The 72089-nt window shown below is 45.6% G+C and overlaps 1 long non-coding RNA gene across 1 annotated transcript; it reads left to right on the top strand.

Moving 5' to 3' along the window:
• The first annotated feature begins 25973 nt into the window (after nucleotides 1-25973).
• LOC141052261 (uncharacterized) lies at nucleotides 25974-54099 on the top strand. Its single transcript, XR_012220770.1, has 3 exons — nucleotides 25974-26085; nucleotides 49135-49294; nucleotides 53746-54099. It is a non-coding gene; the product is annotated as an uncharacterized lncRNA (long non-coding RNA).
• Nucleotides 54100-72089: the final 17990 nt, after the last annotated feature.

Raw genomic sequence — 72089 nt, 5'->3', positions numbered from 1 at the left:
AAATAAATAACTTTTTTTTTATAATTGATGGTATGTTGGTTGAGGTGAGGGCGGGATGCCTTCATCTCTTTGTTGGGCTTTGGGGTTCCCAGCTTGACCATCACCCTGCTGGGGTGGATTATCTTGGCCCTGTGGTAATATGTGGCCAGGGTCATGTAGCTGAGCGCCGAAGCAGTCATAAGGAAAATAGAGATTATACTCCTGTGGATGATTGTAGCCACATCCATCAAACCCCCCCAATATGACCATGTCGTCCAAACCCAGGTTGGGTTAACTTCCAACACCGGGTCTGTACAAGTGGCCATATTGGGTAGGTTGGTTATAGGCTGCCATTTGGCCCTGTTGTGGCCAAGGTTGGTTTGGGGGGGAATGGGCTGAGGTGTAGGCACACGTGCAGGAGGAACTTAAGATCCTAATTGAGCATGCACATCTGGGTGTAGGGTAAGGTGGAGACGGTTACGGGGTGAGAGCTGCCACCTTTCAAGAAACTCAAACACCTCATATGGGGTATTGAGGTGTGTACATGCATCAATTAGGATCTGAATGGATCCTCGCACACGTAGCCTCACCTCACGGGGTAGGGGACGCAGGTACTAGGCCAGGCTTCGGGAATATGACTCTTCAACCTCATCCTGGGCAGCCCTGGACAGGTAATTGAGGACACCTGTGTCTACATGCCTCCAGGTATCAGAGGCAGTGTTATCTCTTCCACGTCTCCCACGGCGGCCTATGGCTGCACGCTGGGGGAGCTCTGAAGAAGGACAGTAGGGCTGCTGCTGTTGCCGGGTTCTTCAATGATGCTGGGTGATGGTGGCTCTGCTGGTTCTGGACCAGGTACCGAAACAGATGCTGGTCCTGGTGCTGGTGAAGCTTGGGGGATGCAAATGCAAGTCTCAGAACATGGGCCAGCCACCTCTTCACTTCCCCCGACCGGGTCTAGAATGGCCTCAGAATCCGACCCTGTCTTCCTCTCTGTGAGGTTGGACTGAGTTCTGTTAGGAAATGTAATTTAAAAAAAATGTAGCGCTGACTCTAAACAGCATATCTGTCATGTGGTATGATGTCTGTACTTATGGACTGAGATCCATAATTGGTGCCAAAAAAGACAAGCAGTCAAAATAAATATATTTACTCTTGGTCGGTGCTGCTGCCTCACTCCTGGCCCTTTGCTGTCTTTCCCGCTGGTATTGGTCGCAGATGCTGCGCCAGCGTCTCATCACATCCTCAGCTGCAATATGAAGGTAAAATGTAATTTTACCTTTGGGAAATGTGCCAAGCAACTTTCCTAACATTTCACATAGTCATGTGGCCTAGTAGGGTGTGCTTTATTTCCTAAATTTTCTATTACAAACAAGGATAACTACATACACAGTATAGGATTTTAGGGGCTACTTTGAAAAAAGCTTGGTTCTAGCCTTTCAGATGATTGGTAAAAAAGGCGATTACTTACTCATTTGTTGCTGCTCATCACGTGGCCGTTGACCAAAATCAGGAACATCTGCCCACAGATGTGCCTCCATGCCACCTCTTTTCTGGCCCTGTCGGAATAATGGGCATCCCGTTGGTCCAAAATTTCGGGCCTTTCCTGGACCAAAACAATTAACAGCTCCACATTAATGTGGGTAGACATGCTGCTGGACTCCGTGGAGGTGTACTTCCTGGATGTCTGGAGTGCTTTTTGAGCTAATTAGCATGTCTAAGCTTCCTGATAAAGGATTGGCCCATTTCCTGTCACCAGGAGAAGTCTTGCGTATTTCTCGCAAGTCACACATGTGGTCCGTGTGTAATGCATTTTTTTATGCGCACCCATAGACTTGCATTGGCGTACTATGGGCGTAGTACACTGACAATCGCAGCATTCTGCGAATGGCACGGCCCGTAAAATATACGCGAGAAATATATGGCTGATGGGAGCTACCCCATAGAGAATCATTGGTCCGTGTGTGTCGCACCGCCTTGTGGGATGCAGGGCCTAGTACCTCGGATGGTGGTTCAGTCACGGTGACTCCGATGGCTCTAACAATCCCTAGGTTAGGTGGCAATTAATAAAAGGGGGAATTGTCAGATATATGAGTCTGAGAGTTATGTTGATGCCAGCAAGGTATGAGGCCGCGGACAAAAGAAGCAGACACCAGGGGTCTCGTGCAAACTTGAAAGATGAATTTTACTAAAATTCTTATGTTTTTCCAAATAACAGTCATGGATAGCAGATACAATTTTCCTTACTCTTTGTGTCAGTCAAAGCCTTTTCTCGGTCCCGGCCTTGGGAGGATGGCAGTAACTTTTCATTTGACCAACTGTGCTGTGTGAAGGGGGAGGATTAACTGACCTTAATCGGATCTGAGTATCCGGAAAATCTGCTGCACAGCTCTGCAGTTCCTTCTCTTGTCTCAGCACTCTGTTACTGTACACGTGGGGCACTCCAAAAAAGGTGCAATTTGTACTACCCGCTTGTCCTAGACTAGGAGCCTCAATTTCCTACCTCCTCTCACCACCAAAACCGCACATAACACGACCTTTTCAGCCTCCCTCACACCACCAACTGCCACTTATTTTCAAATCTAATAAACAAGTTGCAAAACCAAACTAAGGCAGAAGAGGGCAGCATAGTACTACAAGTTGTAATACCAAAGCAAGGCAGGAGAGGGCAGCATAATATTAAATAATTTACCTCCACCCAAGGCAAGACGGGAAATCGGTGTTACAAATGCAATCATGTAAGGAATAGAGAACACACTTACCATATGACCAATAACATACATTAGTAATGGTTTTTCTAGTCACTACATATACCCCCCTGGTTTAAACAGAGCCGTCCCCGGCGTTTGCCACCATTTAGAGTTGAGCGAAACGGGTCGAAAAATTTCAAAAGTCGCCAACTTTTGGCAAAGTTGGGTTTCATGAAACGAAACCCGACCCTAGGATGAGGTTGGCCACGAGGTCGGCGACTTACGCGCCAAAGTCACGTTTCAAAAGTTTGTTTTGCGCTCTTTTTCAGCCAATCAGGATCCACGGACACTGTGGGCAACGTGATGACATAGGCAGGGTTCACCACCATCTTTCAGAAGGGCATGCAAGTGATTGGCTTGCTTTGGTGGGCGTCACAGGGGTTATAAAAGGGCGTGCACGCCGACCGCCATCTTACTTATGCCGATCTTAGCATAGGGAGAGGTTGCTGCTGCTGATTCTGTAGGGAGAGCGTTAGGCAGGGAAGAAGAAAAAAAAACTGCTTCTGCTGCTAGCGATTTTGCCTGTACAACACACCAGTCACTGTGTGTGCAGTGCAAGGGGAGGCTATATTGTGGTGGATCAGCGGTGTTGGTTGTTAGGCTGCCTTCTAAGGCTTCCTGACAGCTGCATTGCTGTTTACCCACTGCTCTGCAAACTGCTTTTTTAAAAGCAATCCCAATTTTTTTTTTGTCCTGCTGAGGTACTGAGCATGCATTTTTTCACACCATAGAGCGGTGTACGCTCCTCACACAGTACCGTGTAACGGCTGTTATCACAGCCACAGTGAAGCTATCTGTGTGTCACTCTGTGAGAATAAGTCGAGGACATGTTCCGTTCTTACAGACCTGCACCTACTAGTTTTGTCTAGCTTTCAAACAGTTAAATATATTTGCTGTTTGATCACATTCAAAACTATAGAGAGACAGCGTGTGTCAGTCCGTATACTTAAAAAACACGGAGCTTGACAATTTTACGTACACCGGACAGCCGTGTACGCGCACGCTCCTCTCAGTACCGTGTAACGGCTGTTATCACGGCCACAGTGAAGCTATCTGTGTCACTCTGTGAGAATAAGTCGAGGACATGTTCCATTCTTACAGACCTGCACCTACTAGTTTTGTCTAGCTTTCAAACAGTTAAATATATTTGCTGTTTGATCACATTCAAAACTATAGAGAGACAGCGTGTGTCAGTCCGTATACTTAAAAAACACGGAGCTTGACAATTTTACGTACACCGGACAGCCATGTACGTGCACGCTCCTCTCAGTACCGTGTAACGGCTGTTATCACGGCCACAGTGAAGCTATCTGTGTGTCACTGTGGAAGGATAAGTGGAGGACTTGTTCCGTTCTTACAGACCTACACTCTAGGGAGATTCCTATTCTGCCCAATTCTACATACACCTTGTAGTTTGTGATACACTAGCCAATTTCTGCCTGTGACATAGCGCTCTGATATTCAGTGGGCCTCACACAATCCAAAAGTGTCCAGTGTCCACTAGTGTGTGCAGAAATTCAAAATCTCCCTTATCCTGTAGTCACTTTTTTCACACCTGTGCCATCGAGCCTGTGATATAGCGCTCTGATATTCAGTGGGCCTCACACAATCCATAAGTGTCCAGTGTCCACAAGTGTGTGCAGAAATTCAAAATCTCCCCTGTCCTATAGACACCTTGTACCTTGTTTTACATTACTATATAGTTTGTTGGATTTTGTCTACATTTCTACAAAAAATGAGGAAGGCTGGTGGAAGAGGCCGTGGAATTGGGCGGGGGTTGGCAGCTGGTAATGATGGTGTTGGTGGTGGATCTGATGGTAGTGGCAAGAGCAAAATAGGACCGAATGCAGGAGGTGTTGAGCCTGCGTCAACGTCTGGCTCCATAAGGCTTCGAAGGCTTAGTTTTCTAGGAGTTGGCAAACCGCTCTTAAAGCCAGAGCATCAGGAAAAAGTTTTGTCTTACATTGCTGACTCAGCCTCCAGCTCTATCGCCTCCTCTTCTGAAGTTGTAAAAAGTAAAAGCACTGAGTCGTCATTGGAGGCTCATGTTCATGAACCACACCTTTCCTTGTGTCCTTCACCCCAACCAAGATTGAAGGATGACGCAGGCCATACTACTGATTACTCCATGGAGCGGTTTTCACATACCATGCCTGGATTATCAAGTGAAATGGTGAATTACCCAGGCCAAGATGAATCTGACATGGAGTGCACTGATGCACAGCCACAGGTCGATGAATCTGCTGGTACATTGACCCAGACCACTACATTCCCCTCGCACGCTACACGGCCTGAATCTGACCCTGATGAAACTCAGGTTACCATTCCCATATACAGTTCCATCTTACACGGTGACAAAGAGGAAGCTGCAGATGAAAGTGCAATTTCGGCCCACCCGCCATCAGACACACCACCGTACTATCAGGGGCCCTGTGCCAGTGCCGTCGCCAACGAGTGGGCCCCCCACTGCTTGCTCAGGATCACAGCACTTGCAAGGTTGAAATACTGTGCAGTGAGATGGAAGATGGGGACGACGAGGAGTCCAGACTAGTACAGGGATTCCCTAGCGAGGAGACTTATTTGATTGTTTTCAATGTTGGGACAGCAATTTTTGGGGAGCACTATACTCTGGAGAATGATAGATGGGGCCCACCATACACTGGAACATTCCAAAGGTGGACATCAGACACTTGAGCAGCATTTACAGGGCCCATTATACACTAGAGCATTAGAAATGGGGCCCATTATGTTTGGAGCATTATTTGGGCCCATAAGACAGTGGAGCTTCATCCATGGGGACCAACATATACTGTAGCATTATGTGGAGCTCATCATATACTGTTTCAAACATTATATGGGACCAATGATTCTGTATGGAGAAATAGATGGGCCTCGTCATGAGATGTAAAAAGTGAAGTATTTTTCATTGTACTATACCGCTATTTCTCTGCTGTATTGGAGCATGATGAGTTCTGGTATGTGTTAAAGGGGCGCTCTTTCGCCCAGGGCACATGAAAACCTGGAGCCAGCCCTACCCCCCCACAACTTTAGCCTAATAACCCCCATTTTTCAGTGCGTAACTTGTATTATGAAGTTAATTAAGGTTGACAAGCTTAAGTAAGAAGAATTGATGCTTTTGGCATTCAAATGGGCACTGTAGGTGTGTTTCCTGTCCTCCTCTCACTGCCGACTTTTATTCCCCATTGACTTACATTGGGTTTCGTGTTTCGGGACGACCCCGACTTTTCCCTATAATCGGCCGATCTTGCTCGACCCGACTTTTGGAAAAGTCGGGTTTCACGAAACGAAACTTGACCCTAAAAAACCAAAAGTCGCTCAACTCTACCACCATACACTGTGATCCAAATTATTATGAAAAAATATTTCCTCATATTTTCTCTAAATTACCTATATGAATTGCAGTCATTGTTATTTTCCAGTCATCTACTATTCTGGTATAATTGCAATGTTTTTGAACAAACTGCCTATGAAAACAGTATATTTTTTAAAATAATAAACATTCAAAATGCATGTTCCAAATTATTATGCACAGGAGAGTTTTCAACCTTTTTATTTTTATTTTGAACAAAAAAATGGTCAATTGTGAAATTATAAGCATTATCAGCTTATTACAAAATGAAATCAAACAGTTTTCAAGTCAAAACTTTATTCTAGGTGATGTTACATTTGCACATTGGACCCCTTGTTTGAATGAAGCTTCTGAACTCTCTCGTCCATTGAATTTGTCAGTTTTTGGATGGTTTGTGCTTCAATTGTTTTGCATGTGGACAGAATACCCTCCCAGATCTGTTGCTTAGATGTGAACTGCCTCCCGCCATCATAGACGCTCCTTTTGATGATGCTCCAGAGGTTCTCAATGGGGTTGAGGTCAGGGGAAGATGGTGGCCACACCATAAGTTTGTCCTCCCATAGCAGCCAGAGATGCAGATGTGTTATTTGCAGCATGAGACCGTAATTATCATGCATGAAAATGATCTTGCTGCGGAAAGCACGGTTCTTCCTCTTGAACCATGGCAGGAAGTGCTGTTTTAGAAACTCCACATAGATTATGGAGTTCATCTTTACCCCTTCAGGGATCCTAGAGGGGCCGACAATCTCTCCCCATGATTCCAGCCCAAAACATTACCCCACCTCCTCCTTGTTGGCGCCTTAGCCGTGTTTTCATGGGGTGTCCATCAACCAGCCATCCTCCACTCCATCCATCTGGACCTTCAAGCGTTGCACGGCACTCATCGGTGAACAAAACAGTTTGGAAGTCAGTCTTCATGTATCGTTTGGCCCACTGCTTGTGTGCAGTGGATAGAGGTGGTCGACAGGATGGCTTTCGCACAGCTGCAAATCTCTGAAGGACCATGCATCTTGTTGTTCGGGGGATGTTGGAGGCACCAGCAGCTTCAAAAACTTGTCTGCTGCTATGACAAGGCATTTTTCCAGCTGCTCTTTTAACCTGACACAATTGCCTGTTGGAAAGAGTCCTCAATTTTTCCTTTTCAGCACGCACACGTGTGTGCTGGGAATCAGCTACATACTTCTTGATTGTGCGATGATCACGTTGAAGTGTCTTGGCAATGTTGATTGTAGTCAAGCCTTGACCTAAATACTCCACAATTTGTTGCTTCTCAGCAGCTGACACATCCTTTTTCTTTCCCATTTTGGCAAAAAGTTTGGGCTGCTTAATAATGTGGAACAGCCTTCTTAAGTAGTCTTGCCTTTATTTGGACACACCTGCCAAACTAATTTGCACAGGTATCTGCAATTGCTTTCAGTGATATAAAGAGCCCTGACACACATCACCATCAATGAGTTTAAATGACAAACAAAAAAATTCTAACCTTATCACTCCTAAACTCTTTTTGCATAATAATTTGGAACACAGTTTATATATTTTATAAAATAATACAGGTCAACGTCTAGTTTGAACCAAAGTGCTTTTATAGTCACAATTCCCAAACAGCGGAGTGTGACACCAGCGTCTACACCTCCCTGGTATGGAGTGTAGACTGGTAACTGAGTATCATGTAAGTTGCAGTGGGGCGCTAAGAAAGGGCATAACCCAATGTCTATAGCAAATCTACGGGGTCCAAACAATACTTGCCCTCATAGGTCACATCGGGACTCCGAGATAGAGTTCCGTCAAAAGGTTAATTGGCAGACCTGTAAATATATCGGTGTAAACCAGAATGACTGCAAAATATGTACCGAGGTATATGTTGCAGTACCAGAAATAGAGTACTATTCTCCCTGTCCCCTGTACAAACTTGAGGCACTAAATAATCATGAAAATATTGTAACATCCAATAAACATGCATTTTAGTGCAATAATAAACTTTATAACTCAAACTTTGGTTTCACTGTAAAAGAAAGACTTAACATTTCTTCATAACTTGAAAAACAATAACACAAATACTAGAGTCTCTCCAGAGGTAGAATATCTTCTTCTTGTAGGAAATCTTCCTGCTCATAGACGTAAGTAACAGACTTAAAGTAATGCGTAAAATGTGTAAGTGTTTTTGGTCCCCGGCGCAGGCTCGGGGCACACAGTCCATCAACGTGGCGGCACCGTTTTTTTTTTTTTTTTTTTTAAACATAAAGTAGTCCCGGTGTCATAAAATGTGTTAGAACCAACAAAAATTAACTAAAAGTTCTCTAACAAACTGAGGAAAAGTCACAGTAATGTCTCTGTGCTTAACAGGGGAAGAATGTAGTATTTTCTAGAAGAACAGCGGGAAAAACATGCAGTTCATTCTACCAGTTTTAGTCCAGATATCTAGCTGGTACCTGACCTTTGTTGATTCTTTGAGAGCATCGAACCAGAGTAAATTCTTCCATAGAGTCAGGATATATCTCTGCAGGGTCAGTTCTGAGGTTAGTTGTTCTTGCAAGGGGCAACTCTTCATTAGGAGTTGTCTGTCTTTGTCCACAGGTAGGCATCACAGAACCAAAACACCATTGGTGTCGATTTCTGGAAAAGATGAACTGTGGGATCTTTTGGACTCCGGAAAAGGTTCGCACTCAAATAACTTATCCACAGTTGTTGAATCAGGATGAAGGTATTCTGACTTACAGAGTTTTAGTCGATTCCTGTGAACAACCTTGGGTTGTTGAGCATCTCGCTGGATACAATAAATGTCATTCCCCGCGTATGGGATACCTTGGATGATGTAAGGCTGTCTCTCCCATTGAGTACCAAGCTTTCCTGTACGATGATTGTGTTAGGGCTGGCGGAACGCACCAAATTATAAAGTAATAGTAGGCGCGTTCGCCGCCCGGGGTGCACCGTGCAGAGTTGGTATTCTGCTGCTAAGTAATGGCGGATGCTCAATATGGCGGTATAACACACGCGGGTTAAACGTCACCCGATATGCACTGGACGAACTCTGTTACCTCACAGAACCGCACTAACGCTAATACACAAATGCCGAGCCTGTTCACACTCACAGTGCTCGGGGAGAAGACCGCTCAGTATATGGTCACAGGACTCTGGCCCCAGGACATAAGACCAGCGTCCCTCTAGACCTACCGAGCATGTGGTGTCACAGCTGCAAACACCGCTAACAGAAATCGATTGCCACGAAGCGACAGTACCTGCCGTGGTACGATGGTGCCCTGTGGCAGGCGACACCATCGGATGCTAGTGCTGGGAAGTGACGAGCACTTGTAGCCTATGGCTAGCCACTGGCTGACGCTGACTCTGCAACTAATTCCCTAACCACATACGTAATATCAAAGGGAGGGGAATTTTAATGAGTCATTCACCAGGTGCATGCATCCGTCATTATCCACACATATAGCAACTAGAGTCTATACTAGCGCATGGCCGAGCGGCCATGCAGACCTTTTATAGCTGTGTGCTTCCGGGACCTTCCTGATGCTCCAGATGGACCAATCGGAACAGGAGAAGGACCTGAGCATGTGACTCCCAATCCCCAATGGGAGATCGTCTCATGAGCATGCTCAGTGGGCCGAAGGAAGGACTTAGCCATAACTGAACCAGAGGTGGCAGTAGCAACTGAAAACACAATGCTGGTGTGGGCTGAACGCCGGGATTGTGAAGTCTGCTGAGCAGGCTCCACTGCGGCCAGAGAGGAATTGGAGACCGAAGGTGGCAAGGCTCAGGATTCCTGCTGTGCAGCACCCAGAACCCAATGCCTAACAGATTGTTTCTCAAACAGATCTTATCACCTATGCCTAAAGGTGTAGCTTTTGCTTGTTCATCAAAATCATGTTGTCTTTTGCGAGCTTCTTCCATAGGGGTATCCACAATTTCTTGAAAAATATTCAGAATTGAGAGTCCTCAGTGGTTGATACCTTTTAATGGCTAACTTAAAAGATGGTAACACATTGCAAGCTTTCGAGACTACTCAGGTCTCTTCATCAGGCATAGACTAATACAAAATCTGAAGAGTCACATATTTATGCACAATACAGCACAGAAAAAATGCAATAGATGAGACAAGTGACGTGAAGCAGAAATGATTATGGGAGAGGGAGAAACATAAATATTGGACCAGTTCATAGATAAGGAGTCCGGATGTTTTATTGTCCTCTGATTGGGGTCTCCTAATGTGTTGTGATGCCCCCACCGGGTCTTAGGAGCAAATTCCTTAATTGATGTAAAAAGACATAAAACCATGGGGTATTGCAGAGTCCAAAAGGCATGTCATTGAATTCAAAGAGGCCCATTGGGGAGGTGAACGCCGTTTTCTCACGATTTTCCTCTGACATAGGCACTTGCCAGTACCCACTTGTTAAATCTAAGGTGGAGAAATATGCAGCAGACCCCAGAGCTGTTAGTGACTCTTCGATGCGCGGTAATGGATATGCGTCTTTATGGATAATGCTGTTTATCTTGCGATAGTCCACGCAGAATCGGATACTGCAGTCTTTTTTCTTCACCAAAACTAAAGGTTCAGCCCAAGGGCTGTGACTTTCACAAATTACTCCAGCATCTTTAATTTCTTGCATCACTTTTTTGACAAGCTGATACATGGTCGGTGGAATGGATCGGTAGCGCTCTTTAATGGGAGGATGAGAACCCATGGGGATGGTATGCTTTATCTCCCGCGCTTTACGATAATCCATAGGATGTTTGCTAAAAGCTTGATGGAAGTTTCGAGCAAGCTTCAGTACTTCTTCGATTTGTTTAGATGGGGTGGTTACCTTTCCTACATGTATGTCAGACCACCATGGAGCTTCTGGAGCTACACTGTCCCCCTCTACTACTTGAGTTGCCTGATGGGCTTTGTTTTGAGTTGACCTCACCACATCCTGGTAGGAAATGTTGGATAATTGAGCTACAGGATAGTACCTTTTCAATTCCACTGCAGTGTCACCTAGGTTTAACAGACGAATTGGTACTTTTCCTGCAGATACCGTAACAAGACTCCTTGCAGTCATAAGAATAGGATGCTCTGCCATGGGTAGGGATTCTACTAGGGCATGATAGTCTTGTCCTTGGATCCCGGTTCGAGCATGACACCACAGCATAGTTTCAGTGTTGGGGTGCAAAATGACAGGACTTACATCACAGATGCGGGCACGTCAGACCTTGCCTCGAGGATTACTGAACTACTGCTGCACTGACAACACTTTAATAGTACTCTACAAAGCTCTTTGCTGTTCTTATGAAGCAGTGGGTACTGATTTGCAAAGAACCCCTAACATTTTGCCATAACAGTTGCGCAGGACGTTCATGCCTAGAATTACAGAGGTGTCTGGCTTTTCTGGGACATTTACAACCAGAACTCCCTGTTGTGGAAGTTGGGTTTATCCTACACAAATGGTGGGTTCCCAATACCCTGTTATAGGTACAGACTGTCCATTAGTGGTTATGACATCTAACCAATGATCTGGAGTAGAGATGAGCGACTTTGCCTTCTTTAGAGTCGAGTCAAGTTTCATGAAACCTGACTTTCTCAAAAGTTGAGTCGAACGAAATCGGCCGACTATCGTGAAAAGTCGAAGGTCCAACTGAAACACGAAACCCAATGCAAGTCAATGGGGAAGCAAAGTCGGCAGGGAGTGGAGGACAGTTAACACACCTACATGCCGGACTGCTTTTTTAAAGTGCGCGAAAACTCTCTCTCTCTCCCCTTGACGCTGCAGATGTCATCTCGTTGTCCACAGTGTACGTCCTTGCTCAGTGGCTGAAAAAAGTCACGTGCAAGCATTCTGGGAAATCCGACTGGCGCTCCTTTTGATGACCGCATGGCCGACTTCACGCTGTTTCGGGTTTCGGTCAGCGAAGCACACTACTGTCTGTCCTCCCGAGGGGTGGCCTCTGCCTCGGGGGTTGCTTTTCTAAACACCAACATTAATGTTCCAAATGTCCAGCTTGATGACAATATCTGGAGATTGGCCTACCCTGCTTGTCAAAACGGTCGGTGGATCTTTTCCCGGATGGGGTTTGATATACCTGGCTAGTGCGGTCAGCAGGGAATTCCATTTGGGTTCTGGGCGTAGATTCTGGTCGTGGGCTCTCTAGCTTATCTATCTTCTTGCAGACCTCGGCTAGTCCGCTAGCTAACTCCACCGTCTGTTTCTGTAATTCTACCATAGCATTAGTATTTGGAGCCTGCGTTTGGGCGGCTTGCGACAGCAGGACGTTACTTCTTGGAAAATTATGCAATGATTGAACTGCTGTATCACTAGCAAAGGTAGATAATTCAAGTTTTTTAGCCACTGGGCAAAATTCTCTCCCTAAAATCCGAATAGCAAGTTCTTTGAATTCTTGGAAGGAGCTGTCTGCATGCTGGAGCGCTAACAATTTTAGCTGACTGCATAGGGTTTCCGTGGCAACCAGTTCAATAAACTGCTCTTTCAGGACTTCATCTGTAACTCTGGCCTCCTAGGGCTCCATGTGTATTATAGCCCTCCAAGCTTCTTGCAAGGATAAAGCATAGTCTCTTAATGACTCATTAATGTCTTGTTTTTTTCCGAAAAAATGCATTTTTAATTCTGATGCGGAGCGGACCTCAAATATGCTTTCTAACAGGATTTGTTCTACAGTCCTTTTCTGAACTTTGGGCCAGGACTTGATTTCTCTCAAAGCTGCACCTTGGAGTTGACCACTCAGGATTTCCACTTTTTGGTCATTGGTCATGGGGAACAGGCAAAATAAAGCAGTCATTCTTTCTCTAAAGTCTCATAATGTGTTGGTTTCCCCATTATAATGTGGCATCCAGGGAGCTCCCAAATAATATGGCATGGTAAGAGGCATAAATGCAGTGTAGGCTTTATCAGAAGTGCTGTTCCAAAGATGCTCATTTTCACTTTTGACTGCCATTTTGATTGTCACTTTCAGAGTAGTGAGCTCTGTGAACACAGTCTTAGTTAACAGTTAGAATACATACAGGCACAGAAGGTTCATCCTGTTCGTGACACCATTTTTTAATTGTCGCACTGCCTTGTGGGATGCAGGGCCTAGTGCATCGGAGGGTGGTTCAGTCACGGTGACTGTGATGGCTTTAACAATCCCTAGGTTAGGTGGCAATTAATAAAAGGGGGAATTGTCGGATATATGAATCTGAGAGTTATGTTGATGCCGGCAAGGTATGAGGCCGCGGACGAAAGAAGCATACACCAGGGGTCTCGTGCAATCTTGAAAGATGAATTTTACTGAATACTTGTAACAATTCTTATGTTTTTCCATATAACAGTCATGGATAGCAGATACAATTTTCCTTACTCTTTGTGTCAGTCAAAGCCTTTTCCCAGTCCCGGCCTTGGGAGGATGGCAGTAACTTTTCATTTGACTAACTGTGCTGCATGAAGGGGGAGGATTAGCTGACCTTAATCGGATCAGAGTATCCGGAAAATCTCCCTCACACCACCAACTGCCACTTATTTTCAAATCTGATAAACAAGTTGCAATACCAAACTAAGGCAGAAGATGGCAGCATAGTACTATAAGTTGCAATACCAAAACAAGGCAGGAGAGGGCAGCATAATATTAAATAATTTACCTCCTCCCAAGGCAAGACGGGAAATCGGTGTTACAAATGCAATCATGTAAGGAATAGAGAACACACTTACCATATGACAAATAACATACATTAGTAATGCTTTTTTTGGTCACTACATGTGCAATGCGTGTTTTTAACACCTCTCACTCATCCGTATTTCTCTCTAGTGTGACGCCGGCCAAAGTTTGAAAATTGCAATTTTTTTTTGACATTTTTGTCAAGTTTCTGATATTTTTTAGGTCTAAGGGGTAAGGTTTCTCCTTGTGGAGAGTGACATACCAGCTCTGGCTTGTCAAGGTAAGGAGGCTTATTCGTCGTGCAATGCTCCTCTGGGAAATTTTATATGCAAATTGCCTCTTTAAAGAGGCAATTTGCATATGATATTTTTTTATAAATAAACACAAAACATATCAACCTAAATTTACCATTATCATAAATTATAATGTGCCACGAAAAAAACAGTCTCAAAATCAATGGAATTTGTTGAAGCGTTCCAGAGTTATCACCACATAAAGTGACATTGGTCAGAATTTAAAAAATTGGCCCCGTCACTAAGGGGTTAAGGCTCATGCACATGGCTGTATTTATACTGTGCTGGTTTGAGGAAAAAATTGCTGTATTTCCAACTTTGATCCGATATTCGGACTGCACTCAGTCATGCAACTCAATGAGTTGGTGGACATTTGAGTGCAGTCCGATTTCCGTGTACTGACACAATATAGAAGATTGAGACTTTTTTTTCTTCTCTTCATCCCAGAGAATCGGATCACACACACACACACTTTCTTTCAGCACTGACAGGACATTGTCAGACTATGTTGGAATACAAAAAATATAAAATAAATTTTTGGCACTCAACTTGAAATGATTGGTAGAATTTTATTCGCAGTCATGATATCCTTGTAAGTACTTGTCAATTCAAATCTGTATTACCCCGTAATTTCCTTTTTCTATCATCAATGAACTTGGTAATGAGGCCCGGGTCCAGAACTCTGATTACCAATGCGGTCAGTAGTAGATAGTAGTGTCTCCTGCCACAATGTAACTCGGCATCCACCGCTTGTTCATGGGCCCATGAACAAGCGGTGGATGCCGAGTTACATTGTGGCAAGTACTTACAAGGATATCATGATCAGGGACATACAGACTTATCTCTAGTGTATTTATGGTCCGGGTCCCATCACCCTGCATATAGAGACATATATGGTACATTTATACCAGTGACCCATGTCGCAGGACATACGAAATTTTGTATGATATACCACAGGCCTCATTCGGACCGTAGGCAATTGATTCACGGACCCTTTTGCTCCCTGTTATACCTTTATATATCTGCCACACAACTTTTCTCTACATCTCAAGAGCAGTCGGTATATTGAGAAAGGTCAGAATGAATTGACCGAAACGTCTATTATGACTGCGAATAAAATTCTACCAATCATTTCAAGTTGAGTGCCAAAAATTTATTTTATATATTCTCTGGTGTGGGAACCTTTTTTGTGCACCATTTCAGCTGTGCCACGGTATACATATCGATATGTTGGAATACAAGTCGCTAACAAGAGGAACAGTTGCTCCCATTAATTCATATATTTCCAGAAAACATTACAAAGAAAAGAACTATAAGAAATTGATGATATGAGGACGAAGAGTGCCACATTGGGAAAGCTGACATCTCCTCTGCCGGTGATGACCTCAGCAATGCTATTTATGGGTTTTATTTGCTTCCCTTACAGGTGGAGCCATTTTTCTCATTTGACTATTTTGCAATCTGCTTTGTATGTGGGGTGTGACATGATGCAACTTGATTTTGCCACCATAGCATATATTCAATTAGATTGCATGTAATTACTTTTTCTTGCCTCAAGAAGTATTCAGAGTTGTGAAATTAGGGATTCCATCCACCTTGGTAATTTTATTTATGGGTGGACTAAAATGATGGTGTGGAGTTATTCTTAACAAGATAAAAAGGCATTATAATTGTGGCAAATAAATATGATTGAGAACATTCATGTGGGCTTATATCAACTACGGGGGTACTGACATAAGTAGGTCTGGTCACTTACGATATGGTCATAATTGGTTAGATCATATCCAGATATATACAAAGTACATTGTCCTACAGAAACCGTTTTATTGTACTGTGAAATATTGAGTTAATTACAGCAAAGGCATTCTTGTATGTGTAATACCACGGCCGCCGGGGGGGTAGCTTCTGCGGCCGCTCCAGTTCTCATTGTGCTGGAGGCTGTTTCATCTCCAGTATGCTGTCCACTTTGGGGACCAAATTGACTGCAGACAGAGGCTGGAAACAACTTTAACAACTCAGCTTTATTCTCTTCAGGGCACAGTATATCATAGCTACAGGACTTTTTACTCGATAACAGCAGTACATCTTCATCTACAGCAGTATGTTACTTCTTCCTTCACTTCACATGTATGAACCACACAGACAAGCTGACACGTCACACGGAACTCGGTGAACACGGAACTACTTCCCTTCTTCCTGAGACCGACTTCAGCCCATGAAGGTACCTGTCTTATCCCTTACAGCTCACCCCTTTACGGCACTGTTGCTCCTGTACGTGTCCTAGATTTGCAGCTCACTAGACTCCCCACAAAGCTCCCATACTCCAGCTACCACGTCCACAGGGGGCTCACTCACTGACCTCTCTGGCTTGCACGATTCCAGATACAGGCTAGATTCCATAGACTGGCTTGTTTGTCTCTTCAGCTCTTTCCTTGCTATCTGACTTGACCACTGAGACTACTGCAGGACCTCCAGTGACCTCTCCTCACTGGCTACTGCTGTAGGCATTGGCTGTGCTTTACTTCTGTCCAGTATGGCTACCCCCGACTCCACTAACTTGTGGAAGGAAAACTCTCTTCCTTTTGCCTCTGGCTAGCCACTCCTCTCAATTAACCTTTCTGTAGGTTTCCTCAGTTATGCTCAGTGCCCCCATCTAGTGTCCCTTATGTGATAGTACAACTAACTCTAACTATCTACTGTCATGTGGCCGTAAACACACACACACAACATATATACTGCACACAGACATATAAGGAACACTGTTTGTCATGTCCTCACTAAATGAACCGGGATTCATGTAGCTTAACAGGTAGCTAAACCGCTATACCGGGGTCCAATAAGGGAGACTGTAGTTGAATCTGTGCTTTATTGAAAGTAGGGTATATTGATGTGGTGAAACTACAAACAGAAACATATAAATACAATCAGTACTGGGTTCATAGGAATACGTATATACATAACATACATATCTGCACTACTAGCTGACCAAGTGAGCTAACTAAGCTGGCTAATATGAGATAGGGATTATATACAGGGAGCATGTTACATACCAGCGATGGTGACACAAGGGGAGTAGAGGAATGAGATGTTCCCATGAAGCAGGCATGATTGAAAATGGAGGACTGGAGAGAAAAATGGGGCTGGACTAGACCATAATCCCTTGCACAGCGTACCAGGGTGCTTTGCAAACTATCCCAAAATGCATTGAGAATGTAGGGAAAAGAATTCAGGAAGTACAATGCATAATAACATGCAGTTACGACTTTGATTAGTAGATGGAGCCAAAACAATGAAAACATTAAATCTATGGCTGAAACTGAATACTATGGATATTCACAGCAAATCAATGTATATATTATCAAAATAGACAGTTGAAGGTTGTGAATTATGTCGGAGACAGAACACTGTTCATATATAATAATATTTACAGGGCTAGGCCCTCACCTCCTTACATATGAAACATCACATGTCCTATTCGAGATGTCACTAGGATTTGTACTAATGGAATTAAGGCATTTTCAGGTGTGTACAAAAAATGGATCTCAAGTGCAAGTGTAAAAACAACAGGAAACCTATAACATCACCATGCCAGGATAGCACCACCATTCTAACTATACTAGATGGTGGCCCGATTCTAACGCATCGGGTATTCTAGAATAAAAAATATTAATCATCAGCGGTCTTTCGCGCAAAGCATTACTGGGACCGGAAGATGCCGGGCGCGTGGTGAGAGGAGGGAAAGAGTCCAGGGGCCGTTGGAAGGTGAGTATATCACTATTTTTTAAATTTAATTCTATTTTTTACAGGTTTATGGTACCCAGGGCCTAGAGGAGAGTCTCCTCTACTCCGGACCATGGGTACCATCCGCAGATTGAGTGCTGCGTTGGTCATCTCTCGGCTGCGTCACCGCTGACCTCCATGCGGCAGGTGATAACCCGCGGTAACCGTTGGTAGCAGTGGCGTGTGTCGTTCGAATTCCGCGCCAATTCGCGGCCGGACTGTGCCTATCGCTGATTGGTCGCGGCCGGCAGGGCACGACCAATCAGTGATGCGGGATTTTTGTTACAGACAGAATTAGAGGATTATATAGTAGATAATATCTCCAGTTACTAAATAATACCACCATACTATGACTAAATAGCACCACCACATACTGACTAAATAATAACTCTACAATGTTGAAAAAGAAACGCTACATCAGTAACAAAATTATCATCATACTTTAAATGAGTTGTCCACCTTTTGGGATTTTTTTTTTTTTAACTTAACCACTTAAGGACCAGAGGTATTTCCGCTTTTGTGTTTCCATTTTTTGATCCCCTTCTTCCCACAGCCATAACTTTTTTATTTTTCCGTCAATATGGCTATGTGAGGGCTTGTTGTTTGTGGGATGAGTTGTACTTTTGAATGACACCATTGATTTTATGATATCATGTACTGGAAAACAGGAAAAAGTTCCAAATGCAGTGAAATTGCAAAAAAAGTGCAATTCCACAATTGTTTTTTGGATTTTTTTCACCATGTTCACTAAATGCTAAAACTGACCTGCCATTATTCTCCGGGTCAGTACAAGCTCATAGACACCAAACATGTATAGGTTCTTTTTTAGTTAAGAGGTGAAAAAAATCCAAAGTTTGTTAAAAAAATAAATACATTCTCCATTTTCCGATACCCGCAGTGTCTCCATTTTTTGGGATCTTGTGCTGGGTGAGGGCTTATTTTTTGAGCGCTGATCTGATGTTTTTATCAATACCATCTTGGTGTAGATACGATGTTTTGATCATCTGTTATTGCATTTTATTGCAATGTTGCAGCAACCAAAATAAGCGTATTTCTGGCGTTTTGATTTTTGCAGGGGGACTGCAAATGATGAAGTGGAAGGGTAAACTGCAAATGATGAAGTGGGGGATAAGGGGGACTGTTTTTCAAAGCAAAATTTGTGTGTATATATATATATATATATATATATATATATATATTTAGTAAGGTCAAACAACTTAACTTAAGTAAACCAAGGACCCTTACAACAACTTCTAGATAAAGATGTGCATAAAAACAACCTTTAATGAAGCCTAAATAGTAGACAAAACAACCACATAAACAACAAGCAACCGTGTCACCTATTACACCCTACTATGGGGTACTGATGTGAAAGTTGCCTAACAACGGAGGTTGGCACCCTAAACACAATCGAGATTGGTGCCCCCGTTCCATGATGGCTGAACCCTAAAACGCCTAAATAGCCCTGAATATGTGCCACATTTGGTCAACCAATTATTCAGAAAAGGAGTGTATAGGGGTTGCCAGATAGGAAGCTCAATAGGCAACAAAGAGAAAAAGTGCAAAAATAGTGCAAAAAAGACAAGACATAAAGTGACAAGTGCATTAGAGTATATCACTATCTGTCCCCTATAACTGTATGCCTTCCTGTCAGCGGAGGTTGTTTATGTGGTTGTTTTGTCTACTATTTAGGCTTCACTAAAGGTTGTTTTTATGCACATCTGAGGGGCTGACAGCCCCTCTGCCTGCTTCCTGAATGCTGTGATCATGTTTGATTGCAGTGTTGCGGGGGTTAAAGTCCCAGGAGCGGTCCTTGACCACTCCTGGCACTTAGTGCCGGGTGTCAGCTTAGAGAATCAGCTGACACCCGGCTGCAACCAGCCGCACTTTCCCCGTGAGCGCAGCTGATCACGTATGACGTACTATTCCATCCATGGGCATTAAGTCCCAGGGCACATGGACGGAATAGTACGTCCAATGTCAGGAAGGGGTGGATTGTGTTAACAACCTATATATGCAGTAGATTACTACAATTTCATTTCCAGTAATCTAATCTTTCAAGATAGCATTACAGTTACAGAGGACCTGTCACTTACTCTAAAAATTGAGTTAAATACCTTGTAAAAATTCCTGAGCTCCCCTGAATCTGGTGTTTTTTTCTGTTTTGCGCTGCGTTGCTCCATTGAAGAGATATTCTCATTTGTTGCTTACTGCTAGATAAGCTGCTGAGTTGTAACTTACAGCATCTGGGAAGGAGCAGTGAAGGCACAATGCTCAGAGAAGACTGTGAGGAAATGTCCAGTTGGACTGCAGGCAGAGATTTCACATAGTGTGCTCCAAAATAAAAGAAAAAAGGGAATATCTCTGCAACGGAGTGACAGCACAAAACGGAAAACAGCAGCAGGATGAGAGGAGCTCGGGGATTTGTTTTTACAAGATATTTATCTCCATTTTATTTGAGCAATACACAGATCATCTATTACTGTTATTCAACACTTTAACAAAGCTGGTCTTACATACAATGTTTGTGATAGTCATTTTTTTTGCATAACCACTACATTCATGGTGGGTCTATGTAGGTTGTCGTTTGAATAACAAAATGGCAAATCACAAATTGATATCCTGAGATCTGTAACCTGCTTTAACCCCTTCACCCCCAAGGGTGGTTTGCACGTTCATGACCGGGCCAATTTTTACAATTCTGACCACTGTACCTTTATGAGGTCATAACTCTGGAACGCTTCCATTGATCCCAGTGATTCTGACATTGTTTTCTCGTGACATATTGTACTTCATGTTAGTGGTAAAATTTCATTCAAATAACTTGCGTTTATTTGTGAAAAAAATGGAAATTTGGCAAAAATTTTGAAAATTTCGCAATTTTCCAACTTTGAATTTTTATGCCCTTAAATCACAGAAATACGGCACACAAAAAACTTGATAAGTAACATTTCCCACATGTTTACTTTACATCAGCACAATTTTGGAACCAAAATTTTTTTTTGTTAGGAAGTTATAAGGGTTAAAAGTTGACCAGCGATTTCTCATTTTTACAACACCATTTTATTTTTAGGACCACATCACATTTGAAGCCACTTTGAGGGGTCTATATGATAGAAAACACCCAAAAGTGACACCATTCTAAAAACTGAACCCCTTAAGGTGCTCAAAACCACATTCAAGAAGTTTATTAACCCATTAGGTGCGTCACAGGAATTTTTTTGAATATTTAAAAAGAAATGAACATCTAACTTTTTTTCACAAAAAAAATACTTCAGGTTCAATTTTTTTTATTTTACCAAGGGTAACAGGAGAAATTGGACTGCAAAAGTTATTGTGCAATTTGTCCTGAGTACGCTGATACCTGATTTGTGGGGGGGAATGACTGTTTCGGTGCATGGCAGAGCTCAGAATGGAAGGAGCGCCGTTTGACTTTTTCAATGCAAAACTGGCTGGAATTCAGATCGGACGCCATGTCACGTTTGGAGAGTCCCTGATGTACCTAAACAGTGGAAACCCCCTACAAGTGACCCCATTTTGGAAACTAGACCCCCCAAGGAACTTATCTAGATATGTGGTGAGAACTTTGAACCCACAAGGGCTTTACAGAAGTTTATAACGTACAGCGGTACAATTAAAAAATCATATTTTTTCCACAAAAATGATCTTTTCACCCCAATTTTTATTTTCCCAAGGGTAACAGGACCCTAAAAGTTATTGTGCAATTTGTTCTGAGTACGCTGATACCCCACATGTGGGGGTAAACCACTATTTGGGCGCATGGCAGAGCTCGGAAGGGAAGCAATGCCATTTGACGTTTTTGGCTGGAATTGAGATCGGACACCATGTCGCGTTTGGAAAACCCCTGATGTACCAAAACAGTGGAAACCCCCCACAAATGACACCATTTTGGAAACTAGACCCCCTAAGGAACTTATCTAGATGTGTGGTGAGAACTTTGAACCCCCATGGGCTTCACAGAAGTTTATAACATACAGCCATACAATTAAAAAATCATATTTTTTCCACAAAAATGATCTTTTCACCCTCAATTCTTATTTTTCCAAGGGTAACAGGACACTAAAAGTTATTGTGCAATTTGTCCTGAGTACGCTGATACCCCACATGTGGGGTAAACCACTATTTGGGCGCATGGCAGAGCTCGGAAGGGAAGCAGCGCCATTTGACGTTTTTGGCTGGAATTGAGATCGGACACCATGTCGCATTTGGAAAACCCCTGATGTACCAAAACAGTGGAAATCCCCCACAAATGACACCATTTTGGAAACTAGACCCCCTAAGCAACTTATCTAGATGTGTGGTGAGCACTTTGACCCCCCCAGTGCTTCACAGAAGTTTATAATGCCCGGGCGTGAAAATAAATAATTCGTATTTTTTCCACAAACATGATCTTTTAGTCACCATTTTTTTATTTTCCCAAGGGTACCAGGAGAAATTGGACCCCAAAAGTTGTTGTCCAATTTGTCCTGAGTATGCTGATACCCCATATGTGGGTGAAAACTACTGTATGGGCACACGTCGGGGCTCGGAAGGGAAGTAGTGACGTTTTGGTATGCAGACTTTGATGGAATGGTCTGCGGGTGTCATGTTGCCTTTGGAGAGCCCCTAATGTACCTAAACAGTGGAAACCCCCCACAAATGACCCCATTTTGAAAACTAGACCCACTAAGGAACTTATCTAGATGTGAGGTGAGCACTTTGAACCCCCAAGGTCTTCACAGAAGTTTATAATGCCAGGGCATGAAAATAAAAAAATCGTATTTTTTCCAGAAACATGATCAATTAGTCCGCAATTTTTTCATTTTCCCAAGGGTAACAGGAGAAATTGGACCCCAAAAGTTGTTGTCCAATTTGGCCTGAGTACGCTGACACCCCATATGTGGGAGAAAACTACTGTATGGACACACGTCGGGGCTCGGAAGGGAAGCAGTGACGTTTTGGAATGCAGACTTTGATGGAATGGTCTGCGGGTGTCATGTGCGTTTGGAGAGCCCCTGATGTACCTAAACTATTGAAACTCCCCACAAGTGACCCCATTTTGGACACTAGACCCCCCACGGAACTTATCTAGATGTGTGGTGAGCACTTTGAACCCCCAAGTGCTTCACAGAAGTTTATAACACTCGGACGTGAAAATAAAAAAATAATTTTTTTCCACAAAAATGATATTTTTGCCCCCAATTTTTTATTTTCCTAAGGGTAACAGGAGAAATTGGACCCCAAAAATTGTTTTGCAATTTGTCCTGAGTAGGCTGATACCCTACATGTGGGGGTAAAACACTGTTTGGGCGCATGGCAGAGCTTGGAAGGGAAGGAGCACCATTTGACTTTTTCAACTCAGAATTGGCTGGAATTGAGATCAGACGCCATGTTGCATTTGGAGAGCCCCTGATGTGCCCAAACAGTGGAAACCCCCAATTATAACTCCAACCCTAACCCCAACACACCCCTAACCCTAATCTGAGCCCTAACCCTAGCCCTAGCCCTAACCCTAGCCCTAACCCTAGCCCTAACCCTAACCCTAGCCCTAACCCTAGCCCTAGCCCTAACCCTAACCCTAACCCTAACCCTAGCCCTAACCCTAGCCCTAACCCTAAGGCTGTGTGCACACGCTGCGGATTTTGCTGCGGTTCCGCAGCGGTTTTGGCTGCTGCGGACCCCAGTACCATGATTCCCTATGGGAATCAAAAACCGCAGTGCAGACGGTGCGGAATTTTCCGCGCGGATTATCTGCGGTTTTCAATCCGCAGAAAGAATTGACATGTCAATTCTTTCTGCGGATTCTCCTGCGGTTTGCCATCTCCTCTATTGAGGAGATGAAAAACCGCAGGACAAAACCGCAGAGCAATCTGCAGGTAAAACCGCAGGTCTTTTGACCTGCGGTTTCACCTGCGGATTTTACAAAATCCGCGCGGATGAATCCGCACCTAATCCGCAGCGTGTGCACACAGCCTTACCCTAACGGGAAAATGGAGATAAATACTTTTTTTTAGTTTTATTATTTTTCCCTAACTAAGGGGGTGATAACGGGGGGTTGATTTACTATTTATGGCGGTTTTTATTTTTGGCGGCTGTCACACGCTAAAAGACGCTTTTTATTGTAAAAATAGTTTTTGCATCACCACATTTTGAGAGCTATAATTTTTCCGTATTTTGACCCACTGAGTCATGTGAGGTCTTATTTTTTGCGGGATGAGTTGACGTTTTTATTGGTACCATTTTCGGGCATGTGACATTTTTTGATCGCTTTTTATTCCTATTTTTGGGACGCAGAATGAACAAAAACCAGCGTTTCATGAATTTCTTTTGGGGGGGTGCGTTTACACCGTTCCGCGTGCGGTAAAATTGATAAGGCGGTTTTATTCTTTGGGTCAGTACGGTTACAGCGATACCTCATTTAGGTCATTTTTTTATGTTTTTGTCGGTTTTATGCAATGAAAACTATTTTATATAAAAAATAATTATTTTTGCATCGCTTTATTCTGCGAGCTATAACTTTTTTATTTTTTCGCTGATGATGCTGTGTGGTGGCTCGTTTTTTGCGGGACAAGATGACGTTTTCAGCGGTACCATGGATATTTATATGCGTCTTTTTGATCGCGCGTTATTACACTTTTTGTTTGGCGGTATGATAATAAATCATTATTTTTTGCTTCGTTTTTTATTTTTATTTTTTAAGGGGTTCGCTAAAAGGGTTAACTAATGGGACAGTTTTATAGGGCGGGTCATTATGGACGCGGCAATACCTAATATGTGTACTTTTATTGGGTTGTTTTTTTATTATTTTCAAAAAATGAATTTATTGGGGAATATTTTTTTTTTTTTTTACTAATTTATTTGGCGATTTTTTTAAATTTATTTTTACATTTTTTTTTAATTTTTTTTTTACTTTATTACATAGTCCCAGGTGGGACATCACTGTCCTGTGACAGATCGCTGATCTGTCACATCACAGATCACTGTGACAGATCAGCAATCTGTCACAGGCATTGAAGCAGACTTCCTCTTGCCTGCGCTTTGCAGGCACTGAGGAAGCCAGCTTCCTCAGGTCCCCGAAGGCCCCCGTCGCCATCTTGGATTCGGGGGCCTGGAGGATAGGAGCCCCCCGCAGCAGCGCTGCACATTGCGCTGCCGTGGGGGGCTCAGGGAAGCATGGAGGGAGCCCCCTCCCTGCCGATGCTTCCCTTTAACTCCCGGTACACCGCGATCATGTTTGATCGCGGTGTGCAAGGGGTTAACGTGTCGGGGGTGGTCCGTGACCGCCCCTGACACATAGTGCCGGGTGTCAGCTGTGATAATCAGCTGACACCCGGCCGCGATCAGCGGCGCTCACCACGTGGGTGCCGCTGATCGCGGTAGACGTACTATCCCGTCCACGGTCATACGGGCCCGGGTACCGTGGACGGGATAGTACGTCGGATGTCAGGAAGGGGTTAAAGAAAACCTCTAATAATAAACGTGCTTGAGGTGATCCTGATAGTATAAAAAAAAATCCATTTGAAAATGGCACCTGCGCAGTAGTAGCTATCGGTGTATATAGAGACGAACGGATAGCTGCTATTGCGCAGGTGCCAGTGACGCCATCTTGCTAGAGAAGAAAAAAAAATTCCTCTTCCAAGATGGCGCCGCCGTCGCCTGCACAGTAGCAGCTCTCGGCAATCACGATAATACAACAACCACAAGTTGGATTTCATCAACAAAGGTATCATTTTAAACGGTGCTGACCAGACACTGTGTGTAGGTTAATGTGCACAATCCTGCTGACAGGTTCCCTTTAAGCTTCTGCTGATGGGATGCGGAGATGACATTTGGCATGGATGACTTAGTTTCCAACAGCAGCACTTGCCAAGACAATGAATATGGCCGAACAACTTTTCCACAGACTTAGCAGCTTCCTTTATTTGTTATCTGTCAAACTCACCAACAAGAATACAACCTATAATATTTAGTGCTTAGCCACAGCGTTAGCAATGAAAATCATCCATTTACTTTTTCTAAATTAAGCTTTATAAACCAGACATTTATTTTTCATCTATTCTATTTCTGGAGGATGAGTTAGATACTTTCACAGAAGTGCACACTCAGCACACTAATAATCCTACAAAGTGGATGACCTAGAACAAACTTCGTTTTACATGTTGAGCAGGTTCAGGGGTGCGGTGTATTTTGCATCAAATATTCATGCAACCATGGAATATAAAAGTGAGTGTTGTAACATTTAGTTCTGTAGTTCCACTTTGGTCGAGGTTTATTCCACTTGGTGAGTATTTGCTAATAAATTCTTCACAATATGTTACTTACGACATGACTTTTAGGGCACACGCACCTGACCCCATTGTCACTCCGTAACACTCCTTAACAGAACCTAGACAGGACCCCCATAGACTTGTATGTAGTCCTACTGAACCTCCATGTGTCTTTCATAATGAGAGGATTGGGTCTGCGTGAAATGATGATTGCATTATATGGTGGATCGGTGATTGTTATTAGTGAGTTTATTTATGGCTGTAAGAACAAAAATGTATTGGTAGAATATTGAATATAATATTTACTTTTCATTTTCTTGGGGTATATTTATATATCATGTACATAAACAGTAGTGGTTTTCAATAATAATAATATTTTTTATTTCTATGGCACCAACATATTCCACAGCGCTTATACATTTTACATATAAAGTTTGCACATAAATTAATTATAAAGATATTTTATAAGTATTTGGGGTCTAAACTCTGGCGCCCCACACGGAGTCTGAGAATGTAGGGGATGTAGTAATAGTGTCACGCTGCATTCCCTTTTAGTCTTGCACAGTCCAGCTGGGACTTTGTTGTGCTGTTAAAACCAGGAATGAGGATGCAGTGCTACATCAGGGCTGAAGCCCCTCCACTCTGAGGATTGGTGGGTGTTTGCTCTTCTACCAAAATGACTTCACTTTGGGCTAGGTACAGACTAGCATATCTTCTGTCATACGAGAAAATCAGATCAATTATGTTAATGACAGACTAGAGTTTGAACAGAGTGTGATCATAGTGCAATCTGATTTTCTCCAATTAGAAGATGGAACAAAAAGTCTCCATCTTCTCCATAGTGTCAATGCACAGAAATAGGACTGTACTCAGATGTCACCGAGTGCAGTCTGATGATTTCCACAAACTCATTGACTTCTCTTTGACAAGCACTGCCTGAGAAAAAAAATGCACAACCTCGTAGCGTAACATTGGTCTGAGTGCGATCCAAAAGTTTTGTCTGATTGTGATCGGACTGATAATACGATCCTTTGTGATAATGGAATGTTCCTAAAAAAGTCCTTCGTGTCACAATTTATAGAAATGTTTTACAGAATATCAGTGATACCGTTGTTACATTGTATACTGCAGCTGTATCAAATATAGGAATACATTTTTTAAGCAAATATTATTACTGCTTAGTATGAACAACAACTACGATGCAGACGTGTAAACTAAAAAACATATGTATATTAGTATTTTATCTGACTGGTGATTAGCCACAATGACATTTGTCATTTTAAAAGCCAGAGCAATGACATTTACAAGCCAGAGCAATGATGTTTACAAGCCAGAGCAATGACATTTACAAACTAGAACAATAACGTTTACAAGCTAGAACAATGACGTTTACAAGCCAGAGCAATGAAGTTTACAAACTAGAGTAATGACATTTACAAGCTAGAGCAATGATGTTTACAAGGTAGAGCAATGACGTTTACAAGGTAGAGCAATGACTAGTGTTGAGCATTCCGATACTGCAATATCAGGTATCGGCCGATATTCGCGGTATTGGAATTCCGATTCTGACTTCCGATACTTTTAGTATATCGAATACCGGAATCGGAAATTCCCATAATGCAATGAGCCAGTTTGATTTGATTCAGCCAATGAGGATCCTAAGAAGTGTGGGCACATCCTGTTAGAGCATGTTAGGCATGTAACTACTGGCATGGCTGTGATTGGCTGCTGAAATGATGTCATGATGCACGATAAAAGCCGCCGCCATTTTGGGTTCACTCTGTGAATTCAGTTATGGATAGGACGCTGCTGTTCTGAGGGACAGTGTGACCTAGCGATTTGCTATATTGTGCTTTACCCAGGCTACTTTATCAACCGCTGTAGCTTTCTTTTGCCTTGCAGCGCTGTTCACGGCTGTCTGCGAGGTCTCTGTGTGTGAGTGCAGCTCACGCTGTAGTGTGTTCTGCAGCCACCTCCGGTTGTAGTCCGCTCAGCATGCGTCACTGCCTCATAGATTGTCCTTTTTTGCATTAGTGCAGCTCATTTTTCCTGATTTCTCCTATTAGTGTGGTTCCATCCATATCCAGCTAGATTGCTTGAAAACACTATATAGGAGTAGATAGAGGAGCTTTTCTGCAGCCTTGCAGCGCTGTTCACGGCTATCTGCGAGGTCTCTGTGTGTGAGTGCAGCTCACGCTGCAGTGTGTTCTGCAGGCACTTCCCGCTGTAGTCCGCTCAGCGTGCATCACTGCCTCATACATTGTCCTTTTTTGCATTAGTGCTGCTCATTTTTCCAGATTTCTCCTATTAGTGTGGTTCCATCCGCATCCAGCTAGAATATTTGCAAACACTATATAGGAATAGATAGAGGAGCCTTTCTGCTGGATTGTGCCCTGCAGCCCCAGCCAGATTAGTAATAGCCTATTTTTTGGAGCCTCATCTATTGCATTGTAGGTTACCTTTCTGCATTGTAATAGGTACAAAAAGTTTGTAATGCTATCGGTTTTACATCTTTGGGCACATCCAGTGTCTTTTGTGAAAAAAAAAGTTAATAAAGTTCACCAAACACTCCACTTTACAGTTGTGTAGGCCACATTAGCTCATATTAAAGTCTAGTCCACACTTTATAAAATTTGTGTTTCTTATACCTGTTAGCAGCTGTTCAGGAATAAGCACACTAAGCCCTTAGTAACTTTTCTGCCTATCTTTATCAGTCTACCAAGATGAAGAAGGCAGGGAGTAAGGCACGTGGTCGTGGACGTGGAGTTTCTGCAGGGAGAGGACGTGGGGATTCTGTGCCTGCTGCAGGCACCAGTGACTCAGCATCCCCCAGTTTTCCCAGGGAACAGTCTTTTATGTGCAGCTTTGTAGGAGCTCGCCGTACCCCACTGCTGCGGGACGAACAAATTGAAGCCATTGTCGGATGGATGGCAGCTAATGCATCAACTTCAATTAGTTCCAGATCCTCTCAGGTCCAGAGCACTGAAGAGCACCCATCTGTCTCTTCACCACCTGCCAAATTGCCCAGGCAGTCACAGAGCCCTGGACAGGAGCCATCTCTACTTCTGTTCTCTGAATCTGTTGGCTTGGAAAGAGGGGGCCAGCCAAGCAGCATTCGAGAATTTGAAGAAGAGGTAGAATGCAGTGATGCGCCACAACTTTGTCTCTCTCAATCTGAAGAGGCGGGTGGGCGAGTGCCTATGGTCAGCACACCTCAGTACACATCTGATGATGAGACTCAGGTGCCACTTTCTGGTGCGTACTTTGCTGTCGAGACTACCCAGGAGAAGCAGTCGTTTGAAGAGGGCAGTGTAGATGATGAGGTCCTTGACCATCATGGCATGAGGTACAGGACGGTGGTGGGAGCAGCTCTGAGGAAGAGATTTCCCGAACAGCCAAAAAAGGAGGGAAAGGGAGGGGGCAGACTCGGTTGCCTGTAGCCTCCACTTCGGCACCCATTAGGAGCATGCCTCTTCCAAAACCCAAAACGGGCGCTCCCAAGACTTGCAGTGCCTGGTCCTTTTTTGGACATAGTTGCAGATGACATTTGCTTTGTCAAATGCAAGCTGTGTAATCAGAAAGTGAAAAGAGGGAAAAGTGTCAGCAACCTCAATACCACAAATATGTGGAAACGTGCAGACCAAGCACGTGGTGGAGTTACAAAGACAGACTGAAGACCTTGGCCAACCTACAGTGCCACCTACCACCTCTTCAGCTCGTGTTGTAGCCTCTTCCTCCAGCTCACACACAGCTGGTTCGGCTTCCTCACAGGATCGCCATGGAAGAACCTCTGCCACTGTTGTACAGAGACACAGTGTGATTCCACCCACAGCACCACGTTCCCTGTCATCCTCACACTCCCAGGCCAGTCTACAGCCATCGGTAGCACAGGCATGGGAGAAAAGGCGCCCATACTCCGTAAACCACTCCCGAGCACAGGCTCTGAATGCTGGCATTGCAAAACTACTGTCCCTTGAAATGCTCTCATTCAGGCTGGTGGAGACTGACACCTTCCGTAACTTCATGGCATTGGCAGTCCCACAATACAACGTGCCCAGCCACTTTTAGTTCAGCAGGCAAGCCGTCCTTGCCCTGAAAAAGCATGTGGAGGGAAAAATTAAACATGCGCTACTAAACGCCGTCAGTAGCAAGGTCCACCTGACCACCGATGCGTGGACCAGTAACCATAGACAGGGACGATATCTTTCCCTCACTGCCCATTGGGTAAATATTGTGGAGCCGGGTACAGATCTTGAGAGTGGCGCTGTACATGTTCTGCCAACGCCAAGGAATGCAGGAATCCAGTCTGTACACATTGACTCCTCCTCATACTCCAGTTCCTCTGAATCAGTGCTGCAGGAGCCGTCACAGTCTACCTCCACATGGACCCGTGAACGCTTACCTGTTACAACCGATATGAGCACAGCCATGGCCAAACGTCAACAGGCTGTATTGAAATTAATTTCTTTGGGGAATCGAAGCCACACAGCGCAGGAGCTGTGGAATGCCATCAAGCAGGAGAGCAACGTGAGGTTTGTGCCAGCGAATCGCCAGGCATGGTAGTGTGTGACAATGGCCAAAATGTTGTGGCAGCTCTGGGCCTAGGCAGCCTTACTCACATCCCATGTCTGGCACATGTGCTCAACTTGGTCGTGCAGAGTTTTTTGAGGGACTATCCGGATCTTGATGCACTGCTGCACAAGGTCTGCATAGAGTGCGCTCACTTGCGGCGTTCCAGCATGGCAAGATTGCGCATTGCAGCTCTGCAGCGCCGATTCCGCCTTCCAGAACAAGTCGCACTGCGCGCCGTTCACACTTAACCACCACTGAGTGGGCTTCTATGAAGGACATCTGCCTTCGATGATTCCACGCGGATGTTGAGTGCAGATGATGCACTAGTCAGCATGACTATGCCCCTTATCTGCCTGCTTGAAAAAACACTGCAAGCACTAAGGGAGGAGGTTGTGGAAGAGGTGGAGGATGAGGAGTCACAAATGCCATCTGCTTCTGGACAGTCTGCGCAACGTGGTTCCTCACAAAGGCCTAGGCAGGGGACACTTTGTGAGGAGGATGAGGAGGAGTCAATGGAGGAGGAAGACATCTGTCCAGAGGAGGGAGGTACACAATGCTCTAGTAGTCAGTATGTAGAGCGAGGGTGGGGTGATGCAGAGCAGGCTGGGATGACGCCTCAAGCAGGGCACAGCGTTTCTTGGCCAGTTGGCAGTCTGCAGCACATGGTTGATTTCATGCTGCAGTGCCTGAGAAACGACCGCATTATCGACCACATTCTCAACACGGCTGATTATTGGGTGTATACCCTCCTAGATCCTCGCTATCAGGGAAACTTACAAAGCCTCATAACACCGTTGAACTGGGAGCGTAAAATGCGGAAGTACCAAGACACACTGGTGCATTCCATCATGTTCTCCATTCCACCCGAGACTAGTGCTGCTAGTGCTTTACAAAGCAGCTCAGTGCGTCGAGGCAGTGGAGGAAGCTCTGCACAAAGAGGGAGCAGAAGCAGCGCCTCAGCACAAGGCAAGACCAGTATGGCCCAAATGTGGCAAAGTTTTGTGTCCCCGCCACAAATGTCTACACTAGAGTTGAGCGACTTTTGTTTTTTTAGGGTCGAGTTTCGTTTCGTGAAACCCGACTTTTCCAAAAGTCGGGTCGAGCAAGATCGGCCGATTATAGGGAAAAGTCGGGGTCGTCCCGAAACACGAAACCCAATGTAAGTCAATGGGGAATAAAAGTCGGCAGTGAGAGGAGGACAGGAAACACACCTACAGTGCTCATTTGAATGCCAAAAGCATCAATTCTTCTTACTTAAGCTTGTCAACCTTAATTAACTTCATAATACAAGTTACTCACTGAAAAATGGGGGTTATTTGGCTAAAGTTGTGGGGGGGTAGGGCTGTCTCCAGGTTTTCATGTGCCCTGGGCGAAAGAGCGCCCCTCTAACACATACCACAACTCATCATGCTCCGATACGGCAGAGAAATAGCGGTATAGTACAATGAAAAATACTTCACTTTTTACATCTCATGACGAGGCCCATCTATTTCTCCATACAGAATCATTGGTCCCATATAATGTTTGAAACAGTATATGATGAGCTCCACATAATGCTACAGTATATGTTGGTCCCCATGGATGAAGCTCCACTGTCTTATGGGCCCAAATAATGCTCCAAACATAATGGGCCCCATTTCTAATGCTCTAGTGTATAATGGGCCCTGTAAATGCTGCTCCAGTGTCTGATGTCCACCTTTGGAATGTTCCAGTGTATGGTGGGCCCCATCTATCATTCTCCAGAGTATAGTGCTCCCCAAAAATTGCTGTCCCAACATTGAAAACAATCAAATAAGTCTCCTCGCTAGGGAATCCCTGTACTAGTCTGGACTCCTCGTCGTCCCCATCTTCCATCTCACTGCACAGTATTTCAACCTTGCAAGTGCTGTGATCCTGAGCAAGCAGGGGGGCCCACTCGTTGGCGACGGCACTGGCACAGGGCCCCTGATAGTACGGTGGTGTGTCTGATGGCGGGTGGGCCGAACCTGCACTTTCATCTGCAGCTTCCTCTTTGTCACCGTGTAAGATGGAACTGTATATGGGAAGGGTAACCTGAGTTTCATCAGGGTCAGATTCAGGCCGTGTAGCGTGCGAGGGGAATGTAGTGGTCTGGGTCAAGGTACCAGCAGATTCATCGAGCAGTGGCTGGGCATCAGTGCACTTGTGTCGCCCCCAGGAGTACGGTCGCCACAGTGGCATTACCTTCCTCCAAGGGAGTGTGATGTCATGCTTGGGAGCAACGAAGGATCTCTCTAGCAGGTTAACTGATTGGGCGGCGTTATTCCCACAAGTCATGACCCTCCAAACAGCGTTCATGAAGGCAAAGTGTTTGTTTTACGTGGGCAGTATGGTTGCAAAGCTGAACCTTAAAGGAATGTCCAGAAGGGCACCACCAGGAGTGGAGCCTACGGTTAAATTCGACTCCACCTGGGAAACCTCAACCATGCCAGCTACAGAACAGATGCACACATTGCAAGCTCAATTCCGTTAACGAACGAGACTCCGTCATGCCCCGCGGTCCGAGTCCGGCTTACTAGAGGGACACGTGAGGCTCTGGCACATGAGATTGGCCAATAACTGGTGTGTCATGCCCTTACATGTCCGTGGCTGCATGTGCGCTACACTGAAAAGGCCAGAGTTTGTCGCTTACAGGTGCAGATAACACGCTGGACAACGTTAGTGATGGGGATCACTGATTACAATTATTACCCGCGAACGATGATTTCCCAGTAAGTGCAGGTCAACCGCAGTTCCGGAATTAGGCCTAACCGTCATTCCTGAAAAAATGAAAAACTTATGTGTGCAAACCACAGGTGCTGTAGCTTGCTTAACAGCTCGCCAGCCGTTCTCAGGCCCAGTATGGATTACACGTGATTGCACAAAGGTGAGAAAGGGTACCGTATCCCCGGATAACATGTATGGATAGCGTACACATTCAAAATATATGTCTATACATCAGGAGGCAGGCTCAGACGGTGTTAGGCCCAGTATGGCTTGCACGTGATTGCACAAAGGTGAGAAAGGGTACCGTATCCCCGGATAACATGTATGGATAGCGTACACATTCAAAATATATGTCTATACATCAGGAGGCAGGCTCAGATGGTGTTAGGCCCAGTATGGCTTGCACGTGATTGCACAAAGGTGAGAAAGGGTACCGTATCCCCGGATAACATGTATGGATACCGTACACATTCAAAATATATGTCTATACATCAGGAGGCAGGCTCAGACGGTGTTAGGCCCAGTATGGATTGCACGTGATTGCACAAAGGTGAGAAAGGGTACCGTATCCCCGGATAACATGTATGGATAGCGTACACATTCAAAATATATGTCTATACATCAGGAGGCAGGCTCAGACGGTGTTAGGCCCAGTATGGATTGCACGTGATTGCACAAAGGTGAGAAAGGGTACCGTATCCCCGGATAACATGTATGGATAGCGTACACATTCAAAATATATGTCTATACATCAGGAGGCAGGCTCAGACGGTGTCAGGCACAGTATGGATTTGACGGCCCAGACTACACAGCGGAGGAGCAGGGAGAGGTAAAGATTGCAAATGCTGGGGCCCTGCCCAAGCAAGGGGGGCCCACTCGTGGGCGTCGGTACTGGCACTGGGCCCCTCATAGTACGGCGGTGTGTCTGACGGCGGGTGTGCACCACCACCATCAGAGACACTTGATTGCACTATGAGGGACCCTGTGCCAGTGCCCGCGCCCAAGAGTCGGCCTACCCACCTGTCCAGGGCAATGGCACTCGCACGGTGTCGTGCGCTAGGTGGTGACCCCGGCCATGGGGGGGGAGGCAGCACAGTTAGGGAGTTTTAGAAAGTGGCATATGTTGTTGTTGGACATTCAGCTGATGCAAAAGGCGAAATGGGTCAAGTCCCAGGAAGAGGTGGACCAAAGCAAGCCATTTTTCTGTCACCCTATGTGTCATCAGGGGAAGGTGGGACAAAATCCTTGGAAACCCATGCATAGTTCATTTTAATGAAGGTTAGATCATCCACATTTTGGGTTGACAGACGGGTCCTTTTTTCTGTCAGGATTGATCCAGCTGCAATGAAGACTCTTTCCGATAGCACACTTGCAGCTGGGCAAGCGAGCTCCTGTAAGGCATATTGTGCCAATTCAGGCCAGGTGTCCAGTTTAGCGGCCCAATTGTCAAAGGGGAATGACCTGTGTGGGAGAACATCGATATGGGAGAAAAAGTAGTTTGTAACCATAGTTGACAACTGCTGTCTCCTGTCACTTTCCATCGATGCAGTATTACCAGTTGTGTGAGCGGTACTTGAAAAATCAGTCCACAACATTGTCATGAAACCCCTGTCTCCAACGCCACTTCTGCTGTGTGCACCATGAACACCTCTGCCAAGCTGCCCCCGGCCCGTACGGCTTGTGTGAGAACCATCACCGCTGCTGTGTGCTGGGAATGCCTCAAGCAACCGATTTACCAGAGTTGCTTGTTTATTAGCCAATATTAGGTCAAGGTTCTCCTGTGGCATGATGTTTTGTAATTTGCCTTTATAGCGTGGATCCAGGATGCTGGCCAACCAGTAGTCGTCATCGTTCATCATTTTGGCAATGCGGGGGTCCCTTTTTAGGATCTGCAAGGCATAATCTGACATGTGGGCCAATGTTCCCGGTGTCAATGATGCACTGCGAGTGCTGGTTGGAGGAGCACTTTCTGGCAAATCCATATCCCTCCAGTCACGCACAAACCCTGTACCAGACCTTGCCACGCCAACATTTTCACTTGCCCCACGAGATGCATCCTCCTCCCCTAAGTAATCATCCCCATCATCATCCTCCTCCTCCTCTTCTTCCTCCACCTCGTCCAGGAGAGGTCCCTGAGCAGACAATGGCTGAATGTCATCAAGGATTCCCTCCTCCTCTTCCTCCTCATCAACATTGGCTGCAGACGCCTGCTCCTTAAGGTGCGTCAAAGTTTGCATGAGCAGACGCATAAGTGGGATGCTCATGCTTAGGATGGCGTCGTCTGCGCTTACCAGCCGTGTGCATTCCTCAAAACACTGAAGGACTTTACAGAGGTCTTTCAGCTTCGACCACTGCACACCTGTCAACTCCATGTCTGCTCTCAAAGTGCCTGGCCGTGTATCCTCCCACAAATGCATTATGGCCTGCCTCTGCTCGCACAGCCGCTCCACCATGTGCAGGGTGGAGTTCCACCTTGTTGCAATGTCGATAATGAGGCGGTGGTTGGGAAGGTGGAGCAATCGCTGCAGCTTCTGCATACGAACGGAGTGTACAGGCGACCGGCGGATGTGCGCGCACAGTCTTCGCACCTTCTGGAGCAGGGCTGTTAACTCCGGTTAATTTTTGAGGAAGCACTGCACCACCAGGTTCAAGGTGTGAGCCAAGCAAGGTATGTGGCTGAGTTTTGAAAGGGCTATGGCTGCCACAAAATTACGGCCGTTATCACTAACTACCTTGCCTGCCTCAAGATGTACACTGCCCAGCCATGACTCAGTTTGTCGCTTCAAGTACTCGGCCAGCACCTCGGCGGTGTGTCTGTCGCCCAAACACATCATCTGCAACACAGCCTGCTGACGCTTTCCACTAGCTGCTCGATAGGGGGACACCTCATGTGCAACAGTGGCAGCTGCAGATGGAGTGCTCGTACGACTGCGCTCTGTGGACGAGCTTTCGCTTCTGGAGGAGGAGGAGGAGGAGGAGGGTCGAACGCTTACAGCCAACTGTTTCCTATACCGTGGGCTAGGCAGCACTGTCCCACCACCGCTGTCCCCTGTGGACCCGGCCTCCACCACATTAACCCAGTGCGCAGTGATGGACACATTGTGCTTCTTTTTTTTAGTCCATGTAAACTGTTTCAAGTCCGGAACATGTCAATTTCTCTTGCGGGTACGCTGAGTTTTATGTTTATGGATTTTCCCCATAGACTTACATTAAATGTGGAAAATCCACAGATAAAAAACGCATGTGATCAGTATGACTGTGTCAATAACATTTAGTCAAATCCTAATAAAGAAGTATAAAAAACAAGGCAGGTTTATTTGAAGCAAGACATATCAATAAGAGACTAAAACCGTGGCATCAAAAATGCAGATAAAAATTGCAAATAATCTGCAATTTCAGGAAACCACCAAATACTCAACGTTGGAACAGTTACAATTGGGGATCTATAAAGGACCCTAGGGCTGTGCAAGTATAACACAATCTGAAAGTATTAAAATGGAAAAGAATGATGTATTTATAAACCAATAAGTAAGAAAGAAATTGGATTGAAAAAGAAATGTTCTCTAACATTTCCAACTTATGCGAATATTATGGCTCTTCACCCCACACTGTATGTTGTGCTCCCGTACAATGTGCACTGCATAAATAAGGACGCAATCTACTTCTCAGCTCTTTACATTTCATTAAGCTTTGAAATCATAAATAATCGCTGATTTGGCATGGATTTTCGATCTAGGGTTCACTAAGCAATGCCAATAAAAGATCTGTTTTTCATCTTTTAGACCGCGATCCCAGGCAATGTAAACATTGTCTTATTTCCAACGTGTTTTTTTTTCTGCCTCTTTCCCCAATCCAAGCAAAATGGATGTGATTTCATGAAATCTCTTGCCCACTTTGTATTTAAAGCTGCTGTTGCACTGTGAATTTTTCGGTGTTTTTTGCTTGTAGGCCAAACTAACAGATATTTTGTAGTGGATTTTGGACTAGAATCTGCTCCAAAAAACACATCAATAGCTACTTCAAATACTCTTTGGAAAAGCTTCCCATTGATTTCAATGACGAAATGTGAGTGCACTGTGTATGGTACTGCTTTTTTTCCACATGTAAAAGGAAGCAGCATGTTACGGTAATTCTTGAGGCTTTAAAAAATGCTACAGCTTACTAGAAAAAAACCTTGTTTAAAATATAACTTTTATTAAGTGTAATAATAAAACAAAACAAAAGGTCTTGATACCCCCTAAATGGAAATGCCTCAAATGCAATGGGCTGCAGAAGGTACTAGGGAAAAACAACCATTTAGATCCCCTAGTCTATTTAAATTGCCAATATACTGTCAATCTGGCTAATGTCCACCTCTGCTTAAAAAATAAAAAAATTGCAGAGATAAGCCCAACCAAATACCTCAACAAAAATAAAAACAGAAAAACTGGCACTAATATCAATGTCTCTTAGGCCTTTTTCACACATCAGTTTTTTGCAATCAGTCACAATCCGTCAAAGTATGAAAAAAACGGATCCTGCGCTGATTCTGAAAAACTGATGCGACGGATCAGTTTTTTTGACGGATCCGTTGCAGCAGCTTAGTTGTAAAAAACGGAATCCGGCGACGGATCCGTCTTTTGACGGACAGCGATGGATCCTGCGCCCATAGGCTTCCATTATAGCCAACGACGGAGGACGCTGGATCTGTCGCTGTCCGACTTTTCGACGTAGAGAAAAAGCGTTCCTATGTCCATTGTATCCAGCCGACGGACACAGAATTTCTGACAGATCCGTCGAACGACGGATGAAACATGTGGTCATCCGTCGCAACCCGTCACCAATACAAGTCTATGACAAAAAAACAGATGCAGCAGCATCAGTTACTGGATCCGTTTTTTTCACAAAACGACGGATTGTGACGGATGGCAAAAAACTGATGTGTGAAAGAGGCCTGTAAAAAGTGACTAATAGTGCTCAAAGATAGTATCAGTCTCACTCAGCTGACGTGCAGAAAAGATTGATCTGACTAGATACACAACTGTCTGGATGCCTACCTAGGTGCGGAGGTTGGCACCCTAAGAAAAACAAGAATGGCGCCCCCGCTCGTCCAACGGCTGTCCCTTCTCTCCTACTTCACCCTATAAGACGTTAAGTCAGAAACAGAGGGCCAGATGGCGTGTATCCACTGTTTAATGTTTGCTTAAATAATCATTGGTGAAAGCAGATATTTAACATGCATAACATGCAGAAGATCAATACGTATAAATGTGAGAAAAGGAGATAGTTAAAACAAGCTTAGCCACTTATAAAAAACACTCATATACACATGATAACTGTGATGTTGTCACATCTCCTGCTGTTTGTGGGCTGTTGCCCTTGTTTGCATTCTTTGCCTAGTAACAGTGATGTAGGGGAGAGGAGGAGTCGGGGGAGGGACGTGGAGAGGAAGGAGGAAGTAAGGAAAAAGAAAAGCACGGCCTGGCAGCCAAGCACTAGCACATCCGTGTATGTCTCTGAATTCTTTATCGCCGACATCACGACACTACAACTGGCGACGAGGAAGCGTTCATTCATCAGCCACAGGTATTTCAGTCCCACGAACAGTCTACAAGGCTATCAGCACTCACTATGGCTTGTCTACCCGCATTCCCTGCTTTTGATGTGCATCAGTCCCAAGCAAACCTGGCAGTATCTTGGGATAAATGGCTAAAGCGATTCGAGATATTTCTGCAAGCCATGAATGTCTCTGATGATACCCGGAAAAAAGCCATGCTGTTACACTACGCAGGGGAGCAGGTTTACGATATATTCACTACTCTGCCGAATACAGGGGAGGACAAGGACTATGAGCTCAGCAAAGCTGCGTTAAGCAAGCACTTCTCCCCTCACAGAAATCCGGCATTTGAAATTTTTAAGTTCAGGCAGTCAAAGCAGTCGCCAACAGAAAGCATGGCTGAGTATCATGTCCGGCTACGACACCTTGCAGCGCACTGTGAATTTGCGGAAGTAGACAAAGAAATCCAAATGCAGATCGTACAAGGATGTATTTCCTCCAAGTTAAGGAGACAAGCACTCAGAGACCCCACCATGACGTTAGCGAAGTTGCTAGATACAGCGCGTATAAATGATGCTGCAGACAAACAAGCTAAACTGATAGAGAACATCGAGCATGAGCCAGACGCGACATCTTCTATAGCAAAGCTGACACAGAAACCAAATGTGCCTCGCACGCAGGCAGCCACATGTTACAACTGCGGTGGATCGTATCCTCACCAGAATGTCTGCCCAGCAAAGGGAGGAACTTGTCATAATTGCGGAAAGCAAAATCATTTTGCAAAGGTGTGTAGATCCAAGCCACAATCTCCTCATACCACCGCACAACCTAGGCCACCGAAGATCCAAACACTGCAGATTAATGACGAGTCCCACAGCACCTATTTATTCTCCGTGACGGAAGAGGGATCTAATACTGTGCACGCAGTTACTAATCCAAAACGAGTAATCCTAGTGAATGGCAATCCAATAGAAGCCCTGGTGGACACGGGGGCATCAGTCAACGTCATCAGTCATACAGTCTACAACCAGCTCCTAAACAAACCTACTCTACAAAGTACTAATATAAAGATTTTTCCTTATGGCTCAGCAGCTGCACTGCCCCTGTGCGGAAAATTTCAGTCAGAAGTTGCAGCTGAAGGAAAGTCCATCACTGACACCTTTTATGTGGTAGAATGCTCTGCGGACACACTTCTCAGCTGTACCAGTGCAATATCTCTGGGCCTTGTGAACCTTGTCAACAGCATTACAGGTCCTTCGGCCCACCACATTATGCAGAAGTACCCAAATCTCTTTAAAGGCCTAGGTAAGCTAAAGGATGTTCAAATAAAATTGCATATAGATCCGTCAGTACAGCCCTCTATTCAGCCCCACAGGCGCATTCCATTCCATGTCCGCAAGCTTGTGGAGCAAGAACTGCAAGACCTGGAGGCGTCCGATGTCGTCGAACGCGTTGAAGGCCCGACCCCCTGGGTTTCACCAATCGTTGTTGCACCTAAACCGAAGCAGCCAGGTAAAATCCGACTATGTGTGGATATGCGCCACGCCAATCGGGCGATCCAAAGAGAAAGGCACATCACGCCCACTATTGATGACATTCTCGCAGACCTGAATGGTGCGAAGGTATTTTCAAAAATTGACCTAAACTCAGGCTATCATCAACTTGAATTGCATCCAGACTCCAGGTACATTACAACTTTTAGCACGCATGTGGGCCTGCGCAGATTTAAGAGATTGAACTTTGGCATCTCATCGGCCGCAGAAATTTTTCAGAATATCGTCAGCCAGGTTCTGTCTGGCATTGCAGGAGTCCTCAACGTCAGTGATGACATTCTCATTTATGGCACAACCCAAGAGGAACATGACAATCGCCTAGAACAAGTGTTTCAAAGACCCCAAGCCTGCAATCTCACTGTCAATCCGTCGAAATGTGAATTTAACCAAAAATCATTAACTTTTTTTGGATACATCTTTTCTGAACAAGGAGTTTCAGCTGACCCACAGAAAGTGGCTGCCATAAAATCGGCTAGCCCACCGCAAAATGTGTCAGATGTTCGCAGCTTCCTAGGACTGGTCACATACTGTGGGCGATTTATACCTGACCTAGCCACTGTTTCAGAACCTCTGCGAAAGCTCACAAAGAAAGACTCTCCGTGGACATGGGGTACTGAGCAGCAAGCAGCTTTTGACGCATTGAAAACCAACCTAACCAGCGACACTGTCATGGCCTATTTTGACCCGTCAAAACCCACACAGCTACTGGTGGATGCTAGTCCAGTAGGCCTAGGGGCAATTCTCACACAAGTGTCTAGCGCAGGCGACATATCCACAATCTCATATGCCAGCAAGACACTAACGGATACAGAGCAGCGATATTCACAAACTGAGAGAGAAGCCCTGGCAGTTGTGTGGGGGTGCCTTCATTTCCATTTATACCTTTTTGGACATCAATTCACAGTGATAACTGACCACAAGTCACTCGTTTTCAATAAGCCCTCGTCAAAGCCTCCCCCGCATCTTGAATGCTGGTTGCTCCGCTTACAGAACTATCATCTCCAGTTGAGATACGAGGCGGGAGCTGGAAATCCCGCAGACTATTTCTCGAGACACCCAGCACCACTGCCCACCACAGACGACATCCCCGCGACGATTCTGGCGGAGGAGCATGTCAACTTTGTCGTCGCCCATTCGGTACCGAAAGCTATGACCATACAGGAAATTAAGCAAGCGCTGGATGCCGATCACCAACTTCAATTTGTGATAGAGACGGTTCGGTCCAAGAACTGGAGCAGTTTTCTCGCTGAGGCCCGCCTTCACCCTCCTGATCAGGCTGGGTACCTGGAGGTTTTCTTTAACGCGAGACATTCACTATCAGTATCAGACTCAAATATGCTCTTAAGAGATAATCACCTGGTGATACCTCAGAAACTTCAGAGCAGGGTACTGGATCTGGCGCATGAAGCTCATCAAGGGGTCGTGAAAACGAAGCAGCTACTTCGGGAGAAAGTGTGGTTTCCCGGACTTGACAAAAAGGTAGAGGCACTCGTTGAAACATGCATACCGTGCCAAGCCACTACAGTTGCCCATAGATGTGCACCATTACAAATTATACCCCTGCCAGCTGGCCCATGGATAGCTGTTAGCATCGATTTCTGCAGTTTACCAGATAGCTCCTATCTGCTGGTGATCATGGATGACTTTTCAAGGTTTCCAGTCATCGAACAATGTTCTACAACCTCGGCCAAGGCTGTTTTACCAAAATTAGACAAGATCTTCTCAGCATATGGCATACCTGAGATCGTGAAATCTGACAATGGACCGCCTTTCAATAGCACAGACTTTCAGTCCTTCGCAACCTACCTGGGTTTCACACACCGGAAAATAACTCCTTGCTGGCCTCAGGCCAACGGTGAAGTCGAACGATTCATGCAATCGCTCAACAAGACCCTAAGGATTGCTACCATGGAGCACAAGGACTTACAGCAAGAGTTGAACGCATTCCTCAGACAGTACAGGGCTACACCCCACTCTACAACGGGAATACCACCTGCAACGGCACTGTTCAACAGGCCCTTACGGGTCAAACTTCCAAGCATTCCAGCAATCTCCGTCCAGACCCTGATTTCTATCAATGACTCCATATCAAAGGAAAAGATGAAACGGTATGCAGATAAGCGCAACCATCGAGGCAGACAGCCGGCAATACAGGTGGGCGATTGGGTCCTGGCACAAAGGTTAAAAGCGACTAGCAAGTTTGTGTCACCATACTATCCGGAACCCTTTCAAGTTATAGACGTTAAGGGCACCATGGTTACTGCCCGGAATCAAAGTCGTCAGGTCACACGGAATGTGTCCCACTTTAAAAAACTCCGGGGCCATGTCCCAAAAACCACGCCTAGTGAGGAAGCGGAGAGCGACGACTCCCTGCCAGAGACTGGAGATGCCGTAAGCCTAACAGGGGATGTCTCCGGGGATACTCAGGGCTCATCTGGTGATGGGCTGTCTCACCGCTATCCGACTAGGACCTATCGAAGACCACCTGCCCACCTTACAGACTATGTTCTGCAGTGAGACTTAATGTTTGAACAACAATATTCTTCAAATGTTTCAGTTTTTTTTTTGTTGTGAGAAAAGAAGAGGTGTGATGTTGTCACATCTCCTGCTGTTTGTGGGCTGTTGCCCTTGTTTGCATTCTTTGCCTAGTAACAGTGATGTAGGGGAGAGGAGGAGTCGGGGGAGGGACGTGGAGAGGAAGGAGGAAGTAAGGAAAAAGAAAAGCACGGCCTGGCAGCCAAGCACTAGCACATCCGTGTATGTCTCTGAATTCTTTATCGCCGACATCACGACACTACAATAACCACTGATATTATTAAGCGACACAGACTACTGGTATTTAGGTACAAATGCAGCACCATAACTATATTCATGTCATTATCTCCAAACCAACATGATAAACAGAGGATTTACCACGAAGAGAAAACACATGGTGCTCACATGGAACAGCAAGCTCTCACAAGAATAAATAAAAATTTTTAACAGATAACTGCACACCAGAGCACCACATTAATCAATACGGATAAAGATAATATCAGATAACAGGACCTATGTGTCCTTATGTGTTGATACAATTGTACTTATTGAACCTGCTGGTGATTCTCCTGCTTCATTTTACTTCATGTCATCAGAGTAGCTTTTCCTCTTCAGGACTACGGACGTTGTACTGATTGACAGCCGTCTGCCTGCAATTTGGCAGAGGGGAGCTGCCTATCAATCAAGATGACATTAGCAGAACTGCCTGGTCAATATAGCAGAGCGGAAGAAAAGATGTTGTTCTGTCAACGTGATGACTTAGTGGCCAGCAGGTATAGTCAGTAACCTCTTGAAGTCAGTAGAGATCAACATCAGGTAGAACAGGCAGGTAGTTAGCAAGTTCTTAGCCCAACAGGGAAAAATAAGTCCTGGATGGCGTCTTCGCATTTCAAAAAAATATTTTCACGCACCACTAAAGTGGAATCAATTTCCACAGAGTAGAAATAGTATAATGGGCCTCTGGCACACCTTCCACTACAGGCAACACAAGTGATGGAGACCCAATCTGGAGTCTCCACATTTCAAAAAATTATTGTCACGCACCAATAATGTGACATCAATTTCCATGGAGTAGAAACAGTATAATGAGCCTCTGAAACCCTTTCGACCACAGGCAACCCACCAGATTGAGACACAACTTGGAGTCTCCACATTTCAAAAATGTGTTTATAGTATCAGCAGCAGTAGCAACAGCAGGCACAGAAGCCACAACAAAGGCGTCACAGACTGCAATAATGAGAGATCAATGCATGACACTAAAAACTACACCATCACCTACTCTGTCCAGTCTGGGAGTACGGTACAAAAGTCATTGGAGATTCATGACTTGCTCATTTTTATGAAACTGGTGGGTTACACTTTCAGGGGACAGCCAGAAAACACCACCAGCAGCGCTGAAGACGCTTTCCATGGCTGCCGGGCATGACAAAACCTCCAAGGCATGACAGGCAAGATCGGGTCACTCTTCCATTTTTGAAGACCAAAATGCAAAAGGGTCCAAATTACCCCTGATGGCATTGATATTCAGCTTGAGATACTCCTACACTATCCTCTCCAGTCATTCACAATGTGTCGGACTTGTACTCTGTTCTGCTGGTGCACGAGCTGGTCTAAAAAAAGTGTGAAATGACTCACTGAAATTGCTTATGCCACTTACACTGCTGCTGCTAATGTTTTTGCGGTGACGCCTTGATGATCCCGGGGCTGGACATCTAGGACTGTGATGCCCACTGTGTGCCTCTCTTGGGGAAAACCACTCTTAAGATTGTCTACAAGTGTGTTTCGATACTCCAGCATGCGCACATCTCTTTTTAGAGGGTGAAGCATCTGGCAAAATTTACTCTTGTACCATGGATCTAACATAGTGGCAACCCATGAGTCAGCACTATTTCTAATCCTAAGAATACGAGCATCATGTTGAAGAAAGTGTAGCAAGAAAGCGCTCATTTGTCGAGCGTTTCCATGAGGTCCAAGTTCATGGTGTGTTGGTGGCGGGGTAATACTCAAGCTTACTTCCTCCGTCCCCTCCCGCCAACCACAGACAACAGCGAGGTCATTATCCTCTTCATCTATTGACTATTGCGTGCCCATAACCTCTTTCTCCTCATCCTCCATTTGTTCATCGATTTCTGCAACTTCACTAACAGTTTATCTGGTATCATGAGCCCCCCTCGATCGCTGTAATCCACCCTTCCGTGGCACCTGCCTGTGTAACCACAGCCCGGAGCTTCGAGATATGGTTACCCATTCCGCAGCCTCCTCTGCTTCCACCTCTTCCTCTGGTACCACCACCTCCTCCCACAGACTATTCAAAGTGTGCTCCAGCATGTAGATGACCAGAATAGTGATGCTGATGACAGCATTGTCAGTGCTAACCATCTTCGTAGCCATTTTAAAACTGTGCAGAAGGGTGCAGAGGTCCTTCATCTGTGCCCACTCCACAATGTGATTTGCACCACATGCGTTCTGTGTTGGCCCAGGCTATACAAAAGGAAATAGTGCATCAGGGTTCATTGCTGCAGCCACAGTCGTTGGAACATGTGCAGAGTGGAATTCCACAAGGTCCGAAAGTCTCCTATGTTTGCATTATAACTAGGGCAAATGGCATTTAGCTGTCAACCTTGGGACCAATATGAGCTCCATTCACATTAGAGAAGAGGGTTGAGTAGTATTTCCCTGGCAGGGTATCTGCCTCCCCTTACCCTTCTAGATATGGGTTTATAAGCCCTAGCGAATGGGAGATGTTACCCGTTCCTTTGTATGGTTATACTTTAAGATTTGTGTCCTCTACCCTGCCTTATATTTGGTGCATATTCAACATTTTTAGCAGCATTTAATTGATGGAGCATAATTCTAGGAATAGAGAAAAAAGAAAAAAAAGAAAAAAAGGGGAATGAGCCTCACCATGTATTGTGAAGTTGGTTGCCTTTAATGATACAGCCCGGATCCAAATCCATTTGACCATCGGAAAAATACAAGAAAGGAAAAACTGGATCAACAGGCTAAGTATCAATAAAAAACTATTCTTTATTTTGTTCCAATAAGAAAAAAAGTCCAGACAGATTGTTGGACTATTTTTAATCTGTCTGGACAGCTTTTTTCTTAATGGAGCATAATTATGCCATTTCATCAGAAGCTGCAGTGCATATTAAAATATTTATTGTGTGTATGGACATTTTCAATATGTTGCCAATTGAGCTAGTGCCTCAGAGGTAAATGATTATAGGATGAAACTCTCGATATCTATGCATATATTGCGCTGATGACGTACATTCACCATCATTGGAATGTCCTACTGTGATGTGCACAGTGGACACTGGCATTTACCATATTAACATGGTGTGGGTGATGTGACTGTAGTGCGCCCAAACAGCAGACATACCTTTTTCTGCTCTTCCTGTTTGTTGTAATAATAAAGAACTTGGCACTCAACTTGTGGAAATCTTTGTTCAGAAGATTTTTATTTTGGCAGACTGCTAAAATAAAAATCTTCTGAACAAAGATATCCACAAGTTGAGTGCAAAGTTCTTTATTATTATTTCACATTCATTCGGGTAACCCACGTGTGCACCTCACGGTAGTGCCACGTTTTGGCGTGTTTACATTTGGCTTATTGGGGTGAGTTCTGCCACAAATTCTGTACACCAGTCACTGAATCACTAATTATTGTACTGTGCAAAGTTTATGTATGTTTTATTATACATTATCTACTTATATGCACTTTATTATGTGACTTATCAAATATTGATTGCATACATACAGGTGCTTCTTACTAAATTAGAATATCATCAAAAATTAATTTATTTCAGTTCTTCAACACAAAAAGTGAAACTCATATATTATATAGAGTCATTACAGAGTGATCTATTTCAAATGTTTATTTTTGTTAATGTGATGATGTTAATGTTAATGATTATGGCTTACAGCCAATGAAAACCCAGAAGTCATTATCTCAGGAAATTAGAATACTTTATAACACCAGTTTTAAAAATGATTTTACAATCTGAAATGTTGGCCTACTGAAACGATTGCTCAGTAAATGCACTCAATACTTGGTTGGGGCTCCCTTTGCAGAAATTACTGCATCAATGCGGTGTGGTATGGAGGCAATCAGCCTGTGGCACTGCTGAGGTGTTATGGAAGCCCAGGTTGCTTTAATAGCAGCCTTCAGCTCGTCTGCATTGTTGGGTCTGGTGTCTCTCCTCTTCCTCTTGACAATACCCCATAGAATCTCTATGGGGTTAAGGTCAGGCGAGTTTGCTGGCCAATCAAGCACAGTGATACTGTTGTTTGTAAACCAGGTATTGGTACTTTTGTCAGTGTGGACAGGTGCCAAGTCCTGCTAGAGAATGAAATTTCCATCTCCAAAAAGCTTGTCGGCAGAAGGAAGCATGAAGTGCTCTAAAATTTCCTGGTAGACGGCTGTGCTGACTTTGGTATTGATAAAACACAGTGGACCTACACCAGCAGATTACATGGTTCCCCAAACCATCACTGATTGTGGAAACTTCACACTAGACCTCAAGCAGCTTGGATTGTGGCCTCTCCACTCTTCCTCCAGACTCTGTGACCTTGATTTCCAAATGAAATGCAAAATTTACTTTCATCTGAAAACAACACCTTGGACCACTGAGCATTAGTCCAGTTCTTTTTCTCCTTGGCTCAGGTAAGACTCTTCTGGCATTGTCTATTGGTCATGAGTGGCTTGACACAAGGAATGTGACACTGGTAGTCCATGTCTTGGATACGTCTGTGTGTGATGGCTCTTGAAGCAATGACTCCAGCAGCAGTCCACTCCTTGTGAATCTCCCCCAAATTTTTGAATGGCCTTTTCTTAACAATCCTTTCAAGGCTGCGGTTATCCCGGTTGCTTGTGCACCTTTTTCTACCACACATTTTCCTTCCGCTCAACTTTCCATTAATATGCTTGGATACAGCACTCTGTGAACAGCCAGCTTCTTTAGCATTGACTTTTTGTGGCTTACCTTCCTTGTGGAGTGTGTCAATGACTGCCTTCTGGACATCTGTCAAGTCAGCAGTCTTCCCCATGATTGTGGAGCATGCTGAAACAGACTAAGGGACCTTTTAAATGCTTAGGAAGACTTTGCAGGTTTTTTTTGTTAATTATTCTATTTTACTGAGATAATGACTTTTGGGTTTTCATTGGCTGTAAGTCATAATCATCAACATAACATAACACAAATAAATACTTGAAATAGATCACTCTGTCTGTAGTGACTCTATATAATATGAGTTTCAATTTTTGTATTGAACTGAAATAAATTAACATTTTGATGATATTTTAATTTTGTGAGAAGCACATGTATATATTGTAATCATCTTTACAAATTTGTATGGCACTTATGCACTTTATTGTCTTAACAAACTTATTACAGATGTGTTAAATTCTCTGCTTGTTCACAATTCACATTGCTGGAGAAAGGCTCACATTTTGAGCCGAAACATTGCAGGAGCCCATATGGGCTAATAAACCACTATATTTTTTCTTAAAAGGTGTGCTGTCTTCATCTTTTTTGTACTATACGTATATTTAATGTGCAGTACATTAAGTATCTTATAGTTTTACTTCTATTAATAAATTGAACAGGTTTTTTGCTTTATCCCTTAAAATGTCTTACCTAGATCATTAGTTGGCTAGCATAGGGCAGGTTCACACAAGCATATAAAAACTCATTCAGAGCTTCATCCAGATAAGTGGGCCAATTTTCTTCTCACTTGTCCTCCATATACAATCCGTTTTTTACAGCAGCTATTAATCCTGTACAAGATGATCTGCAGTTTCCTATGTTACAGATTTACAATGTATTCACAAATATTGGATGCTATACTGTCACTCAATATGGCATCCGATTTTTTTTCACGCACCCATCGAGTTGAGTCTCATCCGATTTATAGGAGAAACCAGTGCATGCTGCAATTTTTTCACATGCAAATTCAGTAGGTGAAAACAATGGCTCATCTGCTCATCTGCACTGCTCTATTGAATAACATTGGTCTGAATGAGGTCCATTTTTTCCAGACAGCACTCAAACCAAAGATATGTTCATGGGACTAATTTTATACTACATATATATAGATAGTTATCATTTCTATGCTAAAATAATTTTTTTTCTCATTATAAGGTTACCTTATCATCAGTACATAATGGCAGAGGATACTCCAATTATGAAATGTCTCAAATGCATATTTGAGGAGTTTTACAAGTATGCTGGAAATGATGGAGTTGCAAAAGACGAAGAAGTTGATAAGTTCATGCTAGCAAATTTTAGTGCAATAATGAAGGTTAGTAGTATATTTACATGTTTTTTCTGATACCAGAAAATAGAAGCAATGCATTTAGATTACCATGTAACTCACAGAGACAGTAGCTTGCTACATAAAGCATGGCATAAGATCTGGTCATTTAGGAGAAGAAAGTAAAACTGGAGAACATAGTATGCTAGATATGTAGAGTGCTGCTCCTAATGGCCAATAATAAGGAATGTGCATTGCTAAGAATACTTTTATCAGCGCTATCTAAATTAGCCACCAATCATCTGACGGATGAGGAAAAAGCTTGTTAATCAAAAGTAACCAATGGCCTAACGATAGTCCGATGTACGATGTGTCCAGGTGCAAAATTTGGACCTGTTCTATATTCCCCCCACTCCCGCATGTTGGTCAGATGTATTAGCCAATGTAGAGTTCTAAATCTTATAAGAACTATTTGCCCACCCTCACCCATTAGGTAGTAATGTCCCCCTTCTTGGGCTCCTTCCAAATATATATGTCCCCCATTCTGATTCCATCCTAGTAATATGCCCCCATCCTGGTATATAAATACTGATCTGGTATATATGACCTGCAGACTGGTATATAGGCTCCCTATCCTGGTGTATATGTTAACCTTCCTAATATATATATGTCCCCCATCCTGAGCCAATCCTAGTATATATGTCCCCCATCCTGGTATATATGTCCCTAATCCTCTCTCCATTCTGGAATATAAATACTCATCCTGGTATATATGACCTGCATGCCCATTGTGGTGTATATGTTAACTCTTGATATATATATCATGTCCCCCATGCTGTACATATCCTGGTATATATGTCTCTTATGCTGGACCCCATCTTGGAATATATATCCCCATCCTGGTATGTTTCTCCCATCCTGCAGCTGTCCTTTAATGCATATAAAAATGAAATCATTCTACCATGCATCCCTGCGCTACCCTGCCAAGCAGCATCCTCTTCTGAAGCTGGAAGTTGACTTCTGCGAGCAAGTGACCGGAACGCCTGACATTACTGCCATACGCCCCCAGTCATGTACATTCCGACATCAGCTGCTGGCCTCTGATTGGACTGCAGTATGCAATGCAGCGCACAGACCTGGTGGGTTTCTGTGCCACAATACTCGTTAGCTGAATGTGCATCCATGGACACAAATCCAGTTGAAGTTTGTGCTGGCGTCGGCGGACCCCTCACCCACAGGGATTCGGTCGCGACCCTTGCGACCGTGATTATTACGCTCCTGGGTGAAACCATTTTATTGCAAGAGTAAAATTAATTTTCTCTGCAACACTTTAATAGTATTCATCTTCTCATATCAGCCAAAGTGACCTTTTGGGCCTCTCAAGCTCCAGGGACCAGGTGAAACCACTACAAGTAATGCACCTTGAATAATTTGGAGCCTGGATTTATGATTTCACCCTCTTTCCAGAGTTCAAAAATCATCTTTTCCACTTGAAGATTCAACAGATCTATGCGTTAAAGGGAACCTGTCACCAGATTCATGTTACCCAAAACCACGGGTAGCATGAATCAGATCCTGGCTACGTAATTGCAGTCAGGTATGTTTTCTCTGAAATGCTTCAGCTCCATGTTTGAAAATCCTGCCAAGGGCAGCGCCACACTATTCAGACCTCACCCTGTGATCCCTGGTCAGATTCACCCTTCCCTGCTCCAAGTGATTGACAGTTGTCTCCCTATGTACACACACACTTATCTTGTGTCTCCCAGAGTTTCAATATATGCTTTTTCTGAAACGCCAGAGCATTTCAGACTAAATCATACCTTGCTACAGTCACGCAGCTGGGCTCTGATTTATGCTGCACCTTGGATTAGGCTGCATGAGTTGGGTTACAGGCTCACTTTAAATGGGTTGTCCATGGCTATTTTATTTTTTTACTATGCGACTAATAACTAGCAGGCAGTTCATTGCTAACTGAGGCAACTACCTGCCTGTTCTACTTAGAGTGGGCACATAGCGATCACTGACCGCTGACATCGGTGATTCAGCTACTCCACGTAAACAGAGCAGCGACTTCTCTTCCAGCATGCATTGTCGACAGGTGTGACGTCATGCTGATTGACAGCCAACTCTCTGCAGTTAAGCAGCTAGGTGCTGGCTGTCAATCAGCATGACACCAGTAGTCATGCCCTGTCAACAGAGCAGTGCGGAAGAGAAGGAACTGCTTTGTCGACGGTGACACCAGTGGAAGCTGAAGAATCATCGGCAGGAGCAGTCTGTGACCTCTTTGTGCCAGCCGAGATTGGCGCAGTTCATAAGCAGGTACTGTAGGTAGCAACTACCACCCTGTTAGTTATTAGGCCCGTAGTAAAAAAAAATAAATAGTCCTGAGTTACCTCCTTTGAATCTATCGCCCATTGATTATAATTTATATCTCCCCTGTAGTTAAAATTAACATTTAAGGTTCATTTACACTGATAGATTATTGTGAGTGAGCGTTTTTAATAAGTGTGAACAGGCTGCCGATCCCCGGATGAACGAGCAAAACACTTTTTCATCAGGTGAAAGGATCTTTGAGTAGCACAGAAGATTTTTGTTCCCTGGAAAAAGGACTGGCTATGGCGAAAACAATAGCAGCCTATGCACACTGAACTATTTATTGCAGGTTATTCAGTGTGCATCGTTTACTGCAGTCAGTCTGTTGTAGCAGGCCAGTAAATGACTGACAATCAGTAAATGTTTTCCAATCGCCAGTGATTTAGTGCCGCCGGCTGTCCTTGTAAACCGACTCTTACCACTATAGTTCTCCACAGATTACTTTTGATCACAGGTGCTCCCAGCTGCGAGACATTCTGTGATCAATGATTCACTTTTTTAACCCCTATAAAGGAGACAAAAATTCATTTCAAACATTGCGCCATAGAGTTTCCAATCTTTTAGAATCAATCCTAAATTAAACTGGTGTAGAGCCTTATTTTGGGCACATTTTATACCACTAGGATTTCTGGATTATTATATACCAGAATAATGTGTTACACTTTCAATGAATAAAATATAATAATTTATTGAAATAGTTAAAAATATATCACGAAAGTATTAATCAGAAAAATATAAAGGGAATATAAGACAAAATAAAAAACAAACATGCTCAGGTGTGAGCATAATAAATGTTTAAAATAGTGATCCATGTCAGTAATAAGTGCAATACAAAAATGTGCAGTAGTTGCATATGCTTTGGATCAAGTGATTGGTTGATGTTTGAATTGATGAGGGACTTTGGCACATACACACAACACCCCCTTGAGGAAGCAGCCAGTGAAATGCATGTCAGGGTGCAGCCTGGTATGGGGTCAATATCCCTGGCCCCTTCCCAGGCTATTGATATCAACCCATCGCTGTCTGTTTAGCCTTTGCTGGTTAGAATTTATAGGGGGACCCAGCATCATTTTTTTCTGGGGTCCCCCATAAACTCACCAGTAAAAGTGAAGAAAACAGCTATGAGCTGTAATTAATAGCCTGGGAACCTTTTGGGATATTGTCCCTTTTCCCAGATTATTAACCTCAGCCCCCAGCGGTCGACTTTCCATCTGCTCGTTATGAAAATTACGCCACGCCATTTTTTAAAAATTATTTATTTTACACACGATGTACAGAGCGATTGCTGAACCCAAATGAATACAGCTCCCATCATTGTAGCTTGGTCATGCAAATCTCAGGGAGACCAGGCGGTGCCTTCAGAATCCATTGCCTGGGAACAGCGCAAACTGTGCCGCTTTTTCCCAGGCACCGATACGTGTCACATTGATGACACACAGATGTCATCCTTGTGTACATTTGCAGGATGTTTTGCTACCCATGCTGCTGATAAAACAGGACATGTCAGCATGTTTTGCCCACGGACATATGGTCCGTGGGCAAAACACTGACATGTGTAGACAAATGAATGGGTCTACGTGTGTAAGTGTCTCAGGTATGTGTGGAAACTGTCACCATACATACCGGAGACATTGACATGTGAAGGTGGCCTTAGACAGAAAATTTGATATACTGTATATACTTTAATGCCCAAAAATGACAAAATTCTAGGAGCTATGCGTAATACTTTTATTGGCTAACCAGTAATTAATATTGCAAATATAATTTTTCTGGTCAGCCAATAAAGGTATTACTAGAATACTTTTACAATTTTTGGACATAATGGTATTTAAATAAATTTATGAAATATTAAATATAAAGATATTTTCTAATAAATTTGTTTTAATGGTAGAATAATAAGTCATGGTAGTGAACATATTTAAATAATCTCATGTTGTGCAGTAATGTCTTTGAAAATTCCACAGTATTACTATAAAAGACAGTCAATTGTTGGCAAAAACAAAATAAAATGTAAAGCATGTAACTGGGTTATCACATGCACACAGCACTGAATGATTTCTCAGTAATGTGATCTTCAGTCTAATAATACCTCCTCCAAAAATGTACTTACTTTTGTTATTTTGCAGAATCCAAGTCATCCAGAGACAGCTAAGAAACTGATCGGCGCTGTCGAAAATCTCAAGGAAAAAGGAATTAATTTAGAACAGTTTGCAGAGTTGATTTGTGGTCTTGTGAAGGCTTATGCTAAAGGTGAAGTTGGGGTTGCAGACAAACCTAACACTGAAGCTCAATGAACACCCCGGTTTTAAATCTTTTCCATATGCATCCTTGAATAACATACACAATAAGGGAATACATTAGCGCAATTTAGTTGTTTCATAGCTTCTGCAAGTTGATAATAAATATGCAAGACTTTGTAGGAAATGAAGTTGCTTTCTATTTCCTGAGTTTCCAATAAAGTAACATTTTATTAAAAAAAACGCAAGTTACTTATTTTTTGTAAAAATGAAACTGCTATATTTATAAAATGGAAAATCATTATTCTGAAATATTTTTTCACCAGTTTATAGCTGCAATCATTAATTTATGAATGTTGATTTTCTTATTATTACACACAGGATGCCTATAGGATAGAACAAATTTCAAGGGTTATTCTGACGCACCCCAGAGGCCGTGGGATACTCGGTACCGGGCCCGTTAACTTCAATGGGAAATGTCACAGTGGCATGTAAAAGGGGTAGAATTGATCAGGGATGAAGTTTATGGAGTGATTCGTGACACCAGTTGGAGTGTTCGACTGTAGTATAGCCGGCACTGCAGATGATCCCTGGGGGAGTAGATGGTGATGGCAGTGCAGATGTTAAACCCTCTCCAACCAGGGCAGACCCCCAGAGATTGTGATGGAAGTAGAAGGCACGGAGTAATAAGGCAGGAGACAAGGAAAGTCACTTTATCATTTACTGTAGTTCGGGTGCAGTTCAGAGGAGATATTACAACTCTCACCAGGTTACAGTCTGCTTTGCAAAATGGGAGTTATCCTTCACTCTGCTTGTGACTCAGTGTATACTTCCTGCTATTCTAATCCCTTCAGGGACCAAGGCTTCCCGGAGTTTAAAAACTTCCAGTATAGCTTCTACTCACTGTGTATTTCCCCCTTGGCAACTTGCAGCTGGGGTCCTTTGTGGGGCAGCTCAAGTTCCCTTTTGCACAATCCTTCACTGACCTTAATTTGTTGCAGTTTTCCCGGGGAAAGCACGATGCTGTTGGTTGTATAATCCCAAACAGTCTCTCAGCTTACCACCCTGCTCTGAAAGCATGGATGGTCTAGGGGCTGATTCCCTGATGCTTCGTAGTTCTACTCCTGGATAGAGCACATGTCTAATGGCTTCCAAGAGCATTCTTCTTCATCTCCTTCTTCACACTAAACAACAACTCTGCTCCTCCCCCTCCCAGTTAGGGTGTGTCTGCAAAGCTCTAAGTTTCAGACAAGTGAGGGAGTGAGGTGAATTGTGTGTTGTGGTCTCTAGCAGAGAAAGCATAACTCCCATTGCTCCCAAAACACATACAAAACAGCACATATTTAACCCTTTTGGGGCGGTAAAAACGCAGGGCGCCACATTTCCGATCTTGATATATTGGTATCATTGGATAGTACTTGGAAATACAAACAATTTTGCATTTTACTGCTTCTTAAAATCTTCATCTGTTCTTGTGACACGTCCCCCAGGGCCGGGGGGTACTCGGAATCAGGCCGGACAGTTCTTTGGGGGAGGTCACGGGGCCGTGGTCCATTTCCGTGGCCCTGGCCATGTCATAAAATGGGGGATAGTTATATGGTATTGAGTTATGATGCCACCCGTGGTGTTCGGCAATGGGTGGCCGATGCTGCGGTTCAGGTCCACTGGGGCTGATGGTGATGCAGCAAAGATGGTACTGCTCCCCATGGGTAGAGCAGGGCCCCAGGGCAAATATTTTTGGCTGTTCAGGTGGTGGTGAACATTGGGGTGCAGAGAATAAGTAAGGGACACAGAGAAGTACACTTTTCTTTAAATTTTACTTCATGGTAGCTGAAAATGCAATCCGGAGTACCAGTTACAGATGACAGAAGGAGTCCGGTTAGCCTGGAGGCATTCAGGGGGTCCACCCTGCCAGGTGGGGTTGGGGACCTTCCTGCTGCGTTCTATTTTCGGGTCCCTGCTGCCTTTAGCTAAGCTGTGGCCCTCTCCTGCGTATTGGTTTTAACCTGTATGGCATACAGCATGAGCCTATCATGGGCACTGCCTTTTCATTGTCAGCCCCGGGCTCTTGGTCTGCTGCGGTGCCTCTGGGTGTTCGGTGTGGCCAGGGAGTTTGCAGTTCCCTGCCCTCCAGATTCGACTGTCGGGCTGTACAGCACCCGCTGTTATGAACGGGTAGCCGAGGAGGAAATACAAAACAACACAAGCTAAGTCTCAGAAAACCAAAGAGGTTGGTAACTATGCAGACTGCAGACCCCTGATCCTAACACGCAACTATCAGCAGTCGTGAAGCGTTCCTACGGTGGTCCTAGACGCCTCGTCACAACCGGAGAAAATAAATAAGCCTAAAGCAGGAAAAGGGGAAAACTAACTGCCCCAGAGCAGACCCCAAAGGAGAGACAGCCCCCACATGTATTGACGGTGAAAAAGGATGAAAACAGAAACAAAGGCAGGAAAATAGGCTGAGCAAACGATGGGGCCAGACTAACTAGAATGGACAGGAAAGGAAAGACACTGTCTGCAGTCTGCAAAAAAAACCTACAAAATGTCCAACACAACTGATAGCAAAATTAACCCTGAAGTCACTAGACTTCTCCCACTATATCAGAACTCTGAAATATTCTGAGACAGAGAAAAAAGAGGCCAATCTAATAAGGGACAAAAAAAAAGGCAATTTGGCAAATAAGAGTGGAAATTCAGCACAGCCCAGCTGGGCTGGCTGACCACACAAAAAACTGAAAAGACCAACAAGAGCAAGTGTGAACATTAGCAAAAAAACAAACTTATCTTTAGAAGACTGGAACAGAGCTGAGTCCTAGACCTGAGAAACAGACTGAATCACCAGCAACAGGATTGGGCGTTGGCTGTCTTATATCCAGTCTGATACTCCAGAGATCCAATCACTATCTTCCTCACCAGGTGGCAGATCACTACCACTCAAACTAACCTCACCACATACCGTCACCACCAGAGGGAGAACGGAAGGGGAACTCTCAACTGGTGGAGCAGAAAATGAGCTCATAACAACCCGCCCAGCCAAGGACTCTGGCGTCCTTTTTGTCAGCGCTCCACTCTGGGGTCAGCTCCATGCAGCTTCAATTCCCCAGAACCCTTGACTCCACTCCTGTCCCTTCCCTCTCCACTGACCAACTGCCAAACAGACATAACTGACTCCTCCTCCCCACCAGAGAGAACAGCTCCCCTGAAGTCAGGTCTAGAGCTCCCCCTCTGGCCTGGAGCAGGAATTGCGATGCACGCTGTGTATTACCTGGCATGGAGACCCCCCTGCCTCCAGGCATGACATCACCCCTAAGAGGGAGGCAGTGTCACCATGGTAACCGGACTCTGGGGTGCCACATTCCCCCTTAGTTAACTTCAGTACCTCCAAGACTGATAAAACATAACAAAAACAGTTAATAACAATTAATGAAAATCTACAAAGTCTTAAAAATGTAAAAATTACCAAATCCCAGAAAGAAAAGCAATAACATATTTACTGCAGTGCCTAGTCCTTATGCTGCCATCCAGGAATTGTCTTTGTCCGTGTACCTGGAGTTTGGTTGGTTGGAACCGCCTTAGCCCACTTTGTGTGTCGACCCTGGGTGTGCCTACAGGGAACTCTGTAGGTGGGCCTAGTTTTTGGTCACTCCAGTGGCTTATTTTCAAGGCCAAGTCGGGGTAACTATTTACAAGTAAGGTCCTGGCCACACATAGTCCTGTGGCCCAATTGTCCTTCAACAGGTTATAATGAATATTTAAAAGTTCATGCAGTAAGTCTCTGTTGGCTCTCATGCTTAATGGTTGCAATTCTACACATTATTAACTTATTTATATTTTAGTCCCTATACCGGGCTGGGACCTGACCTCTCGTACTACGGGTGGATCTTGTCATGGTTTACTGAGGCTCCAGGTTAAGCGGTGCAGAGGTTAATCTGGGAAGCCTCTCTTTGGATCTGGGGAGGGTTCTTATAGCCTCATGGAGGAGCCGTCCCCTGTCGTTTATACTCCTAGCTGAGTGTGCCTGACCCTGTTCTGTCTGCGCTTCATGCCTGTCTTCGTATGCTTGCTTGGTGTTTGATTCGGTCCTGGCTCGGTTAACGTCTCTTGTATTCTGACTCTGTACCTCTATGCCGGCTCTGTGTATGACCCCTGGCTACGTATTGACCTTTCTGTGATTATCCCTCCTGTACCTCGCTGTCCGCTCTGTGTATGACCCCTGGCTACATATTGACCTTTCTGTGATTATCCCTCCTGTACCTCGCTGCCCGCTCTGTGTATGACCCCTGGCTATGTATTGACCTTTCTGTGATTATCCCTCCTGTAACTCGCTGCCTGCCCTGTGTATGACCTCCTGGCTTGCCTGACCTGAGTTCCCCTCTCCTCCACTTCAGTATTCCTGCAGCAAGTATACTACATCATCTGCAGTAGTAGGTTGCTAAGCCCCACCCCCTGCGGTCACATGATCGTAGGTCCGGTGCGCACCTAGCTCCTCATCGCTGATCCACCTCCAGCAGGTCCTCAAGTTACTCTGCTCCTACCCACGTTAGACACAGGACTCCCGTGGCTGCGGGTAAGAGTCCTCCACGTGCACTCTATCTGTGTCCTTGTTACTTGAGGTGGCGGTGCTGCTGAAGCACCCCTGACAGATCTATGCAGTACTCGTATCTGTAATGACCTAGTCTGGTCTAGTGTGTTTGTTGTTGATGTTGTGGACCTACTAGTGTCTGTGCTACTGGTAGGCCTACATCTTACTCGTAAACTGGGCAGCCGTCTGCGACTTCTTAGACTCACCATGGGTCTGACAGATTCATCGCTAGCAGGGGGCAAAATTTCACGTTCCACTGCAGATGTGGCATCTATTACTGGAGCCGACGTGTCTAAAGTCTCTGCTGCTTCAGGTGCAGTAGGCTGGGGAAAGATCAGGACAGGTACTACGATGGCTTGATTCACCTTCGTCCAAGACCGGGGAAAGTCTCCAAGAATGGTATAGATCTTCTCTTCCACCTCTTCTATGGGTTGAGGGACATCTTGGTCTTCCTCTTTGTTTCTCAATTGGTCAGGGCATATTTTCAGATGATCCCTCCCCACTGCTGCTGAGATTTCTCCTCCATCCTTACTGACGAGGCATACCTTGGTATTATCAAAGTTTGAAGGCATGAAGGTGTATGGTTCAGCTTCCCACTGATGGTCCAGTTTGTGGATCCTCATCTTTCTTTTGAGGACCTGTTCTCCTGATACTAAAGGAGTAGCCAAAGCTTGTTGGTTGTAGCTCTTTTCCTGTCTCTGCCTGGCTTGGGACAAACTTCGTTCCACGCACTCTTGCACTTTGCGGTAATACTGCTGCCAGGGGCGGGCTGGGCCAGGTGGCAGAGAGGCATTTGCCCCCATGCCGGTTAATTAGCGTCAGACAGGGCCGCGCCGCTCGCCCGCCCCATAACCACAGCGTGCTCATTACATTATAGAAAATATGTCCGGCAGCCGCGGCCACGCCGGCGCGGCCCGCGGTAGTGGAGAGGAGATTGAGCAGCCAGCCACACAGAGCAGACAGACACAGACAGCATGGGGCTGGTGGGCGGGACTCCGTCACTGCACTGACTGCACAGGCTGAGACCGCATTGCCATGACAGCTGGTGACGCACTGGAATTGGAGCAGTAGGTAGCTACCAGGGGGGGCGGTGGCCCACTGTTACATTCTGCGCCCAGCCACTATGTTCAATCATTTCTGTGTACAGTGCACAGGACGTGTGTTGAGGTCACAGGAGGGGAGGAGTCAGGGGTCACGTGATCAGGGGCCTCACTGTATGCAGGACTCTGCTGTGCTGCTTGTCATCGTGCTGGATGAGGGCAAGTGTATGTGTGGGGTCAGGAGGGGTTTACAGGGTGGATGTAGCAGAGCTGTGTGTGTACGAGGTGTACGGAGCGGAGCTGCATGTGTATGATGTGTACGGAGCGGAGCCGTGTGTGTTCAAGGTGTATGGAGCAGAGCCACGTGTGTATGAGGTGTACAGAGCGGAGCCGTGTGTGTACGAGGTTTAAGGAGCAGAGCCTCATGGGTATGAGGTGTATGGAGCAGAGCCGTGTGTGTACGAAGTGTATTGAGCGGAGTGCTGTGTGTAGAAAGTGTACGGTGCTGAGCCGTGTGTGTACAGAGCGGAGCAGAGCCATGTGTGTACTGGGTGTACGGAGTGGAGCCGTGTGTGTACGGGGTGTACGGAGCAAAGCGGAGCCGCCTGTGTACGAGGTGTATGGAACAAAGCTGCATGTGTACAAGGTTTATGGAGTAGAGCCATGTGTGTACAAAGTGTACAGAGTGTGGCTGCGTGTGTTCAAGGTGTACGGAGCAGAGCCGCATGTGTATGAGATTTACAGAGTGAAGCCATGTGTGTACTGAGTGGAGCCTTGTGTGTGCGAGGTGTACGGAGTGGAGCCGTGTGTGTATGAGGCATAGAAAGCGGAACCGTGTGTGTATGCAGAGCCATGCGTGTACAAGGTGAATGGTGGGGAGCATTTATACCGCCCAACCGTCCCAGATCCAGCGGGACAGTCCTGATTTTAGAGAGAGTCTGCCCTCGCTGGGAGTTTACTTTTCCCACGGACACAGGAGTACATGGCAGAGCCTCGAGGAGCACTTTAAAATTTGCACGTGACATTCCACCGGAAATGACGTGCTAGAAGCTGACCAGAAATTATGTAATTTTGGGAGGAAATTGTGACAGAACGATGGAGGCACTTCAGGGAATGCTTCAGATCCATCACTGTGTCCTCCAATGACAGCACGGACAGCGGGATCGCCTTGGACTCGGGGATGTCGGCCATGATATGTCCTGCATCGGGAGGCTCAGGTGGGCATTACAATGGGAGCCGGGCTGCTACAGTATCTTTATAGAATCTTTCTTTTTTTCTCTGTTTCTTTCTCTCTCTCTCTGTTCTTTCTTTCTCTCTCTAATCTTTCTTTTTTTCTTTCTCTCTGGTTTTTCTTTCTTTCTGTTCGTTCTTTCTTTCCCCTATTCCTTTCTCTCTCTCTGTTCTTTCTTTCTTTCCCTTCTTTCTTTCTCTCTCTAATCTTTCTTTTTTCTTTCTCTCTCTCTGTTCTTTCTCTCTCTAATCTTTCTTTTTTCTTTCTCTCTCTCTGTTCTCTTTCTTTCTCTCTGTTCTTTCTTTCCCCACTTCCTTTCCCTCTCTCTGTTCTTTCTTTCTTTCCTCTCTTCCTTTCTCTCTCTCTGTTTCTTTCGCTTTGTTCTTTCTTTCTCCTCTTTCTTTCTCTCTGTTCTTTCTTTCTCTCTCCACATTTTAGAGGGCCACATCCCCATTACAAAGGGCCACATCCCCATTACACAGGGTCACATCCACATTAACATACACATTTTAGAGGGTCACATCCACATTTTAGAGGGCCACATCCATATTTTAGAGGACCACATCCACATTTTAGAGGACCACGTCCACATTGTACAGAGTCACATCCACATTTTAGAGGGTCACATCATGTGACCCTCTAAAATGTGGATGTGACTCTCTAGAATGTGGATGCAACTCTCACAATGTGGATGTGACCATCTATAATGTTTGTGACCCTCTATATTGTGGATGTGACCCTCTATAATGTTTGTGACCCTCTATAATGTGGATGTCACCCACTGTAATGTGAATGTGACCCCCTATAATGTGGTTGTGACCCTCTATAAAAGGGGTGGGCAATTAATTTTCCTGAGGGGCCACATGAGAGACCATGACTGTCGAGGAGGGCTGAATCAATAGGCCAAAATTAATTATTCTCAATATTAATATTGATATTTTGTAATTATTATATTATTGATCATTTTATTAATATTAATTGTATCAGAATTGTATATTGAGCAGAATTATGAATGCCGACATCCCCCTATATATCGTTTGAACCCGAGCACAGCCCCTTCAATATATTGTATGAGCCCTCCCAACAGCCCCTTATATGCGGCATGAGACCCACACAGCCTCCCTATATGCGGCATGAGACCCACACAGCCTCCTTATATACAGCATGAGACCCACACAGCCTCCCTATATACTGCATGAGCCCCACACAGCCTCCCCATATACTGCATGAGCCCCACACAGCCTCCCCATATACTGCAAGAGCCCCACACAGCCTCCCCATATACACTGTATGAGCCCCACACAGCCTCCCAATATACTGCATGAGCCCCACACAGCCTCCCTATATACTGCATGAGCCCCACACAGCCTCCCTATATACTGCATGAGCCCCACACAGCCTCACCATATACACTGCATGAGCCCCATACAGCCTCCCCATATACACTGCATGAGCCCCACACAGCATCCCCATATACTGCATGAGCCCCACACAGCCTACCCCATATGCAGCATGAGCCCCACACAGCCTCACTATATACACTGCATGAGCCACACAGAGCCTCACTATATATACAGCATGAGCCCCACAAAGCCTCCCTATATACACCATGTGCAGCAGCAGCACCATATCACCCCCTCATGTCACCCCAGGTGTGCAGCACCATGTCGTCACCTACCCCTGGTGTGCAGCACCATGGCATCACCCACCCCAGGTGTGCAGCACCATGTCGTCACCCACCCCAGGTGTACATGACCATGTCGTCTCCCCCATAGCCTCCCCATGCCCACCCAAATGGCCCATACACTGAACTCCTTGTGTTTCCTCCCTCTACTTGTTACGGATTGTGCTAAGATGGCAGATAATGAGATAATAACCCGGAGTGGACCCTCTGGGTCACGGCTCCAGAGCCCTTGCGGACGAACTGGCCTGGTGAAGCCTCCTATACAGGGAGTGTTAGGGGCAGGCCCACAAGGGATGGAACCATGACAGCCGGAGCCAAAGGGGCAACTGGGTGAGCACCAGGGAGACTTGGGTGAGAGTCAGAGGAGTAGCGGTATGGGATAACAGCGAATACGGAGCCAGAAGGAGACACAGACGTGGAGGGTTCAGGACCATCGGAGGCTGGCGGCTGCAAGAGAGAGGGAGAGATAAGAACCTAAATGGACAAGGAAACCAAAGGACAGCAGGCACACTGTAAGGATAGGCAGAGACAAAGGCAAGAGGAAGGTGCCAGCGGTGAGACAGAGACGGGCGCAGAGGTAGCAAGCACAGAAGCAGTCAGCAAAAGCACAAGCAGGGAAAACGAGGAGAAGATATAGGGCCTGGAGCGTAATGAGAGCGGACCAAATGGACAGCGGCACGAGAACGATACACAGGCGTCTTACCTGGGAAGACGCCGGGAAGAAATAGGCGGTGGGCGCCGCCATGTTGGGGGCTGGACCACCGCGTCACATGATGCAGTCAGAGCGCCAGCCGTAGGAGTGTAGGACCGATGTTGGGTAGGCCGGATGTCAGGAGCGGGGGCACGTCGTGGAGCGGGTGTGTGCCGGGAGGTGCGCACGGAATCACGCAGGTGAATATTGGCACCGGCGGCGGGCGTGATAGTACCCCCCTCTACTCCCTCCCCTCCAAAGGCTGTTGAAAAATCATTTCATGATCAAAGGTGCATCAATGTTTTCTCAAGGTTCCCAGGACCTCTCCTCAGGACCGAAACCTTTCCAATCAACCAAAAACAAGGTTCGACCCCTAACAGTCTTCATGGCGAGTATATCTTTAACCTCAAAGGTATTATCAGAACTGCAGGGGTGGAAATTTGGAGAAGCAATTGAGTGGAAGTGATTGAATACCGCAGGTTTGAGGAGGGATACATGGAAAACATTAGGAATTCTTAGCGAGGCGGGCAATTTTAATTTGTAGGCCACGTCATTGACACGCTTCAGGATTTCAAAAGGACCGATGAAACGTGGGCCCAACTTATAGGAAGGGACTTTTAACCTAATATACCGTGAGGATAGCCAGACCCTCTCCCCGCGGGAGTACGGAGGAGCGTCTAAACGTTTTTTGTCCGCAAAACACTTCATTTTGTGACTGGCTCTCTCTAGGGCCTCCCTGGTGTCCCTCCAAATCTGGGAGAAGTCTACAGACACAGAGTCCGCCGCCGGTACACCCGAGGTGGGGGAAACGGGAAGGGGGATTCTGGGATGTTGACTAAAAACCACATAAAAGGGAGACTTGGAAGAAGCTTCACTGGGATGATTGTTGTATGCGAATTCAGCCCACGGAAGAAGAGAAACCCAGTCATCCTGGTGAGCGTTGGAAAAATGCCGGAGGTAGGAAGTTAGGACTTGATTGACCCGTTCCACTTGTCCGTTTGACTGGGGGTGATAAGCTGAGGAGAAATCCAGAGTTATCTTCATCAAACAGCAGAGATCTCGCCAAAATCGGGAGGTAAATTGGACTCCTCTGTCAGAGACGAAAGCCATGGAGTCGAAAAATGTTGGGCAAGAAAATCTTCGCCAACTCAGGGGCAGAAGGCAGACTGGACAAAGGCACAAAGTGAGCCATCTTAGAGAACCGAACAACGACCACCAAGATAACCGTACATCTCGAGGACAGTGGCAGATCGGTAATGAAGTCCATAGCAATGTGGGTCCATGGAGTTGTAGGGATGGGTAACGGGTGCAGGAGCCCAGGAGGGCGGCATCGAGGGACCTTGTTCCTGGCACACGAAGGGCAGGAAGCGATGAAGTCTAACACGTCCTGGTGAAGCGATGACAACCAATAGTGACGGGAGACGAGATAGAGAGTCTTCCTCACTCCAGCATGTCCAGAAAATTTAGATGAGTGCCCCCAACGTAAGACCTTAGGCCTGTCCCTGCTTTGAACAAAGGTCTTACCTGGTGGTGGAGAGAGCACGCTTAGGGGAGCCACAGTAAGAATTTTGGCTGGGTTGATGATATGCGCTGGACCCTCCTCATTGTCCATCGGCGAAAATGAACGAGACAGGGCATCAGCCTTGACGTTCTTATTCCCTGGCCCGGAAATGGAGTTCAAAATCAAAGCGCCCGAAGAACAAAGACCATCTAGCTTGACGTGGGTTGAGTCTTTGGGCGGACTGAACATAAGCCAAATTCTTATGATCCGTGAATATGATGAACGGATGGAGAGCTCCTTCAAGAAGATGGCGCCACTCCTCGAGAGCGAGTTTAATGGCCAGTAGCTCTCTGTCTCCGATGGAGTAATTTCGTTCCGGGGCGGAGAAAGCCTTGGAGAGGAATCCACAAGTGACCACGTGTCCAGAGGAGGATTTTTGCAGAAGGACAGCTCCTGCTCCCACGGACGATGCATCAACCTCCAGGAGGAATGGCCTATTGGCATCTGGACGGTGGAGTACTGGAGACTTGGCGAATTCTTGCTTTAAATCCTTAAAAGCGACCTCAGCATCCAAAGGCCAAGTGTTGGGATTGGCCACTTTGTGAATGAGAGCCGAGATAGGCTTGGTCAGCGAAGAAAAATGAGGGATAAATTGCCTGTAATGATTGGCAAAGCCCAGAAAACGCTGGATTGCCTTCACACCTTGGGGACGCGGCCACTTGAGGACGGCAGAGACCTTTTCAGGATCCATCTCTAAGCCGGAACTCGAAACGATGTAGCCAAGGAACGGCAGTGAGGCTTGCTCAAAGAGGCATTTCTCCAATTTGGCAAATAGGTAATTCTCCCTGAGACGATGGAGAACTTGACGGACGTCTCGGCGGTGGGTAGACAAGTCGGGGGAGAAGATCAAGATGTCGTCTAAATAGACCACTACACAGACTTAGAGGAGATCACGAAAGATGTAATTGATGAGTTCCTGAAATACTGCAGGCGCGTTGCAGAGTCCAAATGGCATGACTAAATACTCGTAATGCCCATCCCGTGTATTGAACGCGGTCTTCCATTCATCCCCGGACCGTATGCGAACAAGGTTGTAGGCTCCTCGCAGGTCTAGTTTGGTGAAGACTCGTGCTCCTCTCAAGCGGTCGAAGAGTTCAGGAATTAGTGGAAGCGGGTACTTGTTCTTCACCGTGATGCGGTTGAGACCCCGATATTCAATACACGGACGAAGAGATCCGTCCTTCTTCACAAAAAAGAAACCTGCTCCCGCAGGCGAGGATGACTTCCGAATGAAGCCCTTGGCTAAGTTCTCTTGAATGTACTTAGACATAGCTTGCGTCTCAGCTAAAGAGAGAGAATAAATTCTCCCGCGGGGAGGAGTAGTACCCGGAATAAGCTCGATAGGGCAGTCTTAGGGTCGGTGTGGTGGTAGAACCTCAGCTTCTCTCTTGTCGAAGACATCCGAGTAGGCCCTATATGCGGGTGGCAAACTAGAGGGACCAGGGAGAGGACGGGGGACACCTACGGGACGCACCAGCTGCGGACACCGAGACCGACAAGACGCCCCCCAGCGCAAAACATTGCCGTTACGCCAATCCAGGGTGGGCTCATGAAGTCGCCACCAGGGAAGACCAAGGAGAACAGGATGGGAGATACCGGCTAAAACATTAAACGTAATTCTCTCCCTGTGCAAGGCCCCAATCTGAAGCTCGATCTCATGTGTAACTAGCTTAACAGTCTCTTGCAATGGATTACCATCTACAGATGCAAGGACCTGTGGGTTCTCAAGGGTCTTTACTGGGACAGAAAATTTGGAGTTCACATCGAGCCCAATAAAATTCCCAGCGGCGCCTGAATCCACGTAGGCTGCCAAAGAAACCTGCTTGTCACCCACCTGCAAAAGGACAGAGAGAGAGATAGGGGTTGAGAGGAATCATGCACACCTAGGGAGGCCTCTCTTACCTGACCTAGGTGGAGAAGTTTTCCGGACAGGTTCGGAGCAAATGGGACCCACTGCCGCAATTAAAACATAGACCGTGGGAACTTCTCTCCTTGCGACGCTGTTCGGAGAGCTTCAGGCAATCCACCTGCATTGGCTCGGGTGCAGACACAGAGGGAAGAGCCCTAGAACGAGGACTGGGTGGTCTGCGAGGAGATGGGAGTAGTGGAGCTGGCCAGTTTGATGGAAGTTTGCCACCTGATGATGATGATTGGGAACCTGGGATTGCTGGCTGGGAGCCTATAAGTGAGCAGGATTCGCTTAGTGGTTGCTGGTAATTTCCTCCTTGTGCATTTTGAGTTCTTCTGTCTCCTGCCTGATCTGCATGGTCCAGTTAAGTGATTCTTTTGCTAATCCTTTGCATCTAATCTGGTTGTGCTTTTTTTTGCTTTCTGCTTTGTTGCGAGGGTTCAGTGTACTCACTGCTGGGCGCAGCGCTGGGCTCCGCTCCATATGTTACATCCTTGGCCAGTCTGTTCAGTCTCCTGTTATATTATTATCTTTTGCTTTGCTTCCAGTTTACACCGGAGTGCTGATCTAGCGGGGTGAGGTCGTGTGGCCTCGGGTTTTTTGTATATGAGATGTGTTGGAATTTTTAGGGTTTTTGCATGATTGCAGACAGTGTCTTTTCTGTCCTGTCCTATCTAGACAGTTTGGGCCCCATCATTTGCTCAGTCTATTTTCTGCCTGTGTTTGTGTCTCATCTTGTCTCACCGACAATATATGTTTGGGGGCTATCTATTCCTTTGGGGATCTGCTCCGGGGCAGTTTAGATTTCACCTTTCTGGTTTAAGGCTTAGTTAGTTCTCCGGCTGTGCCGAGGCGTGTAGGGCATCGTAGGAATGCTCCACAGCTACTGCTAGTTGTGTTGTTAGGATCAGGGGTCTGCAATCCGCTGAGTTACCAACCTCTCTGGTTTCCTGGTGGCTTAGCCTGTTCCTGCCACCCTCCTCGGTGACCCGTTCATAACAATTAGCGTTCTTATGCCCCACTCGGTACTTGATGGTAAACTCATAGTTGGACAGCCAGGCCATCCATTGCTGTTCCAAGGCACCTAGCTTTGCAGTTTCCAAGTGAGTTAGTGGATTATTTTCCATGAAGACGGTAAACTTCGCTGAAGCCAGGTAATGGTTGAATCACTCAGCCACAGCCCAAACTATGGCAGGAAACTCCAACTTGAAGGAACTATAATTGTCAGGGTTCCTTTCAGTGGGACGAAGCTTCCTGCTGGCGTAGGCAATCACTCTCTCTCTGCCTTTCTGCACTTGTGACAGCACTGCTCCCAATCCCACGTTGCTGGCGTCAGTGTAAAGTATAAATGGTTGGTCTTAGTCAGAGTAGGCCAGGACTTCATCTCCCGTGAGAGCCAACATCAACCGGGTGAAGGATTCTTCTATCCTGTTGTTCCACTTGAACGGAGGACTCATGTTCTTGGCCTTCTTGGCTTGGCCCACTAGGAGGTCTTGCAGGGGTGTGGCTATCTTGGTGAAGCCCTTGATGAATCTCCAGTAGTAGCCTACCAACCCGAGGAACTGCCATACTTCATGAATGGTGTTGGGTCTTTGTCAGTCCCTTATAATGGTGACTTTGACAGGGTCTGGTGGCATGCCTTTTGCGCTTACTACATGGCCTAGGTACTGCACCTTGGGCTTCAAAAGGTGACATTTGGACGGCTTCATTTTCAGGCCAAAGTTGGACAGGGCTTCGAACACCTCATCCAGGTGTTTTTCGCGGTCTTTATAGGTTTTGGAAAAGACGATGACGTCATCCAGGTACAACAGAATCGTCTCAAAGTTCTTGTGCCCGAACCAACCTCTGGAACATCCCCAAACACATGCAGTTGAACTCGCATAAGCCCATGGGTGTTGTGAAGGTGGTCTTCTCTCTATCCGCCTCTGCCACGGGAACCTGCCAGTACCCACTGGTGAGATCCAAGGTGGAGAAACAGCAGATTTCAGGGCAGCTAATGTCTCCTCAATTCATGGTAACAGATAAGCATCTTTATGTGTTATGCGGTTTATCTGCCTGTAATCAGCACACATCCTCATGGTGCCATCTTTTTTCTTAATGAGAACTAATGGAGCTTCCCAGGGGCTACAACTGTCTCTGATCACCCCAGTCTCCTTCATCTCCCGTAATACCCTTGGCACATTGATAGTGTGCTGGGGGTACAGGTCGATACCTCTCTCTAATGGGTGGATGATCTCCTGTGGGGATATGGTGTTGGACTATTTTTACCTGCCCAAAATCTAGAGGGTGTTTGCTGAATACCTGTTCATACTCTTGAGTCCCATTCTTTTGGTGTGAAGGGGTAGAGTCAATGCCTATGTGCAGCTTCTGACACCAATCCTCTAGCTGTTCTGCAGAGCCATTGTCCTCCATCTGGTCGGATGGGACCAAGGGTTCTACTGCCCATATTGCGTTGTTATTGACAGTGAACAGCTTAGCAACTGTGGCATACCGAAGTAGTTTGACCTCTTTCTCCCCTCAATTCGTACAGGTACCCTTCCCTTGCATATATCTACTACCCCTCTGGCTGTCAGGATAGTAGGTCTGCTGTCTGAATACATGGGTTCTACTAGTGCCTGGAAATCTTGACCCCTGATACCTATAGCAGCTCGGCACCAAATTAACATTTCAGTTTTGGGAGATACTACAATGGGGAATGGGTCACTCACCCTCACACTGCCGATTTCTCCACCAGACAGCTCTATCTGTTGCCTCTGCATCAGGGCTTTGATCTCCTTCTGCAGGACTTGATGCTTATTGGAACTGGCAGTTTCGGCTACCTGTTGCAATAGAACAATAATCCTAGGGTCATCATTGGCTTATATTTTCGCTGACCAATATCTACAACTATCAGTCCTTGGGCTTTCCACTCTACTCGCCCCACCTTAATGGTCACATCTTTATACCCCACTTGTGGCAAAGGCTGACCATTACTGGCGACTATTGTCAGATCATTATCTGGCCGCCAATATTATCAGAGTCAGCCCAGTACCATTTGTAAAGGATATATGGCATCGTCGTCACCTGGGAGCCAGTGTCCAGTAAAGCGTTCATCGGGATGCCATCAATCACAACTGGGAGGACCGGTCGTCCTCCGCCGTACTTATCTCTCCAACTCTGAGGGCCTGGTTGCCTTATTCCTGAGGGTTGGCCCTCTGCCCCAGGGGTTGCCCGTTTAAAGGACATCATCTTGCGAAGTGCCCCGTCTTGCTGCAGAGGCGGCAAATGGGTTGTCCAGTCGAATCGTAGCGATCGCTGTCTCTTCCCCTGATCGGTGGGATTCTCTTCTGCAATCGCCGACTGGAGGCCAGCTGTATCTTTTCCTTTGGGGACGACACTTGCATGGGCTGCACAGTTTGGGTCAGCACAGCCACACTTTTGGTTAACTCCTGGACCTGGAGACGTAGCTCTGCAGAAGGGTCTTTATCTAGGGTTTGCGCGTCGGCCTCAACGGGGGTCTGGGGAAAGGACGCCACCTCCTGTTGGTTTGTAATTGCTGGGCGCCTAGGGGGCATGGTGCCGCTGGAATTTGGTTCACGCATCACCCTATCTTTAAAGTGCGTAAAGTCCAGGTCAGGGTTTTGTAGGGCCATGATGCGCAGCTGTGTCCTTTAGGTGTTGGACTGGAGCCCCTAAATAAACTGCTCGGTTAGTAATCTATCCTCATCTTGCACGCTGTTGGGGGTCAACCTGCTTTATGACCCGCAGCACCTCCTGAAGATTAAGGGCATAGTCCCGTATACTGTCCTGCACCCTTTGTTTGCACCCAAAGAATCTCATTTTTATATCTGCTGCAGCGCAGGTGTCAAAGGTGTCCATCAGCCTGGCCAAGATTTACTTAACAGTTCTTTTATCAGTGTCTGGCCAGGACTTTACCTCTCTCTGGGTCGCACCAGTTAACTAGCCAGTGAGGATGCTAACTTTTTGACTCTCAGACAGGGGGTACACTTCAAACAAACTATATAGTCTCTCCTTGAAATCGCTCAGCGTGTGCGACTCCCCTGAGTATTGTGATAACCAGGCCGCTCCCGGTATCTACGACATTGATAGTGGCATTATGAGGGCTGCGGCTGCGGCTGACGCTGGATCTCCACCCAGGTTGGACATTTTTCTTTCCCCCAGTGAACCTTAGCTGGGTTCTGTGTTTCTGCTGGCTTATCAGTCTGCTGCTCTGTAGGCGAGATGAATAGAGCGCACAGGGGTTCCAGGTCGGGGCCTCCTGCTCTCCGAATGGCACACGGCATGATAATGACGGATGCCAAACAATTCAATAACGTTTATAGCACACATGCTGCGAAATCCTGTTTATGACGCCAATTTGACAAGCCCTCCAGGGCGGGGGGGTACTCGGAATCAGGCCAGACAATTCTTAGGGGGAGGTCACGGAGCTTTGTACCGTTTCTGTGCCCCCCAAAAATGGGGGATAGTTATATGGTATTGAGTCATGACGCCACCCGTGGGGTTCAGCAATGGGTGGCTGATGCTGCGGTTCAGGTCCACTGGGGTCGATGGTGAAGCAGCAAAGATGGTACAGCTCCCCACTGGTAGAATGGGGCCCCAGGGCAAATATTTTTGGCTGTTCAGGTGGTGGTGAACGTTGGGGTGCAGAGAATAAGTAAGTGACACAGAGAGGTGCAGTTTTTTACCTTTTACTTCTTGGTAAATGAAAATGGAATCCGAAGTACCAGTTACAGATGACAGAAGGAATCCGGCTAGCTTGGAGGCATTCAGGGGGTCCACCCTGCCAGGTGGGGTTGGGGACCTTTCTGCTGCACTCTCTTTTCGGGTCCCTGCTGCCTGTAGCTAAGCTGTGGCCCTCTCCTGCGTTTTGTTTTTAACCTGTATGGCAGACAGTGTGAGCCTATCATGGGCACTGCCTTTTCACTGTCAGCCCCGGGCTCTTTGTCTGCTGTGGTGCCTCTGGGTGTTTGGTGTGGCCAGGGAGCTTGCAGTCCCCTGCCCTCCAGATTCGGCTGTCGGGGGCGTACAGAACCCACCCAGCCAAGGACTCTGGCATCCTTTTTGTCAGCGCTCTGCTCCAGGGTCAGCTCCACGCAGCTTCAATTCTCCAGAGCCCTTGACTCCGCTCCTGTCCCTTCCCTCTCCACCGACCAACTGCCAAACAGACTTAACTGACTCCTCCTCCCAACCAGAGAGAACAGCTCCCCTGAAGTCAGGTCTAGAGCTCCCCGCTCTGGCCCGGAGCAGGAATTGTGATGCATGCTGTGTATTACCTGGCATGGAGAACCCCCCCGCCTCCAGGCATGACATCACCCCTAAAAGGGAGGCAATGCCACTGTGGCAACTAGACTCTGGGGTGCCACACTTGCGATATCAACATTTTTCTTTTCCTATGTGTACAGCTCATTGTTTTGAAGACCGACCACCACTACTTGATACAGAACATGCAAAAGGCTTACGAGCTCATTGCTTTTGAGCTTGTAAGCACTGCTATAAAGCTTTTGGGATCACTGAAGTGCACTGCTACCTTCT

Source organism: Dendrobates tinctorius, unplaced genomic scaffold, assembly GCF_039654945.1.
Source record: "Dendrobates tinctorius isolate UK_male_01 unplaced genomic scaffold, ASM3965494v1 ptg000159l, whole genome shotgun sequence".
Taxonomy (NCBI): Eukaryota; Metazoa; Chordata; class Amphibia; order Anura; family Dendrobatidae; genus Dendrobates; species Dendrobates tinctorius.
This window is presented reverse-complemented; position numbering and strand designations above follow the sequence as displayed.